The following is a 72,089-nucleotide window of genomic DNA, read 5'->3' on the forward strand; positions in this document are numbered from 1 at the left end:
TAAATGCAACATGTACAGCTTAGCTCTTTCTGTCAGCAGTGAGACTTTCACATGTGATAAATGCAGGGATATTGTCAGGCTGACAGAGAGAATCTCAGAATTAGAGACACTCATCCAAACTTTAATTGAGGATAGTGAGAATGAAAGGGCCTTAGATACTGCTTTGGATGCGACTAGCCTAGTAAACACTACACATTCGGTTCCGGTTGTAGAAGCCACGCAGCAGGCTAACTGGGTGACTGTGAGGCGGCATAATGGCAAGAACAAACACCACTCTTCCGTTCCGATTAGAACATCAAACGGGTTCTCCCCACTCAGTGACGCACCCACTGAGAATCCTGTTGAAAGTGCCCTAGTAATTGGCGATTCTATTACACGGAACGTGAAAATAGAGACACCAGCCACCATAGTCACATGTTTGCCGGGGGCCAGAGCACCTGACATCAAAGCAAATTTAAAAGTGCTGGCTAATGCTAAACGTAAATATTCTAAAATCATTATCCACGTCGGCACAAATGATGTTCGACTTCGCCAGTCGGAGATCACTAAAATTAACATTAAAGAGGTGTGTGAACTCTCAAATTCAATGTCAGCAAAAGTAATTTGTTCTGGCCCTCTTCCTGTTCGTCGGAGTGATGAGATAGTTAGCAGGTTATCATCACTCAATGGCTGGCTGTCTAAGTGGTGTGCGCAGAATAATATAGGTTTCATAGACCATTGGAAAAGCTTTTGGGGCAGACCTGATCTGTTGAAAAGAGATGGTATTCATCCCTCCCGGGATGGTGCTGCTCTTCTCTCTAGAAATTTGGCAAATAGTCTTAGAGCTGAAACATGACAAACCAGGGCCCAGATCAGGACGCAGACAAACTGGCTAAACCGACCGTCTGCTAGCCGCCTCACGTCACAGAACTCAGATAATTCACAGCACATAGAAACACTTTCACCTAGATATTATCACATAGAGACTGTGTCTGTACCTCGAACTAGTAAATACAAAAAACTTCCAAAACCTTTTAAGGGTAAAAATTTAATTGATGTTCAAAAAATGAAAATCACAGATAAATCAGATAAACAAATGATAAAGCTTGGGTTACTGAATATTAGATCTATTTCTTCAAAAGCACTTATTGTAAATGAAATTATCACAGACAATAAACTAGACTTGCTGTGTTTGACAGAAACCTGGCTAAAACCAGACGATTACATTACTTTAAATGAATCTAGTCCTCAAGGTTATGATTATCGACACAATCCTCGACAGAAAGGCAAAGGGGGAGGTGTTGCTGTAATTTATAGTAATATATTCAGAATCATTCAAAAGAATTTCAAATATAATTCCTTTGAAGTGATGGTGCTTTATGTAACATTATGTAAGTTGACATTTGTGCTGGCTACTGTATACAGGCCACCAGGGCACCATACTGACTTTATCAAAGAATTTGCTGAGTTTCTATCAGAGTTAGTACTGGCTGCGGATAAAGTCCTTGTTGTTGGTGATTTTAATATCCATGTAGATAATAATAAAGACGCATTTGGATTGGCATTTGCAGATATTTTAAACTCTATTGGAGTTAGACAACACGTGTCAGGACCCACTCATTGTCGTAATCATACCCTAGATCTAATACGGTCGCATGGAATTGATATTGATGCTGTTGAAATTCTGAAGCAGAGCGATGATATATCAGATCATTATTTAGTCTCGTGTATAATACAATTAGCCAAGGCTACAAAACCACCACCCAGCCATAAATATTGTAGAACAATCACGTCTGCCACTAAAGATTGCTTTATAAATAATCTCCCCGAGCAGTTTCATCGCCTTAGTATACCTGAAAACTTAGAAGAACTCGATGCTGCAACAGAAACTATTGGCTCTCTCTTTTCCAGCACATTAGATGCGGTCGCTCCTTTACGTCTAAAGAAGATTAAGGAAACTAATCCAACGCCGTGGTATGATGAGCACACTCGGGCTCTAAAACGAGCTGTTAGAAAAGTTGAACGTAGTTGGAAGAAAACAAAACTAGAAGTTTTTCGCCTTTCGTGGAAAGAAAAAATGATTGAGTACGGAACAGCCATAAGAAATGCTAGATCTACTTATTTTTCAAATCTCTTAATAGAAAACAAACACAATCCTAGGTATTTATTTGACACAGTGGCTAAATTAACTAGAAACAGAGATTCAACTGCTGACGTTTCCATAGAGCACAGCAGTAATGACTTTATGAACTTCTTTACTTGCAAGATTGATAATATTAGAGAGAAAATTATAAACATGCAACCGTCTACAGTTTCTCTTCAGACAGTGCACTGTAGTGTCCCTGAGGTAAAACTAGAATCATTCACCGCTATAGGAGAGGAAGAATTATCTAAACTTATCAAATCATCAAAATCAACGACATGTATGTTAGACCCAATGCCGACTAAACTACTGAAAGAAATGCTTCCAGAGGTCGTAGGTCCACTTCTTGATATAATTAATTCATCTTTAACACTAGGACACGTGCCAAAAACCTTTAAGCAGGCTATTATCAAACCTCTTATTAAAAAACCTCAACTAGATCCGAGAGATTTAGTAAATTACAGGCCAATCTCGAATCTACCTTTTCTGTCAAAGATACTAGAAAAGGCAGTTTCAACACAACTGTGTTCCTTTTTAGAAAGAAATGGAATCTGTGAGGATTTCCAGTCAGGATTTAGACCATACCATAGTACTGAGACTGCTCTCGTTAGAGTTACAAACGATCTACTCCTATCATCCGATCGTGGCTGTATTTCTCTATTAGTGTTATTAGATCTCAGTGCTGCTTTTGACACTATCGATCATAACATTCTTTTAAAAAGACTTGAAAACTATATTGGCATTAGTGGAATTGCTTTGGCATGGTTCAAATCGTACTTATCTGACCGTTATCAGTCTGTAGTAGTTAATGAAGAGATGTCGTATCGATCACAGGTTAAATATGGGGTACCACAAGGCTCAGTATTAGGACCGTTGCTTTTCACTCTGTACATGCTGCCCTTAGGAGAGATAATTAGGAAGCATGGTGTTAGTTTTCACTGCTACGCTGACGATACTCGGCTCTATATTTCCTCGCGCCCTGACGAAACCTACAAATTCAAAAAACTAACAGAATGCATAGCTGACATTAAAAACTGGATGACAAGAAATTTCTTATTATTAAATTCAGAAAAAACTGATTTCCTAATCTTTGGACCAAAAACTTCCTCACGAAAAAACCTTGAATACTCTCTAACACTTGACGGGTGCTCCATTAAACCTTCGTCCTCAGTTAGGAACCTGGGTGTGCTCTTTGATACCAATCTTTCATTTGAAAGTCATGTTTCTAGTATCTGTAAAACCGCCTTCTTCCATCTAAAAAATATATCTAAATTACGACATATGCTCTCAATGACAAATGCGGAACAGTTGGTTCATGCATTCATGACCTCAAGACTAGATTATTGTAACGCTCTACTGGGTGGTTGTTCTGCTCGGCTTTTAAACAGACTACAGTTGGTCCAAAATGCGGCAGCTAGAGTTCTTACTAGAACCAGAAAGTATGACCATATTAGCCCAGTTCTGTCAACATTACATTGGCTCCCTATTAAACATCGTATAGATTTTAAAATCTTGCTACTTACTTATAAAGCTCTAAATGGTTTAGCTCCCCAGTACCTAAGTGAGCTCTTAATGCATTATAGTCCTTCACGTTTATTGCGATCTCAGAATTTAGGCCAGTTGATAATACCCAGAATATCAAAATCAACTGAAGGCGGCAGATCATTTTCCTATTTAGCACCTAAACTCTGGAACAATCTTCCTAGCATTGTTCGGGAAGCAGACTCACTCTGTCAGTTTAAATTTAGACTAAAAACACATCTCTTTGCCCTTGCATACACATAACACATTATCAATACATTAACATTTTTCAAATCCGTTAAAGGATTGTTACGCTGCAATAATTAGGTCGGCCGGAACCGAGAACATTTCCTATAACACTAGATATACCTGTACATCAGAACAAGAATGGCATCTACGCTAATATCTGTCTCTCTGCTTATCCTGAGGTTTGCCGGGTGCTGGATCCAGGCCGTATCCAGATCAGATGGAGAACCTGCGTCTGGACCTGACTACAACGTAGCCCAGGATCCCTGTATCCGCTTACATATATTTATATATAATCGATTTTTAATCTCTATAATAAAAATGTACAATTCAGATTTTGATCTCCATATACATTTACATATATATATCTTCCAAGGGGTTTTTTCCCTCCTAGGACTTTTTTCCCAGTGCTAGCACGCTGGGTTTTTCTCCTAGGGGGTTTTTTCCACCCCTGGAAGTCAGCCGACATTGGCTTAATGTAGCACCATCTTGTATATGTTACATATTACCACGCTTGTTTGTACAGTTTTAACCACTTCCCTTTTTTTCTGTGCTTCTAATATGTAAAGCTGCTTTGAAACAATTACCAATTGTAAAAGCGCTATATAAATAAATTTGACTTGACTTGACTTGACCAAGTATTTTTTGGGGAGGGGCCAAGTACCCAGGGGTGGGATACATGTGGGTGGGCCTCAAAGAGCACCATGGCTGCCCGCTGCACCTGACCCGCCGTGGCTGCCCGCTGCACCTGACCCGCCGTGGCAGCCCGCTGCAAAATATTATTGCTCTAGAAACAGAATAGCCTATTATTTTATAGGTAGAATTTTAAATTACGTATAATTTATATAGCCTATTTAAAATACATCAATGATGACGCAGCCGTCTGGGCGGAAGTTTGATACCGCGACTCCGCCTCCGGTTCCACTGACGATTCCTTCTGCGCATGCCCAGGCTCCAAACTGATGTTTTTGCATAATGTGTCAGTGCCCATCGGCGTCCGTTTTGGCTTCAGTTCAATAGTCACCTTTATTTATATATCGCTTTTTACAATGCAGATTGTGTCAAAGCAGCTTTACATTGATAACTGGTACATAATTTTTGCTGCACAGCAGCTCTTAAAGAATAGTGTCAATGCAGGCAGATCAGAAGCACTGTTGAATAAATGTCAAGAATACTGTTGAATATCAAATGTCAAGTGTCCCCAACTAAACAAGCCAAAGGCGACAGTGGCAAGGAACCCAAACTCCATCAGGTGACATCAGGTGGCAAATAAGTGGCAAATAGGTGTTAAAATTGAGAAAAAAACCTTGGGAGAAACCAGGCTTAGTCGGGGGGCCAGTTCTCCTCTGGCGAACAGTGCTTTGTTACTATCAGGTTGCTATCATAAATCTGATAGGATCACAACAATCAAAGTATTTATTTCAGTTCCATCCAGTTGAGGATCGTATTCATCACGCCGGTATGGACGGTTTATTGAGGAACTGTGCTACTGGCTGTCGTGTTGATGATGTCTTCACAATGGATGATCTAGTCGACTCGATCTCTGCTGATACTTCAGGGCTGCGTTGTGGTCCAATACAATGGAAGGAAGCGGCTTTGCGTCGTCCATCTGTTTTTTACAGTCTATGAGACATACAGGAGAAAAGTAGCTCAGGCTAGAATGTTCCTCCGCAAGACACGTACAGTTCTGTTTATTAACCGCTAGATAACCAAAAATCACGAAGAGCAGCTTTAACCAACATTGCAAACATGTTTACTTCATCCCAAATCCATATAAATGTAACTGGATAGTCTTTTTCCAAATATATCATAAGAGAAAGTTTAATTATAAATCAGTTTCTAGATTCAATAACCTTAACAAACAAGAATTAAACTACAAAAATGTCTTAAACTACATCGTCATCACTAATGCAAAACGCAAAAGAAGTCAATGAATAACTAAGCTTAGAATAACTGGGACACGGATCAAACTAGTCAATGTAGGGAAAAAAAAAAACATCTTTCAACACTCTACAGTTGTAAAAAATATTCACAACGATATATCGTTAGTAGGGATGTGCACATCGATGCTGCAGTATCGATGTATCGATACTCGGAACCTACTATTTTGGTATCGATATTTTCTGCAAAGTATCGATACTTAATTATATTAATAATTTCTGCATAACTAAATGTTTTTAGCCGTGTGTGCAAGTCAATCAGGACGGTGTATGTATGATATATATAAAAAGGAAAAGCTCTCGCGGACGCGGTGGTATGACGTTACACACCGATCGGTCTGCGGCTGCGCATAATGTGCCACACTCACAACACTTCACGCACGCACACGGTCTCACAAAAAATGGCATGATCATGGCAGAAAGAAAACGTAGCGTGGTGTGGTGCTACTTTTCAAGCACCGAAAAGGGTATTGCACGATGCAATATCTGTGATAAACGAGTCAGACACAGCAGCAACACCAGCAATCTTTTCAAACATTTACAGACATCACACCCAGAAACTTATAAAGAGGCAGAACATAAACAGCTGCCCAGTCTTCCTCGGCCCAGTCTGTCCGACATAGGACATTACAGGAGAGTTTTCAGGGACGCAAACCCTATCCAGGTACAAAGAGCACAGTCATTAGTTAACTTGTTTACTGTACTCACTGTCTCTGTCGTAACCATTAGACGAATAAGAAGAACATATATAAAGTGTGTGTGTGGGGCATCCTGGTATTCTTTACGTTATAGGGACAAAAACATTACCACAATCAATACCAATACATTTTGACTTCCTGAAGACATTTTAAGTCTCCATGAGGGAAGCAGCTTAAAGAATTATGTTTGTTGAAAATGTTACAGTGTTTTCAGTGATGTAGGTTTAGGGGAATATGTTTGTACAGTATAAAAATCATTACATGTATGGAATGTCCCCTTAATGGTAGGAATACCAGTATGTGTTTATGTATACTGTGTGTGTTTATATATATATTTTCATTTAACTGCTAGCATTAACTGCTGCTGCTTTTCTGGAAATCATCTTGCGACCCCTCCCTTGCCATCATAATATATCAAATAATATATGTGTCTGGTGTGTAATGGAAAACCTTTTTTCCTTTTCAGATGATTCCCAAAGAGCGCGAGACATCACAAGGAGCCTAGCCAAAATGATTGTTACTGACTTGCAACCTCAATGGTTGAGGATGCAGGTTTCCGTCATTTTATGAAGGTGGTTGATCCCCGATACAATATTCCGGGTAGGAAATCCTTGATCTCTAGTGAAATTCCAAAGCTCTACGAGCAAGTCAAAACCAAACTGAAAGACTCCATAGAATCTGCAAGTAGTGGGGTTTTAACAAGTGACATGTGGACATCAAGAACAACCGAAGCATATTTGACTGTTTCAGGATATTTTATTGACCACAATTGGAGGATGCAGGCTTGCACTCTTGATACAGTCCATGTAGCTGTACAGCACACAGCACAAAATATATCTGAGCTCTCACAAAAATATCCAATGACTGGGGCATTACCAGCAAGGTCTTTGCTGTTATTACTGATAACGGAGCTAATATGGTTTCAGCTGTGTGGAAAACCCAATGGAAACACCTTCCATGTTTTGCACACACCCTTAATTTGGTTGTGAAAGACTCTATTAAGGCTGAGGCAAATTTTGAGTCCATCCTCGAGAAGTGTAGTGCGGTTGTTTGCTTCTTCCACCATAGCACCAAAGCATCTGACAAGCTTAAGTTACTGCAAACTGCCAGAGCACAAGCTCATTCAAGCAGTAGAGACCCGGTGGAATTCGGTGTTCTATATGCTGGAGAGACTGACCGAGCAAAAACAAGCTGTTACTACTTTGTCTTCTTGGGAGAAACACTGTGTGCTTGAGTGATGATGAATGGTCCTGTATCAGCCAAGCCATTGCAGCCCTCAGGCCCTTTGAACAGGCCACTAAGGAAGTTTCAGCAAAGCAGTATGTAACTATTTCAAAAGTCATACCTCTGGTCTCTCTACTCCAATGCAGCCATGTTGGCTGTGCAGAAGGGTAACACTTTGGCTTTACAGCTTGCAGCGCAGTGCAAACGGCGCTTTGAAAACATTGAGCATAACTATACTCTGGCTGCCAGTACGTTTTTGGACATTAGGTTCAAAAACATTGTGTTTTGTGATACTGGAAATGTGGAAGTCATTAAATCACGGCTAATCAGTGAGATGCAAGCCCTAGGCCGACAGGCAACAACCAGTGAACCCTCTACATCAACCAGCATGGGAAGTCTTGACAGTGCCACCAGAGTCACATGCTGCAAACAATGAAAGGATAGGTGCCGAATGTTCTACATGCCAAGGAGGACTATGGCAGGATTTTGACACGTATAGTGGCTTTTCAGGGAAACCGCACAACCACTAGACGCAAACATTGAAATGCGCAGATACATGGAAGAAAAGGTGATCCCAAGAAATGAAGACCCTTTGCTATGGTGGAAAAGAAATGAGAACACATTTTCACTGCTCAGCAAACTGGCAAAAAATACCTTGGAATTGACGCAACCTCTGTTCCAGCAGAGAGGCTTTTTTCAAAGGCAGGAGAGACAATTAGTCAGAGGCGAAATCGTCTGAAACCAAAAAATGTTAACATGTTGCTTTTCTTAAACTCTAGTCTATAACTCAAAGATTAGGAAATCTTTATCAACTGTTGCAGTGACCTTACAGTATTATTCTGAGCCTTGCAAAATGCTACAAAAATGTAGAAAGTTGAAGATGAAGAAAACATGGTCTGTTTAAAATTTAGAAAGTAGTATGCAGTTTATTTTGTTGGCATTTTAGTTTATTAAGATGTTTATAAGAAGGTTTAAACATAATAAATTAGTAATTGACAGCCAGAATGTGTATGTAATTTGATTATGTGTAATATGCATATGTATTTTTAAAATTAACATTACTTTGAAAAGTCACATACAATTAAAATAAGCAGAATCGGTATCGTTAAAATTGTTACAAATTATCGTTTTCGTATCGCATGAAAAAAGTGTGATATCGCCCATCCCTAATCGTTAGCAAAATCTCTCTTGTGTGAGTATATGGGTGGCTCTTAAAAGAGCCTTTGGGTGTGTGGGAGTCTCGGGGACTCTACTTGGAGCTGGTGTACTTGGTGACGGCCTTGGTGCCCTCAGACACGGCGTGTTTGGCCAGCTCACCGGGCAGCAGCAGACGCACGGCGGTCTGGATCTCTCTCGACGTGATGGTGGAGCGCTTGTTGTAGTGAGCGAGACGAGACGCCTCACCGGCGATGCGCTCGAAGATGTCGTTGACGAAAGAGTTCATGATGCCCATCGCCTTGGAGGAGATGCCGGTGTCAGGATGAACCTGCTTCAGCACTTTGTACACGTAGATGGCGTAGCTCTCCTTCCTGGATTTTCTGCGCTTCTTTCCTCCCTTCCCGGCGGTCTTCGTGACGGCCTTCTTGGAGCCCTTCTTAGGCGCGGACTTGGCTGGTTCAGGCATGATGCTGAATGATCGCAGAACTGACGAATCAATGTGACTCACGAGCGACACAGAGGCTTTTATTCTCTACCATATGCTAATTTACACAGAGAGACGGGATCACCTGACTGCCTGTTTTCATAGGCCACACCCATAAACTCGTGTTTCACTGGACAACTCAAAGCATCACGCGCTGAATGAGAGCCAATCACAGGCTGTTAAACGATAGCCCCGCCCACCGCCAACAGTTTGAGCGACACCCCTCCCCCCAGTTTCCTTTGTTTCATTTCCCGCTCTTTGTATTCATTACAGTTTGAGAAAATAAATCGTGAAATTTTAAAACCTCTTATAAACACATTGATGGACTTTGGGGAGGAAAGACACCAATTAGACACTGTTTTTTCATTGTTTAACTGTTGTTGACCTGTTTAAACTACAAAATAGTTTAAACAGGTCATTTACACTTCTAACTCATGGTCCTTTCTGATGTAATCTTTTTTTGAAACGCATTAAAGACCGTGACATTATGTAATAAAGATCTCCGTGCGCCATTTAAACTATTATTTTTAATCTATCATGGTTAAAGATGATAAGATGCTGTTGACAGTCTCGACACATCATTGTGAAACTATATGAGTTATTAATAAGTTGTTTCTCTAACCAGAAAATAACTGCAGTTGGTTATTGTTTAATCATGACTGTGTCTCTTAAAAGAGTCGTTGGGTTTATGTAGTTTCTCCTGATTTCATGTTTATCCTCCGAAGGTTAGTTGCTTACAGGACCTGACAGAAACCAGCGCAGCGTCACATGACCCTAAACTTCAGAGCTAAAATGCAGAATTGTTTGATACTTACACTTTAATGCCTGTTCACAAGTTAATATATAGTCCCTGAATACATTTAGAAAAATTCATATTATTGTGCAGCATATGCTATCCAGTATGCTTACTATAATAAAAATAGTTACGTAAGGAATTATCACTCTGTGCTTGTATTCACTCAGAATATTAACCTATACAGCATTTCACTTTATAAAAAGTAGTCACCTCCAATTTCACTCTTTAAGTGAAGACATGAGCTTACATGGAGAAAGAAAAAAAAAACCTCATGCTTTATAACGTGCATATATTTATCTTTGACACTATAACACCATTGTGTAATAATGACTGTCGCTGGAAATGTTCTCGTTCAGAGCAGGTGTGTGGCTCTTAAAAGAGCCGTTGGGGTGATGCGCTGATGCGGGTTAAGCGCGCTCTCCGCGGATGCGGCGGGCCAGCTGAATGTCTTTGGGCATGATGGTGACTCTCTTGGCGTGGATGGCGCACAGGTTGGTGTCCTCGAACAGACCCACTAAATAAGCCTCACTGGCCTCCTGCAGGGCCATGACAGCGGAGCTCTGGAAGCGCAGATCCGTCTTGAAGTCCTGAGCGATTTCTCGCACCAGCCGCTGGAAAGGCAGTTTGCGGATCAGCAGCTCGGTGGACTTCTGATAACGGCGGATCTCTCGGAGAGCCACGGTCCCGGGCCTGTAACGATGGGGCTTCTTGACGCCGCCGGTGGCTGGCGCGCTCTTCCGCGCTGCTTTAGTAGCGAGCTGCTTCCTCGGGGCTTTACCACCGGTGGATTTACGAGCGGTCTGCTTGGTTCTTGCCATTGCTCAACTTTCCTTCTCTCTGTCCTGCTTGTGCTGGAAATGCGGCTTGATGTTTCACTCCTGCTTTTAAAGCGTCGCGCGGCCACGAGCTCGTAGTGTCGCGAGGGGGTGCGGAGGCCTGTGATTGGCCAGTGTGTGACGCGTGCTTATGACCGCTAGCCAATGACTGCGCGTTTCCTCTTTTCAAACACGCGGAGGGTTTCCCGCTCAAGACGCTGTTCAGACAGTGTCACACACCCACAGACTTACACTCACTGCTGTGTTTATTTGTGCTGAAATTAATTCAGTGATTGTGCAGATCTCGATCAGAACTAAATCACATGTTTAAAGCACTGCAGTCAGTCACACACACTAGAGTTTCCCTCCTTAGAGAAACACTGATAAACTTCCGTTACTCCAGACATCCCCTGAAGACCATATGAATTGATTTTTATTTTGGATAATCTATTCATGTAATAAATATATAATCAGAGCTTGGTAAACATATCTATATTAGGATAGGTGGGTTGGGGGCGTGAATGTCTCTAATCAACTCTACACCTGATGATCAGAGGATCATGTTTGGGTCATTCCTCCAAATAGGTGACATTTGCTTGTTGTTACTCCAAAATTAAACTTTATTTTTTATCTTTTTTCAACACTGAATCTAATTTTACAAACATTTAACTATTCAAAATATGTATTGGTCAATCTCAGGCAACTTTAATTTTTTACAAGGTTTCAAATCACAAGATGGATGCAAGTTTTCTCAGTCCTGTTACCAAAACTCATGTGCTGTTTACAAAGCATGTTTAAAAGCATGTTAATTAATTCCTTTGTATTCACCTCAAGAAAGTGTTTATTTTGAAGAAACAGTTGGTTGTTTGTTTAAATTTATATTTGTGACAAAAAAAAAATCACTTTATATTAAGGCAAGTTTATACAGTTTATATATTTTTTAAATTATTTAACAATTGTATAAATGATGGATCAAACAAAACTGATAAAAAAAAACAGTGGTTTATTTATTTATTTATTTTTTTAAATAAATAAATTTAATAACAGGAATGAACACTGGGTAACAGGACTGAGTGTCCATATGTGTGAGAAAGAGGGTTGCGGATGTGTTTCACTCGTTCTCTTGCAGCATGCCATGGGTGTGTGTTTCTGGCAGGTTCTCTCCATTTTCTACAAAAGATAAGAAAGAAAAAGACAAAAAGATGAAGTCACGTCGTGGTGGACTGGCTCCCTGCAAGTATGGCATTCACACTGTAAAAATAATCCTAAAAATCTACAATTTAAGTCATTTCAACTGTAAAACTCATGAAACAGCTGAATAGTATTATATCAACTAATAATCACACAATTAAATCAACAAAACAGAGAACTTTACTCACTCCTGTTACTCTTAACTCAGCCCTGTTATTTTTCATATGTGTAACAGGACTGAAAGTAACAGGATTGAGATTTTAAGCAAAAATGATCAAAAACATGACATATGACCACATGGAGTACACGCTAATAGCATGAGGACACTGAGCAAATACTAGTGACTTAAAGTTAATATTTTTAAAACATAACATCAAATAAATAATTTGGGTAACAGGACAGTACGGTGAGATTGACACTCTCATTCATAGTTACAATTTCATCAAATATACAGAAATTAAAATGAGAGGACTTTTGGTCTTCTCATGGCCTGCATAAGATCCAGATGATGCAACGTCCTGTTGAAAATGTGTCTTGTGGAATATTCCGAGTGTTTTAGAGGGGGAAATGTGTGAGGGTAACAGGACTGAGTGAAAACCTAGGGACGCAACTAAAATGTGTATTTTATATAACATACTATGGATTTCTTATGAAATTTTTTTGTTTAGCACAGATGGTATATGGTGTCACACAATGCAAAAATAACATGATTTCTGAAAAATGTTTATTTCATAATAAAGTTTATGTTTAGATAGCAGGGACAATTTTTTTTTTTGCATTTTAGTTTGTAATGTTTTAAATTATACATTTTTATATTTGCAGCTAGAGTAACATTCAGAACACTTAATATATTTCAGTTAATTTTCAAGCATATTTAGACATAAAATGTCCTGGGTACAGAAATGGCACCAATTCAGTGAAATGGCTTGTCATTATTTCTCCCACTGCGTTAGGATTAACCTGAGTTTGAGATTTGCAAATATTGACAAAGGAAAGCACTCTCTATTAGATGAAATGAGTGGCTCTTAAAAGAGCCTTTGGGTTTAATGAGAGACTGGAGCGGGTTTATTTGGATTTGGCGGGCTTCTCGGTCTTCTTGGGCAGCAGCACGGCCTGGATGTTGGGCAGCACGCCGCCCTGAGCGATGGTCACTCCGCCCAGAAGTTTGTTCAGCTCCTCGTCATTGCGCACCGCCAGCTGCAGGTGACGGGGAATGATGCGGGTCTTCTTGTTGTCCCGAGCGGCGTTTCCAGCCAACTCCAGGATCTCAGCGGTCAGATACTCGAGCACAGCCGCCAGATAAACAGGAGCACCGGCACCGACGCGCTCTGCGTAGTTTCCTTTGCGGAGAAGCCTGTGAACACGACCGACGGGGAACTGCAGTCCTGCCCTGGAGGAGCGAGTCTTGGCTTTCGCTCTCGCTTTGCCGCCGGTTTTGCCTCTGCCGCTCATTCTGAGTTCAGTTACTGTTACTTTCAAGATAAAAGTAAGAGAATGAAAACTCAATCCTGCACACACAGCCTTTATAGGAGAGTGCCAGTCGCCCATTGGCTTAGAGTCTGATCAGATTTCATCCAATCACTGAACTTCCCTCCAAAGCCCAACCCCCTTTTCTGGCGTGAATGATTATACACAAGTATTTGACTTTAAAGACAGAAAAGGCCAAACTATTGAAAAATATTTCTGATATAAAATTAACAGATTTCAAGATCATTCGTTTCCTAACTGTTCATTGAACAATGTGTTTTTCTGTGTGCAGTTAAAATGAACTAAAATGGTGAAAACTTAAACATGTTTTTCTAATAATTTACTTCAGTATTAATGTTACTGGGGTTTGACACACACTAACATGGAATATGGATATTATAGGCTGTTCCTGCCAAAAGTGCTTCACTTTCACACTATATCTCGTGCTCATTGACCTTCTGATACTGTACAGAATTATGCTGTAATACTGGAGTTTATTACTGTTTATATTGTTTGTAATATTTTTATATGTATAATTCACTGAAATTGAGTGATATAGTTAAAAGTACATATAAGTTTTATATTGTTAAGATTGCACTGTTAAAAAAAATCTCATCTTCACTTTTTCCTTTCAACATTTACAAGAAATGATTAAATTCAGGAGTTTTGCTCTTTACTCAGAGTCAGTGGGTGGCTCTTAAAAGAGCCGTTGAGGAACAAACTAGATTTTTACTTCTTTTTGGGAGCTGCCTTTTTAGGCTTGGCGGCTTTAGGCTTTGCCGCCTTAGGTTTAGCCGCCTTGGCCTTTTTGGGGCTCTTGGCTGCTTTCTTAGCGGCTGCTGGCTTCTTCGCCTTCTTGGGGCTCTTCGTGGCCTTCTTAGCGGCTGTGGCGGCGGGTTTCTTGGCCTTCTTGGGCGATTTCTTCGCGGCGGGCTTCTTTGCCGCGGCGCTCTTGGGCTTCTTGGCCGCAGCGGGTTTCTTTGCCGCGGGCTTCTTGGCTTTAGGAGCCGCTTTCTTGGCCGGCTTCTTCTTGGTCTCGGCTTGCTGCTTGTTGAGCTTGAATGAGCCCGAGGCGCCGGTCCCTTTGACCTGCACCAGGGTGCCTTTAGTCACCAGGCCCTTGATGGCGATCTTGACGCGGGAGTTGTTCTTCTCCACGTCGTAGCCGCTGGCAGCGAGAGCTTTCTTCAGGGCGGCGAGGGACACGCCGCTCCTCTCCTTGGACGCGCTCACAGTTTTGACGATGAGCTCACCGACGCCTGGACCTGCTTTCTTGGCTTTCGCAGCGGACTTCTTCTTGGGCGCTTTGGCCGGGGCGGCAGCAGCCGGGGCTGGGGCGGTTTCTGCCATCTCTCTCTGATCGGATCGAGTCTCTCAAACGCTGTCTGCTTTCAGCAATGAATAGCGCTCGAGCGGCGCTGCGCTCTTAAACAACACATGAGAACCTCGTAGACTCAACCTGCCCGCTCTGTGTCTGTGCGCGTCCACGAGCCGCTCGCGCGTGTGTTTTCTTCTCTCACATTTGGGGCGAAACTGGAGCAGTAAAACAGTTTGTCACAGTCGAAACAAAGCGAGCAGCAAGCAGAGGTTCTGAGCTTTCATTAGAGACTGAAATACGGCGAGAGGAAATGTTTGTTTCGCCTCCGTCAGATCAAATCCGAGGCGAGCATCAGTCACGGGGAAAAGCCGCGTGTGAATCTGCTGGATATTTGAAGTGATAAAGTTGCTGAAAGCCTGAACGCTCCTCTGTGTGTTCAGCAAACAGTCTGAAAGAGACTTGAATGAAATCAGCATCAGTGAGGGGCGAGAGGAGGCTTTCATACAGCTGCTGTTTTGGGCGCTTGAAGCACATGAACATCATCCGGAGTCTGTCTGTGACTCTCATCACCCTCATCTTCACCTTCATTAAAGCTCATCTGAATCAGTTGTTCATTTACATCAAGGAGCAGAAAGTGACTTAAAAACAACTTTTTCTCTATTTCTTATTTCTCTCTTTGTTTTAGCTTGTACTATTCTGTACAATGTTTGTATTTTCATAATTTATCATGTCATTTCCTCTTTAAGACTGTTTTCCTTCATCAGTCTCTTTGGATAAAATCATCTGCTAAATGAACAAATGTAAATTAAATAAAGCACAGGGGCCGTATTCACAAAACATCTTAAGGCTAAAAGTAGCTCCTAACTTGCCGATTTAGGAGAAACTCTTAAAAATAATGGGTGTGTCAGTCCTAATTTTAGTGAGGATATTTTGTGTCTCACACAGAAAAGCAAACATACAGCATCTCTCTTTAACCCTGAACCAAAACTGAGACACTTCTGGCCTAAAACAACAGACTTTGTACATTGATGTCCTGAAATGGATATAATTTTATTCATAAACTAACAGTATCAGGATTTAGAATTTAAGAATTACCCAAAAACTGAAGCCTAATGTTGAACTATGAACTTTTTACAAATTGTCTATGTTAACTTTGCTAATATTACCAGCCAGTCAGATTTCAGTTTATTAAAAACAAAAATGGCATTTATTTTTGTATGATCATGTGTGTCAAAAGGAGCAGTAAATAGTCCTATGTGTGATAATACAGTAGACAACATGTAAAGTGGGTCAAAACCTTTCATCAAAGTTCTAAAACATTCTTCTTACAACTTTGATGAACTTTTTTGATCCACTTCAAATGTTGATTTCTATCAGGCACAGCATTATAAGCACTGACAGGTGAAGTGAGGAATATAAATAAAAAAATAATATATATGTATATGTGTGTTCTCCAGGTAAGCGACGCACACGTGATGTAAAAGAAAACGTGATTCATCAGACCAGACCTTCTTCCATTGCTCCGTGGTCCAGTTCTGATGTCACGTGTCACTGTTGGCTCTTTGCCGGTGGACAGGGGTCAGGGGTCAGCATCACCCTGACTGGTCTGCAGCTCCATACGCAACAAACTGATGCACTGTGTATTCTGACACCTTTCTATCAGAACCAGCATTAACTTCTGGAGCAGTTTGAGCTACAGGAGCTCGTCTGTTGGATCGGACCACACGGGTCAGCCTTCAATGACCCTGTCGCCGGTTCTCCACTGTTCCTTCCTTGGAGCACTTTTGATAGAGACTGACCACTGCAGACCGGGAACACCCCACAAGAGCTGCAGTTCTGGAGATGTTCTGATCCAGTCGTCTAGCATCACAATCTGGTCCTTGTCAAACTCGCTCAAATCCTTACGCTCGCCCATTTCTCCTGCTTCTAACATCAACTTTGAGGACAAAATGTTCACTTGCTGCCTAATATATCCACCCACTAACAGATGATCAGTGTTATTCTGGAGTTTGATTGTTTTCTGTGTTTCTTTTTGGCTGCGTCCGAAACCGCCTCTACTATTTAGTAGGGGAAAAGCAGTAGGTGAGCGAGTATGTCAGAAGCAAAAATTTTTTTTTTTTTTTTTTTTAATTTATTCAGTATTAACAATACAATACAACAACATCTGTTTATGCCAGGGTTGATACACAAAAAACACTACTAAAATAGACATACAAGACAAACAATAACCACAACACAAAATAGAAATAAAAATAAAAGAGACCAAATTACATGAAAGGATGCAAATTAAACATATTTAGAGAGTACAAGATCGGTCTTAATAGCCTTTCTATTTTTAAGACCTCTTACAGTGGTGTGATATTGTTTTAACTCTACTAAAAGGTGTTCAAAATTTGGTTTGGACTCTGCCCATTTCTTCTTATGAATATGGAATTTTCCTAAGACTAAAAACAATTGGACGAAAAAAGAGAAATCCTTATCTGTTCCACCATCTTCAAAGTAAATAAACACATCTTTTCTCCTCAATGTTAAAGTTTGTCCAGTTTTACGTCTTATATAGTTTTCAACATCTCTCCAAAATATCATACTATATATACAATCATAAAACAGATGACAAATTGTTTCATCATAATTACCACAAAAGGTACAGGAATATTCAATGTCAATTTTAAATCTTTCTAAAGTTTTCTTTGCTGGGTATATTCTATGTACAATTTAAGACACCTCCTTTATTTTATTATTTAAGAGGAACTTGTCCCCAATTAACCACACTCTTTCCCATTTGATTTCTTCAAACTGAGAAGCCCAAAAGGATCTTGCTGCAGGAAGTGTTTTAGTGTACATTAGATTCCTAATGTATTTGTTTGGGCATTTTTTGGTAGTGATGTCAATGTCGCCAAGAAAAATTCCTTGTGTAGTCAAATAACTGCCACTTGCAACAGTTGAGTTATATTTTAACATCTGAATGATATTTCTTGGTACAGCATCAAAAACGATAGCATACTCCTTAGGGGAGACAGGAAATTTTGCTTTTGAAAGAAACTCGTCGTATGTTAGTAACTGACCTTCTGTGTTCATGAGTTGTTCAACTAATAGAATGTTGTTATCTACCCATCTTTGGTAATATATAGATTTATTTTTATATTGAATATTCCTGTTTTTCCAAATATAACAGTTTGTGGGAGAAAAATTGTGTTTGTAGACCATTTTCCAGGCTAACAGGGCATGCTTGTGAAAGTTGGCCAAGTTCACAGGTAACTTCTCAATTTTAAAATTACATTTCAACAACAAGTTTAATCCTCCCAGTGAATCAAAAATCTGTTTGGGAAAGGTGTTCCAAATGCTCCATGCTTCCTTAATTAAATTACTTAACCATCTCACCAAAAAGGAATTACTTAAGGTTTCAAAAGTCAACACTTCAAGACCACCAAAATATCTTTACATAAATAATGGGATCTATTCCTCCAAATGAAATTAAATAAGATCTTATCAAGTTTTTTATATACACTAGCTGGCATTCCCATGGATAATGATAGATAGACGGCACGTGATATCCCTTCTGCCTTAGACAATAAAACTCTGCCATTCAGTGACAAGTCCCTCATCAACCATATATTAAATCTTTTCTTTATTTTCTCTACTATGGGGTCAAAATTGAGATTACAACGCCTTTTTTCATTTTTATCAATGATAACCCCCAAGTATGTTATTGTATTTTTAACAGGAATACCACTTATGACTGATAAGTCACTTTAGTGACAACAAAGCAGATTTATCTAGATTCATTCTTAAACCCGAGACTTCAGAGAATTTTGTGATAGAGTCAATTGCTTTTATAACCTCGTGCTTATTACGGAGAAATAATGCCGTGTCATCCGCTAACTGTGAAATTTTAAATTCTGTACCTAATGTCAATATACCTTGGAACTGGGCATAATATGTCTGGCCATGATTTGTGTAACAAGGAGAAAAAGAAAAGGGCTAAGGGGACATCCTTGTCGTATTCCACGACCTATCTCAAATAAGTTGTGCCATGAGCAAGTTTAACTGAGCCGTTACATCCTCTGTATAGAGTCTGAATATAGCCTTTAAAAACTGTTCTCCAAAACCAAAGCATTTGATCGTTTTTAACATAAATTGATGACTAACTGTGTCAAATGCTTTATAAAAATCTACAAATAGGACAAAACTATCATCTACTATGCATTCATTATAATCAATCATATCCAAAATCAAACGTATATTATTACCTATATTCCGGCCTGGCATAAAGCCTGATTGTTCTTCATCAATTATATCATGTAACCCTGATTTTAATCTTTTAGCAAAAATTAATGCAAATATTTTAGCATCATTATTCAATAAACTGATTGGTCTCCAATTTTCAATACTTAATTTATCTTTGTTTGGTTTGGGTATCAGTTTAATAAGTCCTTGTCGTTAGTTGGTGGGAGTTCCCCTTTCTTAATGGCTTCTATATAAACTTTAACTAGAAAAGGAGCTAACAATTGGTCAAAAACCCTGTAAAATTCACTTATTAGCCCATCATTCCCTGGTGATTTATTTTCTTTTAGAGAGGCAATACATTTTTGCACTTCTGATAATCTCTGTCACAAACCAATTTAAAGCCATCGTCAATGACATCAATATAATTTTGTTTTCTTTTTAGGAAGAGATCCATATTTTTTGCATTTTCGACATCAGTAGAGTACAATCTTTGATAGAAATCAGCAACGTATTTTGATATCTGGATCTTATCATCACAGACATCATTGATTTTCAATTTACTTAGGGATGATACTTCAAAGCTTCTTTTTTCTAGATTAAAGAAATATTTAGTGCATTTTTTCCCCTTTTTCAAGCCATTTCCTCCTAGATCTGACAAAAGCCCCTTTGGCTTTGTCTTCATACATCTTGTCCAATTTAAGTTGTAAAGAAGTTAGTTCTGTAAATTCACATCCAGTTAAATCAACTTTCTCTGATAACTTTATTATTCTAGTGATAACTCTGGATTCTTCCTCTCTCTTGTCTTTGGCTATTTTCTTGCCTAATTTTATAGCTAACTTACGAATTTCAAATTTCATCAGTTCCCAGCAGCTTCCAAAATTGCTATCAAGACTAGCTTTTCTCCAATATTTTTCAATTATCACGGCGGCATCATCCTTAAATTGTTTTTTTTTTTGTAATAGCATTTGGTTTAGTTTCATATAATCTCTGTTTGGTTTGTTACTAAGTATTATTAAATCTATCTTTATATAAATTGCTTGGTGATCTGTGAGAAGAGTAAGTTCTATATGAGCTGAAACCATCTTGTCATCGATCTCCGAAGAAATCAACCAGAAATATATACGGGACTTCTGTGACCTATCTTTATTACTCCAAGTATATATGCTTTTTTTGGGATTTTTGTGTCTCCAGATATCAACAAGACTCATCCTTTGACATATATTCTCCAATTCATCTGAAGAACTATTTCTTGGAGGCCATCTATCAAGATTTCCATCCATAACTGTATTAAAATCACCACCCCATATAATCTTGGCAGTATGAAAAGTTGTAATCAGCTGGTTAATTATATTTTCTATTGTTGTAAATAATAGCTTGTTGTCTTTTTTGTTGTTACACGCATATATGTTTACAATAATGAATTGGGAATGATCTACATCAACGACCAGAATTACCCATCTCCCATTTAAATCTGCTAAATGTTTAATAATGTGCCCTTTAAAGTTTCCCTGTAAGATAGCGACCCCTGCTGACCGGTTACTCCCAAATGAAAACCATATATTTTTCCCCCATTGACTCTCCCAAAAAGAAATATCCAATTTAGTAGCATGAGTCTCCTGTATAAAATAAAAATCAGCACCTTTGTTTTGAAAAAATAAAAATAAACATTTCCTTTTCAATTGGTCTCTAGCACCTCTGGCATTTACAGATAAAACAGATACAGACATAAAAACTCATAACAAATAACGTTAACTGTATGAACTTTTGTGCAAAAACTGCAGAGATAACTGCTCTAATGTAAACATTAGCTGCCTCAATGCCCCTTGTTACACATGGGGGGTTACCTTAAAAAAGGTTGTACTTTATCAGAGCATACAAGATCTTTCCTTTTCAGATGTCTTTAATTTCGTTTCCATTCACAAATGCTCTGATCCCGACGAAATAAGCCTTCTCTCCTCTCTTTCTTGCCGCTTCTAGTTGGCCAGAGCCGGTTGCGAATGGCTCTGTCTTCAGCGGTCAGGTCTTCTTTGAAACGAAGCTTCTTGCTGCTCAGGAACTCACTCTTCTTTGATGCCCTCCAGATTAAGTCTCTCGCTGTTCTCGACATAAACCGGATGATCACTGGTCTTGGTTGCTGAATGGAATTGCCATCTTTGCGTCTCCCAATTCTGTGGACAACGTCGATTGCCTCCATCACTGCTCCAACCTCACTAGCCGACAGCACCGCACGGCAGACCTCTTGCACACGAGACTTCAAGTTGTCATCCTCTCTCTCTGGGATCCCGTGCAAACGTAGGTTCTGTCGTCGGCTGTATTGATCACTCTCATTTACTTTAGTTTCCATTTCACAGACTTTTCTCTGGAGTGTCTCGCATGAAGCTTTTAGGATGCAATTCTGTTTTTTTCAAATCTGCCACTTCTTTATGACAAAAGTCCAAAGACTTTTTCAGACCATCTATCTGGACTGTATTGTAGTGAACCGCCTTGTCGGTCTGATCCGCCCATTCGTTTATCTTGTCGATGACGGCAGAGATGATGGTATCCTGAAGTTCCAGAAGCGATGGCTGTTCTTCGTTGCCTCTTGCTTTTTTCAATTGAGGTTTTGTAGGCGTGTTAGGAGATGAGACACACTCCTCAAAAGCACTGGCCTGGCATGCATAAGAATGTATTTCTCGGGCAGTTTGTTTTTCCTTATTTGCCACTACTTCCATTGCGCTGTTATGCTAGCTTTAGAGTCAGCAATAACTAGCTTGAATAATAAGACGCTATATTTCCGAAAACCAGCAGAAAAAAATGAAATTCAATAACACTGCAGTCGAGCAACCAGTAAAAAAAACTTTTAGCAGCAAAATTAAATTCTAAATGTTAATTTGAGCAGCAATCTTTAACAGTCGTTAAAGGTCTATTCAAAACGCGTCTGGTCTCGCCGCCATCTTGAATCGGCCCTCCTGTCAGAAGCAAAAAGAGTAGGCGAAAATTACGTTGGGTGACGTAACAATTCTCGCGAGACTTAAAGTGCGTCTGAAACCGCCTACTTACCTACTCTATAACAGGGGAAAAGCAGTAGGCGAGCGAATAAGTACTAAGGCCTACTGCTTCCGCCCAGATTCTGAAGTGTTCCTCGATGGATACTTTTCTATCCCAGGAGGCCACTTGAATCTTGTCTGATGTTACAGGGCCAGAAATTAATACAAAGTTTGTTTAAATCTTAAGTTGTAGTTTATTTTAATAATTGTAATTTCAAACAGAGTTATTACAGTACTTTTCTGATTCTTGATGTCAGTGCATTTGTTGCAGAGCTTTGTGTTGGAGCAGGACCTGCAAGGAAAGATGACAGTGCCATTTGTGAAAAAAAGGGAAAAAAAAGGAAAACCTGAAAAAAAAATATATAAAGATCATTTTGTTACTTCTAATACAGAAATCAGAGAACATTGTACTGCTAAAATGACTGCTTTTGTATTATGATTGTGTTTTTGTAGGATGTGAATGTCCTCAGACTGGTGAGAGCACTGAGGATGGAGAGACACAGCAGATCCTGGGAATGGTTCAGTGTCATGGACGAGATCCTCCATCACTCCTCCTGCTCTTACTGCCTCATCTGGACTGATGTTGATGTGATTTCTTCATCTTCAGTGAACCCTGAGAGCCAGTGAGAGCATCTAGACAAAGACCAAAGGACAGTGAGGATGTGATTTTTGTCAAGATTGTTCTGCTGGTTTCAGTGGAGCTTCAAAAGCATCATCAAATAATGTCATGAAGCTTCTGGACGTCAGGCTCCATTGACTGATATTGTAGAAACTAGCTGGACAAACTTGATCAAAATCAACTTTTGTGTCCAGAAAAAAAAGAAAAAAAAAAAAATGAACACAGGGATTGAACAGCGTGAAGGCAAGTGAATAATGACTGAATTTATTTGTTTGGGTGAACTAACCCTTTATGCCTCCAAATAGCGTTTGTGCTCGAAACACAAAAGGATTTTTAAAAAATCGAATTTACATTTGGCAGATGCTGTTATCTAAAGTGACATACAGTGCTCTTATTACAGGGATGATCCCGGTGGAGTAACCTGGAGTAGAGTGACTCAATCAAGGACACACTGGAGGAGACGCTGCAGAGATCAAACCAGCAACCTTCTGCTGACCAGCTCAGCGGTTCAGACCACCACACCACAAAAGTAATGAAGCTACAACAGAAATCATCATGTAATTGTAAAAATATGAAATGAAGTATGGAAAGAAACTGAATGCTGACATGAATGAATTGTAAAATGTTTTAATCTGTTTATTCAGTCATGCTGATGGAGAACACATGAATGTTTGCAGCAGCCAGATTGACCCACACATCTTCTCCCACTCCTGCTTCAAGGTTGTGGGGTTCAGAGGATCATCATCATGGTCTTCCTCATCCTCTGGATCAACGATGTCCCCATTGAGAAGAGCAGCGGTGAGGAACATGATGATGAAGGTGTTCATCAGAATAAAGCTGCAGAATCGGCACAGCTGTGTGAGATGACAACAGGACTGTAAATACCTGATTGTTAGATCAATACGTATCAATAAAGCTTTGTTTCGTGTGTTGTTGACTTGTACATGCATTTATTTAATTATTGTCATTATTACTTTTATTAAGTCTTTACTTATTAATTATGCCGTTATCAGTAAATGTATATATTTTATTACTTCATGCTTTCATTGACTGTAAATGGTGTAACAGTGGCAGCCCATCCAAATTAATCTTTTAAATTTTTTGGTTTTAACCAAATAATGTTCGGGCGCCAGGTATAAAATATACCAGTTACATGACAAAAAAAAAAAAAAAAAAAAACTTCAAATCATGAGACAAACAGGTATGCAGTTCAAGTGAATGTTTATATTTTTTTTGGTCAAACAATAAAGAAATTGCAATGCAATTATACCACAAAGATCACATTCAACCAAAATAATAACAGCAAGAGATAAAAAAAAAAAAAAAAAAAAAAAAAAATATTCCATATATTCACGTCCTGGGTAGTAGTAACGGCAGTTTCACCGTTACAGGTGTCCAGTTTTTCTCCACATTATAACTCCAAAATGAGCCACACAAAAAATAAAAAAAACTAAGCGAAGCAAATAATGGATTAAATAAACCCAACAGTTCAAGTTCAGAAAAAAAAACAATATGCCAACAGGCGATAACGAAAGTAAAGATGTGAATGCGGGACTCTGTATATTTTGGTGAGTGTGTGTGTGCGAGCGGGTTGTTCTTTGTGGTGAGGCCTTCGAGAGAGTTGAGCGTTTTCAGAGGACGTGCATGGAGATGGATACCTGAACACTCTCTTCTGCAGGACAACGGCACAGGTCTGCAGCTATTGTTAGGAGTAAGGCCTTGCTTTGTTCACTCGACTCGTTCGCCACGGCAGATGCGAGTCGCGTCGTCTCAGAAGAGCTGGTGCGAATTATTCTGCACTCTTCTGCAGGGAAACAACACGATCTTGCTCCGTAGCCAGTATTAGCAATAAACCTCTTGGTCTCACTCCAGTTTAGCCATGGCAGATGCTGCGATGCGCGTCACGGAGGAGCTGCTTCACCAGGTAAGTCAATTCTGTTTCCTCTCTCGAATACTTCACATCCTGTCTACAAGTTGATGTCCTTTTTATAAGTTTTCTCTTAATTTTTTTTTTTTCCAAATATGGGCACGGATGCTGGAAGGCTCGTGAACTTCCGCACCGTCACAATGGAGATATATTCACATCAGCTGTATTTGTCTAGTGTGTGTTCATGCACAGCTGTCATATGACAAAACATTACATTTTGCTTGTTTTACTAAAGAAGTAATATGTAAAGTAATATAATTAAGTTTGTTTATGGTTAATGTTGGGGTGTGCTAGCAAAGCAATTCATTCTGAGGTAATCTTAATTTCAAGTAGATTTTACTTACATTTTTTGAGTATAAAATCAGTCTTCTCCAAAGGCGAGATCTTCGAGCAGCTGCTGATGTCTTCTTTGGCTTCAGACATCGCTAACACTGAGGAAAACCGCTCTAGGTAGAGTTGAGTTACTGGTGCTGTGAGGTGTTAGTGCACCTGTCACTCATATCTTTATTTTATTGCAGGATCTACAATTACAAGATCAGGGAAAATACCAGGGGCCTGTACCATGATGGTAGATGAACAAACTCAGGGTTATAGGATTAGTTTCGAGTTGACAAAACCAAACCACTCCAATTCGGCTTTGTTGGTACCATGATGCTGATCATCAACTTTCTCTGTCAACTCAGGCTTTGATCCTGAGTCTTTGAAGTGTGTGCACATGAATCTGTGACATCAGTGGTGAACAGCCAATCACATGCCTTGCAACAGAAATAAACTGTGATTCACTTCTCACGAGAGAGCCAGCGAGATTCAATTAACTGAAAATTAAGAATTTAAACGCATTTACACTAATGGAAAATACTTATCTTTGAAAGAGGACAAATAAAAGAAATGATCTTTCTCTATCAGTCCAAGTGAAGTTAGTTTATATGGTTAATAATATATAGCGATAGAGACTCAAACATACAAGCTCACATGTAGTCATATTTAAATAGTATATTTACACCTTATTTATATTAGCCTACATATGATCAATATTCATTGAAACTAAGTGCTTAATAACAACTGTTAAACTAAACTTGCATGTGTGTAATGGATTAATAAAAATATAGATCATATACAAATCATATATAAATTATATTATCATTAAAACCAGACAATTTCATCATTAAATATTTGTTTTTACTATATAATGACCTTTAATTTGGAGGAAGAGAAACTGGGGGAGTGACTTTATTGCGTTGGGTGTGTCAGTGTCACTTAGCTTACACCTGATTGGTCCAATTTCAGTTTGAGATCTCTAACCCTGAACATAACCTGCCCCGGAGCAGGTTAGCCGTGGAGCGTAAGTTACCATGGCGATGAACACCGCTAAAAGCCAAGTCACTTTCATGGTACCTAAAACCCAGGATTGGTGCAAACTAATCTGAAACTTACCTGGCTAGCCAGCTAATCCAGCTTCATGGTACAGGCCCCAGTTGTATCTTTAATAATGAACAATAACAATGAAAAAAAAACATAAAAATGTGTTTGTATACATCATCGTTTGAAATTATATACACACATAAAGCATGATGACAAGGTTAAACATTTTGAATACATCATAATGCATAAAAGTATTTATTTTATTTATTATTTGTAAGCCTGAGGGATGAAACTAGAGCAAATTCAACAAGAAAAGGGGAACATTTTGATTTATTTGGGTATTTGTAACAAAAAATAAACTCACATTATAAAAATATAAGAACTTTAAATTAACCCAAAATATATTAGTTGTAGCCTACTACAATTACAAAATTACTGGCAGCTGTTTCTTCAACAAGACCATAAAATAAGCAGTTTAATCAATATCAAAATATTTACAGATAATTAAACCTGTCACTCATATCTTTTAAGTTGTTACACTTGTGATAACGTCAACATGGCGGATTATTTTCAGATCTCGCATACTCAACGAGATTTGGCTATTAAGTACCTACTCTTTTAGCGCTCGTCAAGTAAGTACTTATTGAAATTAAGTACCTACTCATTGAGTAAGCGGTTTCTGCCTCTCTGTTGTCTGTGCAGATCGCTGACACCTGCTGCTGATCAGTGTGGAGATATAAGCGTCCACAATCAGCCGAGAAGAGATTCATCTTGCTTGATGGTTTCCTTCACGTCTACATTCACAGACACACTTGTTGTTTAACTTGTGTGTTACTCTAACAATGTGGTGAAATACGCGTTAAGGGTTTTGTAAGGAGTGGGTTCGGGTTTTGATCTGGAGAGGATTTTCCCGTACATGAAAATGTTAATGTTCTTACATTGGGTTAAAGTTTACTGACTTTATTCACACAGAGTCTAACAACTTCACAATTTTTTTTTGATACATTTTGTAATTTTGTGTGGGGGTTTTCCACACTTGTGGTGTTCCCAGTCAAAAATGACAAAAAATTACTTATAAATCTTTCATTATGCTACATTGAATCCAATCTTTCGTGATAATCTTTTGTCAGCTTGTTTTCTTTAAATTAGGACAGGTTTTGTATTTATTTTGATCGTAGGCCTCATTGATTTGAGCTTATATTGGTCAGAAATGACCGTCCATTGAAAATAAATGAGGGAGTCAAAAGAGAAACAATCACCCTGCGTTCCAATGTCCGTACTATCCATCCTAAATAGTATGTGAGATTAAAATAAGGGTGTCCCAAAGCATAGTATGTTGAAAAGAGTATGCCAAAAGTCCCCGGATGGTCTACTATTTCTGGTAGATTTACGAAGTGTGGATCCGTGCACACTATAGAGGCTAATATTGCCCACAACCCATTGCGCATTGGACGAGGATTCAGTTCGGAACTACAAACACGAGTAAAAAGTGTTAAAAAACTACAAAACATGGCAGATATACGCGATCGACGCTGAGAGATTTGAGTGACTGATAATCAGTTTAACCTGATAGAAAATATATATTTAATGTTACCCGTGTTATTTTTCATCTGCAAATACCAATGTGGACTTTTATAAAGATCCGAATGGCCATTAACTTTTAAATGCATCATTATGCATTAATATGAGGAGAGTTCTCCACATGAAAGACCCGCGACTGCAGATCAACGTGCTGCATTTCACTCCGATACGGTAGGAAATTAACTAAATGAAATGTGGAGGATGTAAGATGACTGACAGGGCAATTTACGGTGACTGGATGCGACAGAGATTTGACGCGATTGTATGACGTGTTAGTGTGTCCCAAAGCTTGTCTACTCTTTTGCTACACACTCAAAAGTAAGTACTTTTTGTTCACAGAAAGAGTACATACTTTTAGGGCGTAGTATACGTAGGCGAATTGGAACGCAGCATCAGTGTTCAGGAGCGTGTTCATCCTGTTCATGTTCACATATACACATGTGAGCGAGCAAAAATAAAGGCCTCGGACCTGTGGATGTGTGGACATGTGCAGACTCGTGCATTTGCGCACATACACACAATCATGTAAACAAACAAACCATTTTGAGTATTACAGGCTTTCCTTTTCAAAAAGATGAACTTTGAACTCAAATCAGTGAGGCTCAGATCAATGAGGCCTACAATCAATCAGTTGCAAAAATAAATTCTGTAACTGCCTTGATTAGGGTTTCCGTGAGCAGAAACTTTAGCAATGTTGTGTCCTTGAATTGCTGTCAGAGTTTTATCACAATGATTGTGTGTCCACACAAATCTGTTAGCCTATTTGGAATATCATGAATCTTGTCTTTAAAAACAAATCTTTATTTTTAGAAATTGGTAGGCTATGATAACAGTCTTGTTCTTGTGAGATTTATTTACGAGTAATGGACACCTGAGAGTAACATCCATATAATATTATAATACTCCGAAGAATTAATGGTGTAAAGATTTTAGATCATTTTACATCATACCAGTTTAAACTGAACTGGTGCAATATATTAAGATGGTATAATTTGTAAGAAGTGTATTGAAAATACAAAACATGAAAATAATAATACATGAAATTTAGGCGACTACACGGGCGGCGGTAGTGTTTCACTGTGCTGACGGAAGTGAGGATGCACTGCATCGAGTCCAAACGGAAGCTGTGTGACGTCATGTGAAAAGGGTCTATTGAAAGAAAACAAGTTGACAAAAAGATTAGGAGAGCGATTTAAGCATAACGAGAGATTTATAAGCATTTTTTTGCATGCTGGAACATCACAAGTGTTGAAGGGTTAAACCTTTTATGGATTGTGTTTTGTGGTTAGACAAGGAGAAAGGTTAGTTGTTTTTCTTTTGGGGATTTTTATTTTACTATGGAAGTTTTTTCACATTAGTTGGCAGATTATTTTGTTACTTTTTAGCTCCAATTTCCAAAAAAGTAAATTGTATTATATGTTCAATAATTACCCTTTATTACTTGCTACTCTTTTTGTCAGTAAAATAAAAGATCGCTTCATGGCTACCATGTTTGAAAAAACATCAAAGTCTCCCTTAATTTTTATTATTTCTCCCTAGACCAAAAATTTAAGAATGTAACCCTAACTAGTAAATTCAATCCCTTAGATTATAGACTCACTACACGCTGTATTTACTGCAGTTAGTTACTAGTGTTGCAGGATTACTTTATCCTCATCCTCAGTCTGATTGACAGACACTCCAGAAAAAAGTTACACTTGATTCTGGCCTCAAATGAGAGAAAGTGGAGTGAGATCAGAGACTCATCTAAGGAAAGGTTTGTAGGCATGTTTCCATATGAACAAATATTTTAAGAGCTTATAAAAAGTGATTTTGAAAGAAAGAACTCACAAGCATGTGATTAAAACTAAGAACGGTACTAGTCTGAAGAACACTAATCACATCTTGGTTTATTAACTTTAAGAGGGCAAACAACTTATAAATAGACTGTTGCAACTTTGGTTGCAATACCTCAATCTCATAAGTAATTTCAATCATCAGAATCTCTTTTGTGTGAGTATATGGGTGGCTCTTAAAAGAGCCTTTGGGTGTGTGGGAGTCTCGGGGACTCTACTTGGAGCTGGTGTACTTGGTGACGGCCTTGGTGCCCTCAGACACGGCGTGTTTGGCCAGCTCACCGGGCAGCAGCAGACGCACGGCGGTCTGGATCTCTCTCGACGTGATGGTGGAGCGCTTGTTGTAGTGAGCGAGACGAGACGCCTCACCGGCGATGCGCTCGAAGATGTCGTTGACGAAAGAGTTCATGATGCCCATCGCCTTGGAGGAGATGCCGGTGTCAGGATGAACCTGCTTCAGCACTTTGTACACGTAGATGGCGTAGCTCTCCTTCCTGGACTTTCTGCGCTTCTTTCCTCCCTTCCCGGCGGTCTTCGTGACGGCCTTCTTGGAGCCCTTCTTAGGCGCGGACTTGGCTGGTTCAGGCATGATGCTGAATGATCGCAGAACTGACGAATCAATGTGACTCACGAGCGACACAGAGGCTTTTATTCTCTACCATATGCTAATTTACACAGAGAGACGGGATCACCTGACTGCCTGTTTTCATAGGCCACACCCATAAACTCGTGTTTCACTGGACAACTCAAAGCATCACGCGCTGAATGAGAGCCAATCACAGGCTGTTAAATGATAGCCCCGCCCACCGCCAACAGTTTGAGCGACACCCCTCCCCCCAGTTTCCGTTGTTTCATTTCCCGCTCTTTATTCTCGTTTAATCGGATTGTGAAAAGACAAATATTCTGCAGGATTGAGTTTGAAACTCCATATAGATTGAGAGAAAAAAAAAAGTATCTTAAAAGCCCATTTGCTGGTCATATTTAGATGTCTTTATTTTGTAAGACACTTTAATTCAAAGTCTACAGGAATAAATCATGTCATGTGACACAAATTAGACAATTACCCGCAGTTTCACAGACGAGGATTAAAGCTAGTCTGAGACTAAAATACATGTTTAAGTTTTAACTGAAGAAACTGTCCTGTCTGAAAATATGTTAGTGTTTAGTCTCAACAGTGATGGTTTTTTCTAAGACACATTTATATAAACTAATTAAGACCTAATTTATGATCTTAGTCTAAACGCTGTCTGTGAAACTAGGTCTGAATCTGAGAAATTTGTTTCTGAAACAAAAATATTCTGGTCATGAAGTTTAATCTTGAGAAATAATACTGTTCTAAATACAATTACATTGATAACGTTAAAGTTACCATTTAAAAAAAAAGCCTATTTTCTTTTAGATGACTTTCATATTCTCATGGCTTTCTCAGAAGTGTTTTATGGTTCGTGTCTGAATAACATAAATCAATATGATCTGATCAGCTCTTTGTGTGTCAGAGTGTGTGGCTCTGAAAAGAGCCGTTGGGTTTGTGTAGTTTCTCCTGGTTTCAGGTGTTTATCCTCCGAATCCGTACAAGGTTCGTCCCTGTCGCTTCAGCGCGTACACAACATCCATGGCGGTGACGGTCTTTCTCTTGGCGTGCTCGGTGTAGGTGACGGCATCGCGGATAACGTTCTCCAGGAACACCTTCAACACACCGCGGGTCTCCTCGTAGATCAGCCCGGAGATGCGCTTGACGCCGCCGCGGCGAGCCAGACGACGAATGGCGGGTTTGGTGATTCCCTGGATGTTATCGCGCAGAACTTTACGGTGACGCTTCGCGCCTCCTTTCCCGAGCCCTTTCCCGCCTTTGCCTCTTCCAGACATGATCACTGAACTCTATCAGACGATGATGACGAGTGAATGATGAGACAGTGATACAAGGAGGACTTTTACACTTGCTTACAGGACCTGACAGAAACCAGCGTCATGTCACGTGGCGCAACACGCCCCTCCCCTCAATAGAGTTCAGTGTGATTTAACTGTAACACTGATCTAACGAGCCCTGTCCTATGTTTAAAGGGTTAGTTCACCCAAAAATGAAAATAATGTCATTAATTACTCTCCCTCATGTCGTTCCACACCCGTAAGACCTTCGTTCATCTTCAGAACACAAATGAAGATATTTTTGATGAAATCCGATGGCCCAGTGAGGCCTGAGCAATGACATTTCCTCTCTCAAGATCCATTAATGTACTAAAAACATATTTAAATCAGTTCATGTGAGTACAGTGGTTCAATACTAATATTATAAAGCCACAAGAATATTTTTGGAGCGCCAAAAAAAAAACCAAAATAACGACTTATTTAGTGATGGACGATTTCAAAACACTGCTTCAGGAAGCACATACGAAGCATCGGATCAGTGTATCGAATCAGCGGTTCGGAGTGCCAAAGTCACGTGATTTCAGCCATTGGCAGTTTGACACGCGATCCGAATCATGATTCGACACAAAAGATTCATAACGCTCCAAAGCTTCCTGAAGCAGTGTTTTGAAATCGGCATTGCTGGCTATGCAGGCCTCACTGAGCCAACGGATTTCATCAAAAATATCTTAATTTGTGTTCTGAAGATGAATGAAGGTCTTACAGGTGTGGAACGACATGAGGGTGAGTAATTAATGACATTATTTTCATTTTTGGGTGAACTAACCCTTTAACATTAAAATCAAGTTTTATAAATTCATTTGGAAGAGGATATTATAAGAAACACTGAATGATGCTAGTGTAAATGGACAGTACAGTTTATTTTTATTAGACATTTCAAATATATTTGCAGAATTTAAATTATTTCAGGCCAATAGCTAGAAAATTTGATAAAAAAAAAAAAAAACTAGATAAGCTCGTTAAAAACAGTTGGAAGTGTGTGTTTTTGGGCAGACTGAAGATGTAAAGGGGCAAATTGGTTAAAAACTATAAAAAATTAGTTTTCCACAATTGCTTACACACTAAACCCTCTTCTCTGAACTAATGCTCAAAGAGATAAACCAATTTATTGAATAAATCACTCTTTCTTCAAAACCTCAAACAAGTTTGGGAATTTACACCATTTGAAAATCTCTTGCACTATTTTTGCAAAACTAAACATATTCTCACTCACTAAAACATTGTGCATTGATACACTTGTGTTGCAAAATGGTAAAGAAGTGGCAAAAGTTAAAGGATTAGTTCACTTTCAAATGAAAATTAGCCCAAGCTTTACTCATCCTCAAGCCATCCTAGCTGTATATGACTTTCTTCACTCTGATGAACACAATCTTTGAAATATTAAATATCCTGACGCATCCAAGCTTTATACTGGCAGTGAGTGATACAGAGTATGAGCTGAAGAAAGTGTGTCCGTCCACATCCATCCATCATAAACGTACTCCACACGGCTCTGGCGGGTTAATAAAGGCCTTCTGAAACGAAGCCATGCATTTGTGTAAAAAAAAAAAAAATCCATATTTAACAAGTTATGAAGTAAAATATGTAGCTTCCTCAAGACCGCCTTCTGTATTCAACATACAAAGAAAATGTCAGCTCCGTTTTTATTCTTCTTTTTTTCGTTTGTTGAACACGGAAGGCGGAAAGCTCCATAGAGCAGCTCCTAAAGAGCGAAAGACTCCAGACATCCCCTGAAGCTCATATGAATATTGTTTTTTATTTTGAATAATCTATTAATGTAGAGCTTAGTATAGATAATATTTTAATATATTAGGATAGATGTGTTGGGGGCATGAATATCTCTAAACTCTACACCTGACGATCTCTATCAAACACATTAAAAGATCATCATGTGTTTGTAAGTTTGTACTACTAATGTATTTGTCAGTGCAGAATAATATATGACACATGCATTTATGATGTCTAAATCAGTGGTCTCAAACTGCCAGCCCGCGGTCATTTACAGCCCGCCCTCCCCCTCCACCCGGCCCGCAACTGATCTAAAGAATAAAACATAATCCGGCCCGATAAATTATTATTATTCTCTAGTTGCTACCTGTCTGATATGCAAAGAAAAAGTCGCTGTTCTATGGGATCATTCACATATCGCGTCACATAAGCGGCCGCGCCTCATTCTCCGTCGTTGCTATGCAACCATGAGCCGCGCTGTCAACCGCGTCGCTTCTATTACGAGCGCGCTTGCCTAAATCACAGTAAAAGCACTCGACTTTAAGTCACAAGCGTCGATTTAAACCACCGAAACGCGTCCGATGCAGCCATTAAACGTTACCGATGTTCAAACGGCATCTTGGACAAGTGTGGCTCAGCTGTGAGCAGAAGCGCTGCGGGTGTCCGTCAAACAGGAGTGTACAAATGTATTCAGGGATTGTGTTGTTCAGTGCAAGATTTTAATGTTATTTAAGCTAACATAAAGTAAGGGAAAATACTTCCACTAAATGTTAAAAACTAATAATGTAACAATGAGAGACTTTTTTTTGTTTTTTCGGGCAAAATAAAGTTGATATATATAGCTCCAGTTTTTGTTTATTTCTGGCCCCTCCACGCCAAGTGTTGCTGGTTTTGTTCCTAAATTACTGTTGTTTTTTATTCCATGCACCTTGTTGGATGTGAGAAGTTGCACCAGACTATTGCAATTAATAGCATTATATTAGTAGTACTATATTAGTAATAGTATTATATAATTATATTATGCTCTGTAACAATGAGACACTGCGGTTTACATTTAGTATGGTAAATAGAATACATATAAAAATGTTACTAGGCCTAATGAAATTGGAAGTAAATGAGAAATAATGCAAAGGAAAGTAAATTTTCTGAAATGTTGCGCTTGAATGTTAATATTGGCCCTCCTATGAGGTGTCAATCACAGAAACGGCCCCCCGCCAATTTGAGTCTGAGACCCCTGGACTAAATATTAAAGGAAAGCGCTCTCTATCAGATGAAATGAGTGGCTCTTAAAAGAGCCTTTGGGTTTAATGAGACTGGAGCTGGTTTATTTGGATTTGGCGGGCTTCTCGGTCTTCTTGGGCAGCAGCACGGCCTGGATGTTGGGCAGCACGCCGCCCTGAGCGATGGTCACTCCGCCCAGAAGTTTGTTCAGCTCCTCGTCATTGCGCACCGCCAGCTGCAGGTGACGGGGAATGATGCGGGTCTTCTTGTTGTCCCGAGCGGCGTTTCCAGCCAACTCCAGGATCTCAGCGGTCAGATACTCGAGCACAGCCGCCAGATAAACAGGAGCACCGGCACCGACGCGCTCTGCGTAGTTGCCTTTGCGGAGAAGCCTGTGAACACGACCGACGGGGAACTGCAGTCCTGCCCTGGAGGAGCGAGTCTTGGCTTTCGCTCTCGCTTTGCCGCCGGTTTTGCCTCTGCCGCTCATTCTGAGTTCAGTCACTGTAAGTCTATAGATAAAAGTAAGAGAATGAAAACTCAATCCTGCACACACTGTCTTTATAGGAGAGTGCCAGTCGCCCATTGGTTTAGAGTCTGTTAAGATTTCAACCAATCACTGCACTTCCCACCAAAGCCCAACCCCCTTTCTGGCAAATAGACCGGTGTTACAATATATTCGGTTTCTGAAATATTCTGTTCCACTGGGTGGCGCTTACACGAATATTCATGATATCCTGCTATTGTGGGCGTGTCCTTGAGACAACGCGCAAGCGAATGGTACTGAAAATATTAGTACATGCTCCTCAAATTGCAGCTGTTTAATAGATTATTTCGAAATGTTAATAAAATATTCTTTTGAAATATAAATCTTTGGAGCTTTGTTTTGATGACAGTCTTCATGCCAGCAGCTACTTAAAGAATGTTATTTTTGTTTAAAATATTATAATTATGATAGGAAATTATAGTTTTATTTAAAGTTTAACAAGGCAGGATATTGCAGCACAAAACCCTGAAATGTGTCAAACATAACACATACTCAAACAACCTTATGTAGCCTAATTTAAAACAATTTCAAAAGCAGTCAAATAAAATTATTCTGATAATAATTTAATTTATTTCTATAAGGTAATGCAGCACAAATGCACAGAAAAAATAGACAGCTACTTTACAAGATGACGTTATAGCCTACTTGTTATTATAAACAATGTCATAATATGGTCTTGTTTTGCTTTTGTGATTCCACATTATACTCATCATCTTGAAAGTCGCTGTCTGTTTCAGATTGGATGTGAGAGCTGAAGTCTTGGCAGTGTGTGATCTGGACATGCATGAAGGCTGTTCCTGAGTGTCAAGGCCCTGTTTAAATATTTACCTCAGAAGCTCACATTTTGCATTGCTTCATTTCACACATTGTTCTGAATTTTAATTTGATTTACATTCATAGAGTAATTACTTATGTGCTTGTTATAATATTTAATGTAATTTATATTTATAAAGGCTACAACTGGATTTGTTGTTTAAGAAAAAAATGAAAAAATCTAAAAAAAAAAGTCAATTTTCAGAATTTTTAAAGATAATTTTGTACAATCCAAATAAGCTTTACAGATCTTTATAAAGGGTTTTAACAATGTTTGTCATGTTTTTCAACTGCACATGCACCTATAGGTCAATCAAGTTCAGTTACAATAACTTAGGACACTAAAGAGACCTTTCTACTGACTCGTGCCTTAGTCCTGCTGCAGGAGGTATGAAGACTGCAGATGAGAACAGAGGAGCAATAAACTGCAATGTCTGTAAGATACATGAGACAGTGCTACAGGAAGACAGAAGGACAGCTGATTGTCCTTCCAGTGCCAAACCACATGTCACTATAAGTCCCACCAGACATGTTTGAGAATGTGAATTGCCTTGATGGAAGAGTGGAACATCTCACAGCAAGTTCTAGCAAATCTGGTGCTGAGGATGAGACATCAGACTTTCAGATGTTCATCAAATGTCTATGAAATTTGTTCAGTTTATGTCTCAGTTGTTGAATCTTTTTGTTTGTACAAATATTACACATTAAGTAGTTTGCTGGAAAACAGTTGAAAGTGAAAAACTCAATGTGCACCAATATTGATTGAATAATCAAGAAATTAAGGTTGGCATCGAATATTCACACCAGTGTATACCTTATTTACCTTATTAGGACACAGATACATTTGTAGAGGTTTATTTCAAGTTGTCAACAATATGCAGTAGTCACAGAATGACAACGAAGAAAGCAGACTAATGAAACTATTAAAAAATAATAATAATAAAATTAAAGCCTCAAATAATAATAATAATAAAGCTAAACATAAAACACATTAGTGCAAAACAAGGTTATTGGCTCATGTTTGCTCTGTATCCTTACGTTAACCGATTATCTGAATGCCTGTCCTCTACTCAATCAGGCAAAATAGCTTAGACGATTAATCATATTACACAAACTATGCATTGTTTCGAACATGTGAACTGTTTACTAACATTGTATATTTTATTACCTTTTCGAAATAATCTATTAAACAGCTGCAATTTGAGGAGCGTGTACTAATATTTTCAGTACCATTCGCTTGCGCGTTGTCTCAAGGACACGCCCACAATAGCAGGATATCATGAATATTCGTGTAAGCGCCACCCAGTGGAACAGAATATTTCAGAAACCGAATATATTGTAACACCGGTGTTATGAAATATTCGGTGTCTGAGATTTTCGGTGACACTGGGCGGAGTTTACATAAATATTCACGAGTTTCCTGTTTTGAGTTAAAGCGCCACTGAAAATGTTAGTGCACGCTCTTCAGCTTACATTAAAGGTAATTAGCATATGTTTCAGCGTTAAACGAAGTCAAGCTTATATTCCAACTGTTATTGATGCACAAGATTTTATATATAAGCTATTTTGTGTTATGTCATGTCATGTCATGTGTTAGCTATGTTTGATATGACACAGCCAATGATTCGCCAGAGGTGTCGTTAGGATTCGCTAAACGAGCCAATAGCGTTTTAAGTAGCCTATTTTTGTTGTTTCTGTATTACCTTGAGTCTTTTAAATATATAGTTTTTAAAGTTTGCCAAAATGTATGCTAGCATAATAATATTAATTGTAACTCCTGTGGTGAAGGCAGCAGTTGGGAAGTTTGCAGAAGCACTTCTAATCTGGGTAGACTTGAATTTCTATATGTAATATATTTCAAAAATTGCACACATGCAAGAAAACATGTTAATGTACTTTAAATATAGTTTAATGATTATCCAAATAGGTCATGGTGAATTACGCATGTGATAACTAATATAATATCTATAGCCAATATTCTTTCATTCCCAAATATGACTTTTGCCAATAAATATCCCTGTACACCAAACAAAGCAGACACTTTTATTTTTCACTTTGTTCTGAACATGACAGTGTATTAAAAATTGTAATAATACATGTTTGTTGTAATGTCATTTTATTATATATTTCAGATTGAATGTGTCAATAGAGGCTGGTATCACTGGGATCACAAGAGCAGACCCAACTTTCATTTGTCTGGGATCCCAAGTCCCTGTGTAAAGTGTGTTTAAATACAAGTGTTTTTGCTAATTAAATATGTCATATGTCGTGACTTCTTCTCATTTGTGAATAAAATTCCAACACAGAATCAGTTGCTCTTTTTTTATTCAAAGTGAAACTACTCTCATTATTTACTTTCATCTTTGATATTACAGATATGCAAATTACTACATGGTCTATTATTTTAGCAGCTAATTTAATATAAATAAAATTTTAATTGTTATGGAAAGCTTGTAGAATAGAACTAATACATTTCATTGTGAATATACTGCAGGTTTGATCATTTAGTTCCATATAGTTTCATATCAACACTGTGTTAAACTGAATCCTGATTCACAGTGCTTCATGTTTTTTCCACATTACATTTTTTTTGTCAATGAAATGCACAATTTGTGGGAAAAAAAGATTGTTTCCTTATAATATGAAAAAAAATAACACTTAACTTTAGGATTTAATAGTCTGTTTAAAAATATTTACCAACTGAGCAAGCAATTAAGAAATGAGAGAACAATCATAGTAGTACGTATATATGTCTGATTATCCACATAACAATAATATTCCTCACACATTTGCCAATTGTCTTCTCCATATAGCCTAAATATTTGTAAATAAAACCTGCATTAGTAACTTTTAGTTTTGTAGCTGATCAGTTTAACCACTTGTAATTCAGTTTTAACATTTCAATTGTTGTGGAAAGCGCATTAAAATAAAACCTTGTGAAAGTGCTGCAGGGAAGCTAATAAAAAAAAAAAATTCTATTCATATAGAGCATTGTGTGTTTTGCAGAAAAGGATAAAGAATGCTTACATTAATTAATGCATGTCAAAAACATAAACGGAACATAAATCTAACTCTTAATGTGTTTTAAAAATAATAATGTCTGGTTAAAGTTATGCAGGCTATCTGAGAAAGCAATAGGGAATGACACAATCACAACTGAAACTTTTATTATGCAACCACAGATACATTTATACAAGTTATCTTCTCAAACGAACTAAAATCAAATCATAACAGTTGTAGCCTACTAAAACAAACAAACTCGATGTTGGCTCATTTCCTAACGATAGACCAACAGTGGCTGTAATCACTACTAAAGTATATCTCACGACACAATGTAACCTCCAATCTATTGAGCATACATAAACAGTTATTAATAAAAAAGAATCATAAATTCATTCGACGCGGAAACACAATCACGATCAGAGGACAGTTCACTAACATTTTCAGTGGCGCTTTAACTCACAACAGGAAGCTCGTGAATATTCATGTAAGCTCCGCCCACTGTCACCGAAAATCTCAGACACCGAATATTTCATAACACCGTTGCTTCTCAAATTTAAAGATATAAAACTGTACTTTTATAAGATAAATACTGCAGAGTTTGCGAAATGTTATTTATTTTACCAAAATAAGAGGAATCATAAAACTGCATTGTTAGCTCATCCACATAACAGATGCTCACACAGTCCACAGAACAAAATAATAGCTTGATTTAATCGTAATCAAGTCCCGCCCTACATTGTTTTCTCTATTGGAGAATTTCTCTTGTTATAAGTCTCAAAAGGACAGAGAAGATGGTCAGATGAGGTAAGCGTTGTTTTGAAACACTAGATGGCGCTGCTGCGCTTCATGAAACAGAAACACTCTAATGCAGTCGCAATACAGACATTAATGTTGTAGTTTTGTTGAAGTGTTTGTCTTTTTTTATGTTGTAATGATTTACAATAGCTTTATGTTAATCTAAAGTAGCCTATAAATGTAAGCAGGCTTTTCGACCTTTAAAAGGGAGGAGAAAACATGAAAACACTTACAATCTTTAGTTGGTGATGTCAAAGGTCATGTTATGAAACCAGAGGGGGAATATTGGAATGAGAAAGTCATAATTGAAATTTTAATGTAGAAATGTAGGCAATGTAGAGATATGCAAAATAAACTACATTTTTATCGATTAACTTCTTGACCATTGGCCAAGATGTGTGACATAAACTCATCTTCCAAAACATGAACAAAACCACACTAAAGGAAAAGAAGCGACCCAGATGACATTAAACACAGGTAATGTTGAGACAGGAAAGTCTCGTTCAGACACGTGTTCCTCACACATCTTTCTTTGGTCTCTAGACTGAATGATGCAAAATCATGAAATAGTTCCCTAATTCTTCCCCACTTTCTCTCACAGTCACACGCGTTCTGCACTAAACGCTCTGATATAAACAGACACTCTGAGAAATGCGCTTTTACTGACATGATTCACGCAATCTGGGGGAAACTTGTTTAATTTTTACTTTTTTAGTCTAAAACAAGTGAATCAATATGCTAGTGCAGAAAAATGAATTTTTATTAAAAATACAGTCTGTGAAAACAAGTGTTATGCAGTAAATTTATCTAGTTTTGAACATGTTTTAGAAAAAGTATAATTAACTCATAATAAAGTCTCTTTTTTTCTGTGTGACGGGCTGAAAGCTGCAATTCATAAACAGACTTTGTCACAATGTTGGAAAATCCTTGATGTCAATATATATCTTTTAGTGGTGGGCATAGATTAATTTTTTGAATCTAGATTAATCTCACTGTAATCTTGGAATTAATCTAGATTAAAATGGCTCATTTGAATTCTGCCGAAAACATTCAGAATATGTGTGCTACCCAAATAATGACTAAAAGTAATCCGCCATTTTGTCCGACAAAGCAGTCAGGAGTTAGAAGATTAACCTCGGTGGAGTTAAAGGTGCTAAAGAGGATCTTTTGGTCGACTGAGAAACCAAAGACTGTTACTGAGTTTTTGAAATGAGCGCTCAAGGGAACTCATTCGCTGTGTCGTGTTAGTGGATTCATTGTGTCGGATCACCGCAGGAAACTCATAATCTGCAGTTGTTACTCCTGTCTCCTGACAAAAACATTGCATGCGGCGCCTGTGGAGTGTGGAAAGTTACTGGAGAGTCTCTCACAAGGAACGTCACGGCAGTGATTGACAAGCCAGAGGGCCAATCGATTGGCTGATGTTTTTAAGGCCCTACCTCGTGTACAGATGATGTATATTAATATTATTCCTTTCAGTGCACCTAATAAATAGTCTTTTATCAGTTAGTAAAGACAGTTTCAAGTAATATTGCAAAAATGTATAAAACAAAACATCCTCTTTAGCACCTTTAAACTTGAAAAATTGTGTATATTGACATCTTTCCGCGTTTGGAACAACATTGATTCTGATGTTCATTCATGTTTATTTGATGCTATAAATGGACTCGTAGCAAGAGATGATCGGTTTACGAGCCGTTTGAGCTGAGGCGCTACAGCAATCTGTCACGACACATTAAAGAGCAACAAAACGGTTTTTATTGTTTCAATTTCTTAAAAAACTACAGTTTTAAAGCTGGGACTTTGTTAAATATCATAAGTAATCTGCTCTGTCTTATCTGTCGACGTGTTGTCAGTGTCCTCTTTGCTCCGTGATGCATTTATCACTGTGTGTGGCGTCACAGCGTCACGGCTTGTCGGACAAAGCAACACTAAGGGCGGCGGGTCTTTGTGAAGGGTCAGTTCGGCTAGGTATACATCCGCACGTTTAACGCCGATAACGGCCCACCACTAATATTTTTCCATATATTTCAACTATGACCACCATGAAAATCATCCCATGATTCACTCACCCTCAACCCATCCTAGGTGTATACGACTATCTTCTTTCAGACAAACTCATTCAGAGATATATTTAAAAATATTCTGGCTCTTCCAAGCTTTATAATGGGAGTGAATGAGGGGTGAGATTTTGAAGCCCAAAAAGCGCATCAGTCCATCATAAATATAATCCACACGACTGCAGGGGGTTAATAAATTCTTCTGAAGTGAACTGATGGGTTTTCGTAAGAACATTGCCATATTTAAAACTTTATTACCTATAATAACTAGCTTCCTGCAGACGGCCGTACGCGTCGATTTGCGTGACCTCTGACCCGACGCAATGACGAACGTGGAAGCGCAGAGGATAGAGCAAAACAAAACACCAGTCACAGATTATAAGTCTATAATGATTATTTTTAAAGTTTAAAATGTTGGAGTATTTCGACATAAGAGAAGAGGAGCTTGAGTTTGTTTGAACCGCGAGAGGCGTCTGATCTCACGCTTCTCCTTCATCTGCGTCACACATCGGGTCAGGGGTCGCTCGTGTGCTGTAAGTCGGCTTGATCAGTATGCGTACGGCCGTCCGCCGGAAGGTAGTTATTTGAATTTATGAAGTTTTAAATATGGAAATTTTCTCACAGAAACGCATCAGTTCACTTCAGAAGGCTTTATTAACCCCCTGCAGTCGTGTGGATTATATTTATGATGGACTGATGCGCTTTTGGGCTTCAAAATCTCGTCTCCCATTCACTCCCATTATAAAGCTTGGAAGAGACAGAATATTTTTAAATATATCTCTTCTGATTGTGATTGTCTGAAAGAAGATAGTCATATACAACTAGGATGGGTTGAGGGTGAGTGAATCATGGGATAATTTTCATATTTGGGTAAACTGTCCCTTTTATGACTTTTCTGTATTAATTTTCAGGTCTGAAAATTAATTCATGTATTGTATGCATGTATTTTCACACCTTCAAATGTTCCTGGAACAAAAGTCCAGTACAAATTATATTTACTGTTGAAGTTTTTTCCTCAGACAATGCCGAGTCTTTTCTCCCAGGATTCGCTGACTGTGATTATTTTGGTACATAAATCAGCAATATTGAGCCGCGTGACACTGATTTAATTTTCCACTTCAGGGAGGAAACAGTGACGCTCAGTGACGTCTGCAGCTCACAATCAGCATCTCCTCTGAGTTTGACTGAGATTAACAAACGCTGCACGACTCCAACCAAGTTAAAGTTTCTGCTGGAGTGTGTCTCATATGTGCTGGATTTAAAGTGACACAAATGTACCCTTTCCACAACAGAACTGAAGCCTGAAGTTCAATTCACATCTGAACACAAGCAGATAAAGGCCGGATCTGTTCTGGACATCGAGGACGCACCGAATGCAGCCTGTGTAATGCCCTTCCCTCACTAACTTCCCTCCGTCTCCTTCACTTGATGTACGTCACGGCTCACGAGCGCCCGCTGCTGGCGGAACACATGCGGAACATACGGAGCCGTTGATCACGTGGGTAAACTGAGTGCGATTTGTTGCTGTGATGTCACAAACGTGTTGCATTGTGGTCTGTGGATCTTCCCGAAGACTCACTGCCTCGGTCACAATCAAGGGGTCGAGGGTCTAACACTCTTCCCTCGCACACTTGACGAAGTTAAGTGCACTTCAAAATGATGGCATGGAAGAGCTTAGGGAGAGTTTGTCTGAAGTTAAACGCAGCCGTGAGAGAATCGAGCTTCAGTACCTGCTTTGATTATCAACACTTTCCCAGAATGCTCTGCTCTCTCAGTGTCACAACACCTGCTGACTCTCATGTTGAGCTTGAGCACAATCAATTCTGAGAAGAACTGAACCACAGGAATCTTTGACCTTTGACCTAGCAGAGCATCATGGGAATAACAGAGTGTGTGTGTGTGTGTGTGTGTGTGTGTACGTCATTACCAACATGCTTTCATACACGACCGCTTTCTGCAATGGTCTGGACTCGAGGTTAAGAATAATAAATGTGTGGTGTTCTATGAGCGACGCAGCGGGGGTAATAGATGGTATAAGGCCAAATACGATCAGCCTCCATCATTCACAATCGCTGGAAGCACAATCAGAGTTTATTCAAGACACAAATCATATAATTATTTAGAACACATGTTTAATGTTGCAGGAGAATGGCACGAGCAAGTGAGCGATATCTGCAAAGAATACTCCAGCAGACTAGACCTGGTAGACCAGTGCCCCCTACCGGCCTGTATGAAACTCCAGGCCAGTATGAAACTTGCAAACGTCCACATTGCTAAAAAATATCTGACGGAGCTGAACAATAAGACCGTGCAGCTGGTAAGAAAATGGTTAAGTCTTAACACACACACAACAAGAAGTTTTCTTTTTATGAATAAATCAGAAGGGGGACTGCGGATTCCTAACATTGAATGGATTTATACAGCGACTAGAGTAAATCATCTACTGCATATGTTGAATAACGATGACCCTACAGTTCGCGAAGTTGCCCGGCGTTCACTGCTGCTGGATCTGAGCAAACGCAAGGTCCCCTATGCTGCAGACGGAGAACCAAGCTTCCTCGGTTTCCGGAAGAAACCTAGTGGAAAGCTGGATACTAGAGCCACGTGATTCGGAGTACGTTCGGATTGGCCCGATCTGAATGATTTCTGCAGCAATAACAATATACAGCTGAACTGGGCACATACTGGCGGGGAGCAGGTGAATATCAGTCCGGGGCAGATTATGGATCCAAATGTGTATGTCGAGGCGTCTATACATCACAATGGAACCAGCGAGAGGTTGAACAGCCGGACGTGCAGGTATGAAATCCTCCAATACTTTCAAGCACAACAGCGCGATTACTGGGTTAATGTTACAGGGTGTCCTGTTGTTGCTTAGGCAGCAGCTCCACCTTGTGGGGAAATTGTAATTGCTCACATGTAACAGGAAGTCAGCAGTGTTGTTCTACCGTGTGCATGTCAGTTCTGAATCAGAGCAATACACGGATCTTAATACACAGTTTGTGTAGCGTCCTTATTTCACCAACATACAACATGGTGTCAGATAGGCTAGGACCCAAAAGTGAGCTTATGTAGCAAATCTTAGACAAGAGGAGGGTGAGACTATTGATGCGTTTGTTACGAGACTGAGAGAAAAAGCGGCAACATGTGAATATGGAACCCTAAGAGACCAGCTCATAAGAGACAGGCTTGTTCTTGGAATAACTGATGAGAGCGCGAGACGCCGTCTGCTTAGAGAAAAAGACCTCACATTGGCAATGGCGGTTGATATTTGCCGTGCTGCAGAGATTATGGACAATAAGCTGAAAACTATGGCGCTGGACCACTCTAGGCCTGGGGAAAGCCTTAATGTGGCAGAGGGACAGCGACGGCGGCCTACCAGCAGGCCATTTGAGCCATTCGCCAAACCTGCACAGAGCATGAGAGGGACAGGCGAGTGCAGGTACTGTGGCACTCAACACAGACGTGGGCGGGACCAGTGCCCCGCATTTGGGAAATCATGCCGCTTGTGCGGCACCCCCAATCACTTTGCTAAAGTATGCATGAAAAGAGGCCAAAACACACGCCAGTTGCACACTATGGACACCCCCTCTGAAGAGGACCAAGATGATGATGGTGGTGGCAATCTGGGCCAGATATACACGGCAATGAGCATAGGAGCAGTGAACACACAGGGGAAGAAGTGGTTTGTCAACCTCCCACTGCAGAACGGGCCCCAGAGATGCCAGCTCGACTCTGGAGCAACCTGCAACGTGATGAGCATCAAGGATTAAATGAGACTATCACTTAGGAAGTCTCTTCAGCCTAGTCTTACCAGACTGAAACTTTACAACAGTGCTTGGATGAACTCAATGGGCCTGTTCAGCACTCAGTGCATCATTAGAGGCAAGAGACACAAACTTGACTTTGAAATTGTGAAATCCGGCCAGAGGCCACTAATTTCGGGTTCCACATGCGAGGACCTCGGTCTGATTCGTTTCACTATTCCTGAGGAGCTGAATAATGTAGAGCACAGCAAGTTGAGCATGCTGACTAAAGAGAGCTTAATCAGCATGTACCATGATGTCTTCAACGGCCTCATTGACTCTCTACCTGGCGACCTACACTTTGAGCTGGACAGCACTGTGGCCCCTGTGCAGTGCGCTCCCAGGAACGTACCAGTGGCCCTCAAAGCAGCCGTTAAAGCACAGTTGGATCAGTATGAAAGGGATGGACACTTAGTCACAGTCATACAACCCACTGACTGGATAAGTAACCTAGTCATAGTAAAGAAGCCAGAGAAACTTAGGCTCTGTATTGACCCCAGACCCCTGAACCGAGCTCTCAAGCGGTCCCATTACCTTATGCCCACCTTGGATGATGTGTTGTACAAACTGCCAAAAGCACGTATCTTCACGCTGGTGGACACACGGGACGCATTTCTACAGAGCCGCCTGGATGAGGAGAGCAGCCTGATGACTACATTTTGGACGCCGTCGGGCAGAAAACGCTGGTTGAAACTCCCTTTCGGCGTGTCGGTAGCACCAGAGCTGTATCAGAGAAAGCAGCACGAGCTTCTGGTGGGCTTGAAAGGAATTGAGCCTATAGCTGACGACATCCTAATAGTGGGCTGTGGCGACACTGAGGAGGAAGCCATCCGAGACCATGACGCTAACCTCATTGCACTGATGGACAGGTGCAGGAAAGTGAAATTGAGGCTGAGTCTGAAGAAGCTGCAATTTCGAGTTAAAGGGGTACTTCACCCCTGGAAAGATGAATGTGTATTTAAAATTGGTCATTTATGTAGTAGAAATGTGAAATTATTTTTGAATTTGGAGCTTTCTAGACTGAGAAAAGGCAGAAAATGTATTTTTGACTAATGTGGATGAAAGACAACAACTCCCAGAATGCACTTGTTTTGCTGCCCTTGCGAGGCCACGCCCGAACCACGCCAACTAGGGTGCTCGGTTACGCATGCTAGCGGTGCCGTTTCATCAACGGATTCGGTGATCTCGTCCAAAAGAAAATGGCATCGTTGAAATTCGCGACAGCAATAGGATTCTCTTTCACTGTCCATAGGCGCACAGCGAGAGCACTGACACCAGTCCGCCCCAGCTCGAGTCTGCCCGGGCTCTTCCTCCCGAGCGCCAAGCAGTTCTGCAGCAGCTGCTCTAACCGTCTCTTGTTCCTCCATCATCCGCAACTGTTCTTCGCTGTATTGCTGCTCGTACATGTAGCCGCAAACATCCGATTCTCGTAACAATTCTTCAAAATCCCCTTCTGCCATTTCAACTTCAAAACTACCTTCCGCCATTGCCATTACTTTCTCCACAGCCTGTTAGCTTAGCTTCTAATAATGGCTGACATGGCTGCGTCCGAAACCGCCTACTCAATGAGTAGGTACTTAATTTCAATAAGTACTTACTTAACGAGCGCTAAAAGAGTACTATGCTGCGTCCCAATTCGCCTACTTATACTACGTCCTAAAAGTATGTACTGTTTTTGTAAAGAAAAAGTACATACTTTTGAGTGTGTAGTAGAAGAGTATGCAAGTTTTGGGACATACTACCTCGTCATAACTGCGTCTTTAACGGACGTTCTGTTGCTTAGTTACTCAGCCTGTAACTGTTTAAACTACCCTGTCAATCATCTTGTCACAGTTAAAATCCTCCACATTGAATTACATTTATGTTCCTACCGTTTCGGAGAGAAATGTAGTCGCACGTTGATCTGCCACTCATGGGTCTTTCATGCAGAGAACTCTCCTCATCTTTGCATAATGATGCATTTAAAAGTTAATGACCAAACACATCGTTATAAAAGTTCACAATGCTGTTGCAGATGAAATATAATGTGGATAACATTTAATAAATATCTTTTTGTCAGGTTAGACACTGCTATCATTCAAGCCCCTTTATCTTAACCGTCTTACCTAGCACGTCCGTCATGTTTGTAGTTTTTAAACACTTTTTATTCGTATTTGTAGTTTTAATCGAATCCTCGTCCACAGCGCAATGTGTTATGGGCAATATTAGCCGTTAGAAGTGTGCACGGATCTGTACTTCGAATTCTAACCGGAAAAAGTACACCATCCGGGTATCTTTGGAATACTCATTTCAACATACTACGATTTGGGACATACTAATTATTTTTTCGAATACTATTTAGGACGCATAGTATGCGAATTGGGACGCAGCATAGGTACTTAACAGCCAAATCTCGTTGAGTATGAATGAGATCCGAGAATAAACCGCCATGTTGACGTTATCATGTGACCTACGACGTTATCGCAAGCGCAACAACTGAAAACATGAGTGACATGTTTAATTCTTCTGTAATATCTGTAAATATCTTGATATTGATCAAACTTTTTTATTTTGTGGTCTTGTTGAAGAAACAGCTGCCAGTAATTTTGTAATTCTATATTTTCTAAATCTAAAAATCTATAAATTCTAAATCTATATAAATATATATTTGGGTTAATTTAAAGTTCTTATATTTTTAACTACTGATGTGAGTTTATTTTTTGTTACAAAAACCCAAATTCGCGTGAATATATTGTTAATTTCTTTATTTTATATGCAAAAATGTCAATCCACAAGCAAAAGTGGCATTCTTGTTGAATTAGCTTTAGTTTCATCCCCCATGCTTATAAATTATAAACAAATAAATAACTTTTATGCATTATGATGTATTCAAAATATTTAATCTTGTCATGTTTTATGTCTGTGTATATAATCTCAAACTATCATGTATACAAACCCATATTTTTTTTAGTTTTTTGTCATTATTATTGTTCATTGTTTAAAATACAACCATGGTATTTTCCCTGATTTGTAATTGTAGATCCTGCAATAAAATAAAGATATGAGTGGCAGGTGCACTAACACCTCACAGCACCAGTAACTCAACCCTACCTAGAGCAGTTTTCCTCAGTGTTAGCGATGTCTGAAGCCAAAGAAGACATCAGCAGCTGCTCGAAGATCTCGCCTTTGGAGAAGACTGATTTTATACTCAAAAAATTTAAGTATAACTACTTAAAATTAAGATTACTCCAGAATGAATTGCTCTGCTAGCACACCCCAACACTTATACACAATAACAATGATAAATGCTGACCAAAACTTAATTATATAACTTTTCATTTCACTTCTTTAGTAAAACAAGCTAAATGTAATGTTTTGTCATATGACAGCTGTGCATGAACACACACTAGACAAATACAGCTGATGTGAATAAATCTCAATTTACAGTCAATTCATGCATTAATTCATTGCTTAATAAAACATATACATCTAAATGATAATAATAGCATAATTAATAAAAAAAAGTGAAATACAAGTAATAATGACAATAAATAAATACATATACAAGACAACAACACACGAAACAAAGCTTTATTCAAATGTATTGATCTAACAATCAGGTATTTACAGTCCTGTTGTCATCTCACACAGCTGTGCCGATTCTGCAGCTTTATTCTGATGAAGCAGCTGATGAACACCTTCATCATCATGTCCCTCACTGCTGCTCTTCTCAATGGGGACAGTGTTGATCCAGAGGATGAGGAAAATGATGATGATGATGATGATGGACCCCTGAACCCTCAACCTTGAAGCAGGAGTGGGAGAAGATGTGCGGGACAATCTGCTGCTGCAAACATTCATGTGTTCTCCATCAGCAGATTAAAACATTTTACAATTAATTCATGTCAGCATTCTGTTTCTTGACATTTCATTTCATATTTTTACAATTACTTGCTAATTTTTGTTGTAGCTTCATTACATTTGTGGTGTGGTGGGCTAAACCACTGAGCTGGTCAGCAGAAGGTTTGCTGGTTTTATCTGTGCAGTGTCTCCTCCAGTGTGCCCTTGATCGAGTCACTTGAAAGGAGGAGTGATGGAGGATCTCGTCCATGACACTGAACCATTCCCAGGATCTGCTGTGTCTCTCCATCCTCAGTGCTCTCACCAGTCTGAGGACATTCACATCCTACAAAAATGCACAAATATAATACAAAAGCAGACAGTGTTATTTGATTTCTGTTTTAGAAATAACGAAATGATCTTACTTTATATTTTGTTTCAGGCTTTCCTCTTTATTTCTAACAAATGCCGTCGTCAGCTTTTCTTGCAGGTCCTGCTCCACAAAAGCTCTGCAGCAAACATACAGACATCAAGAACCAGAAAAGTGCTGTAATAAGTCCGTTTAAATTCCAATAATTAAAATAAAATAGACTTTAGATTTAAATAGACTTTGTATTCATTTCTGTCGTATCCTCACACAAAGCTTTTGATGGCATCATTCCTCTACCTGATAAACACACGTGATCATCTGTCCCTGTAACATCAGACACAAGTTTCCTGAGATTTATGTGCTCAAATCTACAATTACATGTTGATGTGTTAACTCACTTCTTATCCAACACAAATGTTCTTTAATTAACAGTACTAATGGACAAATAAAATAGATTCAACTTATGTGTAGTTACTGTAGATTTCATATTCATGTAATGTAAGCAGTGAATAACAGCACAAACACATCACTCATAATACATAATCCATCACTCATAAGTCATAATACTTAAAGATGTTCCTGTCAGAGGTTAAATAAACATTTAATAATCATCTTTAAAATGTCTATGGTTTAGAATATGTAATTCCACTTCGGAGAATTAAGTTATGTGTGTTTACTAGAGATCCCGTTATCTACATAATACATAATAAATCGTGTTTTACAGTAAAGTCACAACAATAGTGTCTAGCATCTTCACACATTCAGGTTTTCAATACTCACATTTAACAGCATCCGCGTCGCTTTTCTCAAGTGTTTGATTATGACGTATCCTCTCCCGTGGCCTCCTGGGATAGAAAAGTATCTATCGAGGAATACTTCAGAATCTGGGCGGAAGTAGTAGGCCATCCGGGACCTCCTCGACTACTCATTTATGATTACTGAGGTTTCTGACATACTTATTCGCTCGCCTACTGCTTTTCCCCTATTATACAGTAGGGAGGCTAAGTAGGCACTTTCGGACGCACTTAAAGTAGGTGCACGGCCGAATCTCGCGAGAATTAGTACGTCACCTAGGTAATTTTCGCCTACTCTTTTCAAGTTTTGGCTACTTTATTTTTTACTAAACACCAGATGGCGCTGTTTTCGACACTCTCGAAGCTTTGAATCTTTTACCGAAACAATGAAGGGAAAGCCTCAGTGCTTCATGAGGCTTCATTTGCCCATCACTACTAGACACACAGGTGTCGCTGCGCGGCTCTAGCAGTCTGCGCGTGCACGAGAGACATGCACTGCTTCACTTTTCTCCCATACTGTCTTTTAATTTGAAATAAATATTTCCTTTGATTCAGAATACTGCACACAATCACATACTCGTGCACTGCAGTATGATGATGCGCGCGCTCATCACACCTTGATCCGCCGCACCTGCTGGTTCACGAAGGTTCCGCCCTCGTGCTTCACATTGTCCAATATCGTGTGAGAGAAATGTAAGGAGGCTCAATGATTGGCTCGTTCACATGCCAGTCTTCTTAGAGTCTCAGTTTCCCGCCATCGCCCACCTTAACGTGCGCGCATCAGTGCAAACCGGTGATTTATAAAGCGATATCAGGTAAGAAATGCAATTTAAATTAAGTGTTTTTACACTGGGTGATTCCTGCAGATGTGATGGACATATGCGTGTTTTCTCGAGAAAATAATAAGCGACAAACGCGAGTTTCAAACTGTTTAATTAGACCTTAGTTTGTGAGAAAGTGTTATAGTTTCAGTTAGTTTTCATACATTTACACTATTTATATTTCTGCAGTTATTGAGTGTTTCTGAGGAAAGCAATGGTAAATTAGTGATTTCCATGTTTACACGGGGAGTTAGTATGTATCTGTCTCTGTGTTTGTCGTCGTTCATGGTGTTTCGCGAGCTATCTTGTGTAATGTGTATCTCTGTTCCCTCGTTTCTCTTGTAGTTTGTGTAGTTAATTCCGGCTCTAGAAGTTTGCCGTTTACAAGTTTAGTGTTTGCATTTATTGTCTACAGCTGTTTTTAAATGCTGCTGATGCTCAAGTTCGTGGTAAATGTTTTCCAGACACTTCTGAATCAGCGCGTATCAATCTCCAAATCACGTGACTCCAGCAAACGAGGGATCGTTACGTCATACTATTTCGACTATTGAAAGCCTTTCAAAGTTTAAAAAAGTTCCGATGGTTCGACGCTAGATGGCGTGAACCAGTTTATAATGTTTGTTTTTCTCTTTACAGAACTCATTTCAGAATACTTGTCACTTCTCCACACTGATCCCAGCATCAGTCTCTGTGAACTGAACTGGATCATTCATTGTTTTGGCACAAAGTGCATTAAATTTTACATGTTTCACTTTACTTGAATTAATTTTTCATTCAGACACAAACAGGCCGATTCACGTTTACATACTCTTCATACACTGATAAACTTTAGTTTAAAGCCCATCAAAACTGAAAAAATGTCTACAGTAACTCCTTATTTAAATATATTATGACTCCAAAAAATCAAATGCCATCAAAACCATTAGATGTGTCTGAACACCTACACAAGAGAAACTTGTAAACATTGATCAATAACATGAACTGCAGTGAATTATAATCATGTTAATCTAACTGATGGTGTTTTATCAGTGTTTTTTGAGTGATAAAGTGTGTGTGTGTGTGTGTGTGTGTGTGTGTGTGTCTCTGCTAGTGTTCAGGCAGAATCAACAGATTTGAGTCATGAAGTGTTTCAGATGAACCGTGTGAAGTTTGAGAAATGTGTGATATGATTAATTCTGGTTCAGTTTTAATAAATTAATACTGATGAGTTTAATTCATACTGATGATTAAGAGTTAATTGTTTGTAATTAAGGCCTTCTTAAGACTAAGACTACACTTTCATTATAGTAATATTACAATACTAATATTACTGTTTCTGTTATATAGAAATAACAAATGATTATATCATATAACTATTAATAATTTAATATTTTTTGTTATAACTATTAATAGCTTTTTTAGCTGATCACATGCTTAACTCACTTAAGCAACTTTGTTTTACAGAAAGTAATTCAATTTCTGTTCTAATTATTGTTGAGCTGCAGGTTTAGGCTCACTTAAATTACTGAATTTATTTTATTTTATATAATTTTAATTTAATTAAGAAGAATTAAATTATTTGTTTTAATTATTATTTAACCTAAAATACATGTTTACTATTTTTCCAAATATTCTATGTTGCTTAGAAATAAATATATTGTTCAAGGGGGAAAAAGTTTTTTCATCTAGATGTTTTAGATATTTTGATATTTTCACATTTCACAACTTTGTTTTTTGCTCTCGAGCGCTCTAATCTTTAGTGTTCAGATGTGGCACGTGACGATGTTGTGTTTGAATGTTTAATGTTAATGAGCTCAAACACACTCGTTTGTTCTGCGACTGACGCTCAGCTCCGCCTCATTCATTTGTCACTTCCTGTTTTGGTCACGTGTGTCTGTAGCAGGTGATCGGCGCTATGGAGATGAAGTCATGTGACGAGTTGAGCTGCATGTCACCTGTAGACGACAGCAAAACCAACCTGATCGTCAACTACCTCCCGCAGAACATGACGCCGGACGAGCTGAAGAGTCTGTTCGGCAGCATCGGAGACATCGAGTCCTGCAAGATCGTGCGGGACAAAATCACAGGTGTTCAGCAGCACTTTGTGTTGCTTCGTCACGTTTATAAGCGACTCTTTCAAGGGAGTGAATCGTTTGTGTTCAGTTCGAATGTCTGTTTTGTTGTCTGTGAACGAGAGCTGAGCGATCTGATGATTATTTACTGTGATACATTTTTATTCCAGTTTAAACAGAAAAGAAAAATAATTCTGGGCTACAGCCAAAATGCTTTTGAAATAAATGTAGTCAAACTTTAATCACTGAGAAGGAAAATTATGCTTAATGTTGCTAATTGGCTCTAGTTTTCAAGATATGCTATAGGTACGACCTTTGACCTTAGGAACGGAGGAGGATAAGTGAGTAATAAAGGGAAGAAATAACTAAAATACATCTTTTACCGGATCTATGAATAAATCTATGCGTGGATTTGGGCAGTGAATGAAGCTGGTGCCGTACATGATATTAATTGCTTCATGTCACGGGTGATGCGGTCATGAAGAGCTGACATCTGCTGAGCAGATCGCCTCATTCTTGAAAAATCTTGGAAACAGCAGCCAATCAGTCATATTTGAACTCAGCTCATCAAAATACATTATAAATAGAGCATTTTATCTCTGAAGCAGACGACTTCCGGCCAGTGTAATCGATAGATTAACCGATCGTCAAACTAATCGTTAGTAACAGATCTAGAGAAGATATAGAGCAGGACGTGCTTAACGAGACTTATTAAAAGCACAATGATCTGACGGAGAACTGAACCGGCACTGGCGCTCCGAAGCCTTGACACGTACGCTTAGGGCTTCGGGTCTGTCACACACACACGACATGTCAAAATATCCGTCTGAGTATTCATGTAAAAACACACAGTTATGTGTTTAGTGAATGTGAAGAGAGTGTGTGTGTGATTTATGATGACACATTTGTATTTCATGAGTCCTTATTTTTAAAATGGCTTTAAAAAGACACTAAACAATGTTTTATTAAAAATGCAGACAGTTTTCTGTGATGGGTTAGTTTAGGAGAGAACAGTATAAAAACCATTACGCCTTTGGAGAGTCCTCAGTAACGTGTGTGTGTGTGTGTGTGTGTGTGTGTGTAGGTCAGAGTCTGGGTTACGGGTTTGTGAACTATGTGGATCCCCAAGACGCAGAAAAAGCCATCAATATTTTAAATGGACTCAGACTGCAGGCCAAAACCATCAAGGTAAGACGACTCTGTCTCTCCATCCGTCTCTCCGTCTGTCTCACACATCCGCCCCTCACCGTGAGTTTGTGTATTTTCCAGGTGTCGTTTGCTCGCCCGAGCTCCGCCTCCATCCGTGACGCAAACCTGTATGTCAGCGGTCTCCCGAAAACCATGACGCAGACGGAGCTGGACCAGCTCTTCTCTCCGTACGGCTGCATCATCACCTCCAGGATCCTGGTGGATCAGGTCACAGGTGAGCCGGAGCGCCGCTGTGTTCGTTCTGCTCGTTCAGGATCACCGCAAACGGGTTTTTACTTGAATTACTGACACTGACATTGAAAACAGTTTTGTGAGTTTGAGATTCTGCTCAAATGTTCAGTCTGTTCCTTCACGAGCCGCTCGTGCGACGAGATCTGCCGTAATAAATCCAAACATGAGCTCTGTGTCTTTGTGCTGCTGTTTAAACATATAACTAGGAAATGTTTGGAGTTAATATTCAAGAAACATTATCATTTTTGAGCAAAATTATCACCCCAGTATCTGCCAGGTGTGTGTGTGTGTGTGTGTGTGTGTGTGTGTGTGTGTGTGTGTGTGTGTGTGTGTGTGTGTGTGTTTGTGTTTGTGTTTGGTGTCTACAAAACTACTGCTCTGCTCTGACTGGACTGTGTTTGTCGTTCAGGCGTGTCCAGAGGCGTCGGCTTCATCCGCTTCGACCGGCGCACGGAGGCCGAGGAGGCCATTAAAGGGCTGAACGCACAGAAACCGCCGGGATCCACCGAGCCAATCACGGTCAAGTTCGCCAACAATCCCAGTCAGAAGAGCAGCCCGGCGTTCGTGTTGGACAGCAGACTGATGCGTCCGGCCCAGAGGTTCAGGTACGGACTCGCTCGCTGCGCTGGAGCTGGATCGATCTGAGCTGGACTTCACTGTGTGTGTGTGTGTGTGTGTGTGTGTGTGTGTGTGTGTGTGTGTGTGTGTGTGTGTGTGTGTGTGTGTGTGTGTGTGTGTGTGTGTGTGTGTGTGTGTGTGTGTGTGTTTCAGGCTGGACAACCTGCTCAACGCGTCATATGGAGTCAAGAGGTACGTTACTTTGAGCTGCAGTGAAATCTCTATCATCTGAGCGTCTTACACTGGACTCTCAACTTTCTTTTGCAACATGATTTGTATTTCACCATTTTAATCTGCATTAGCATCCATAAGAAAACCACCTGATCAGCATCTGACAGCGTAATTATACAGGACTTTATGGCTTCACAGAGTAGTCGGGTATAGTTTGGTGTTTTGCACATCCCTATTGAGGAAAATATTACTATTAGTTGATTGTCACACTACAAACTTTTCTTAAACGGTGTAAGTCATGTTGGTTTTGAAGACTTCCGCTCATGTTTCTCAGTAAATCTGTAGCTGAACTTCACATTAGTTTTCTGAGCAGAATGGAAAACTATTACCCAAATTGTAAATCATTTATACACGAGCGAGAGATCTCAGGATGCTGTTTTTATAATCACTGAACCGGTCACCGTCATGTCAAGCCGGACACACATTTAACGACTAGTTAAAACATTCCAAGCTTGAGCTCAACTCACTGCGATTGTTTCCCGCGATTGAAGCAGATTTAAATACTTACACATGGAATTTAAACACCGACTGTTATCGGCGACTGAACACAACTGTCTCTGAGTGGACACGTTTCAGCGCGATCAGTCACAAGTATCGATTTACATTCATAATCGGCCTTACAATCCTTAAGTGTGTCCCCAGCTTTAGGGTAATCATGTACGTCTCGCTTCACGTGTGTTTGGACCCCAGCGAACTCTGACGAATGATCTCTGAAGTCGTCTGGACCGTATGAAGATGTTTTCACACTGTCTGCATCTCTGATTATAATGAAACGTCATTTTAAACTTCTGCATTACAAGAGACCGAGTCAAACAGTTTCTTCAGAACTGTGAACAAAGATGATGCTGAAATCTGCATCAAACCACTTATATATTCATGAAGCCCTGAAACGCAGTGTTGATTGAATATTAATTGTTTTAAAGATCATAATTGCTGGCATGTTAGTTTAGTGGCTTGTCTTCATTTCAGTTCTTCAGCTGAAACTGTGTTTTGTTTGTTCTGTCCGCAGATTCTCGCCCGTGTCCATCGATGAGGTCAGCGGTCTCGCAGGCGTCCGGCTCCCGGCTCACGCCGCCGGCTGGTGTATTTTTGTATATAATCTTGCGCCGGACGCAGACGAGAGCGTCCTCTGGCAGATCTTCGGGCCCTTCGGCGCCGTGATGAACGTGAAGGTCGTACGAGACTTCGGCTCGGAGAAGTGCAAAGGCTTCGGCTTCGTCACCATGAGCAACTACGAGGAGGCGGCCGTCGCCATCGCCAGTCTGAACGGCTTCCGGCTCGGGGAGCGAGTCTTACAGGTGTCCTTCAAAACGAGCAAAACGCACAAGGCCTGACGGATGAAGACCTGTGAACGTGTGTTAGTGACCACAGCCAATATTTAATGTTCATTTTGTGTTCTTAAAATGGTTTCCTTTTAAAAACATGTTTAAACTGAATAACTGTAACTTTGAATGTTTTTGTTATCTTTTATTTTAGATTTCTGTAAGTGCTTTAAAGTTCATTTACAGCTTCTGTTTCTTTGATGTTGACTTGTGAGTTTCTTTTCTTAAGAGTTTTTCTTGGTTTCATAATGTTATTTAACGTAAATTGTAAAAAGGCCAAAATTACTAAAGCGATATATATGGCAAAACAAGTTTAAAAGCATCTATTTTTATAAAAGAGAAACTGAAACGTGTCCTGGAGTGTTTTTGATCCTATGATCAGAAAGTGCTTAATTTCTGACAATATGTGATTAATAATAATAATAACAGTCACCTTTATTTATAAAGCGTTTTATACAGTACAGATTGTTTCAAAGCAGCTTTTGCAGTGATGACGGTAATGATTCAATGATTCAGAGTTGATTTGGGCTGAAGTCGGTTCAGTGTTGGTTCAGTTCTGTTGTGAAGATCATCAATTAATAAATTTAGTTAATTTCATCTATGAAGCCGTTCTGTAGAAGACAGTGATGTCCTCGTCCAGCTCATCCAGTCAGATCAGTGATGGTGTTGAATATCGGATAGAGCCGCTCGACAGTGTGCTAAAGCGACCAGAGATCGCCGCGTTACTCCGCTGATCACTGCGAAAAGAAGGTGTGTGTGTGAGAGAGAGAGAGAGAGAAACACGTGATGAACCTCACAGCTCGGTTTAACACCAACAGGAACATTCAAGTCCACAATCAGTTCCACTGTTTTCAGCGTTTGTGAACTGCTGATGATGGTGAGCTGAAGTCCAGACAGGAAAGTCCCGGGTTAGTCCAGATATAATCCAGATTGACCCTCATCATCCACAGACGGTCAGCGATGACCTTCAGGACCGGTCTCGTTCAGTCTGGTCTCGGGATGATGGGAAGTTCACGGCTCTGATGAAGATCCGTGTGAAGATGGATGACCGGTGAGGCCGTCCGGGTCTTTGGCCTTCCCGATCTTCTGTTTAAGGAAGATAAATACTAATTGTAAACATTCCTGTATGTACATTATAACGCCTTAATGGTCCCTTTTGTTGTACCGACGATTCTGTCCCTCGGGGTCAGATTGACCCCAAACGTTTACAGAGCGATTGCATAAGGAAATATAATTTTTTTTATATGATAAACTATATATAATTCTTTTTATTTACTTCTCATCTATGCATTTATGCTGTTTTTGTGGATATTTTGTATTTTTTTACCTATTTACCTAACAATTACTTAACCATGTCATAAATTGGCTTATGAAAAATTGATTTTTAATAAAAAAAAACTTTAATGATGAACTTAAATGAATCTAAATTGTATTTGGACATTGCTCCATGTGGTAGGGATAGAATACTACCATCTAGAGGTTTGTGGAAAAAGTTCATGGGTTATAGTTAAAGAATTATGGTGCAATGGCCAAAACTTTCCAATAGAGGTCAATAGAGGCTCAATATTGACTGTGTGTGTTTGTGTTTATGTGTGTATATGTGCGTGTGTGTATGAGATAGAAAGTTCTTTCCACTTCGTGTTTATAGTCTAGGACCAAACCTTTATGGAAATGTAGAACATTTCAGATTTGTTCTGGATTTACTTTTATTTTTTTGACAAATTATTTGAAAAAAAATCATTTTTTTCATTTTCCCATTCATTTTCAATGTGGGGTCAATCTGACCCCGAGGGACAAAATCGGTGATTTTTCGTTTACGCACCTTTAGAACAACCAAATCAAGCCCAGATTTTTTTGTGCATTTAAGATAGATTATTTAGGAAAAGTCCCAACGTTTCATGCCCCTGAGATGAAGGGAACACTTTTAAAAAATGAAGGAAAATGCCAGCGGGGTCAGCTGGACCCCAAGGACCTATTTTGTCTTTTTAGTGTGTAATTTTAGAGTTTGAAGAGATCTCAGATTAAGCATTAATTCGACTTTAAAGCAGCCCTTAATAGTAACTTCATGGACAAATTGGGGCACAAAGGTCTTGTGTGATTCAATTCAATATTTATTAATTTATTTACCTGTAAAAATTCGATATTTTTATGTAAAATATGCTTATTTTTGTTATATTTAATATTTCTTTAACCAGTAAAATAAATCATTCCAGTAAGTTCAGACAGCCAATTCCTAATCATCAGGTGACATATGATGGTATAAAAATAGCAAAAATATCAATAGCCACTATATGGCAGTAGTACTCGAAGACTACAACAATGGGTTATAGCTTCGAGTCTGTATGCGATGATCTTAACCTCTTAAAGGAACACTCCGCTTTTTTTTTAATTAGGCTCATTTTCCAACTCCGCTAGAGTTAAACAGTTGAGTTTTACCGTTTTCGAATCCATTCAGCCGATCTCCGGGTCTGGCGGTACCACTTTTAGCATAGCTTAGCATAGTTCATTGAATCTGATGAGACCGTTAGCATCTCGCTCAAAAATGACCAAAGAGTTTCAATATTTTTCCTATTTAAAACTTGACTCTTCTGTAGTTAAATCGTGTACTAAGACCGACTGAAAATGAAAAGTTGTGATTGTCTAGGCCGCTATGGCGAGGAACTATACTCTCATTCCCGCGTAATAATCAAGGAACGTTGCTGCCGTACCATGAGGGCAGCGGGAGCAATGATATTACTTGACTATTTCCATTTAACTTTATTAACCTTTACATGAATTTTATCGAAAAGAGCTTGGGCTCATGTAACCAGAAGTTTTAAGATATATTTTTATGCTCTTAAATCTTTCTTGCCTCATGGGTTTACATCTGTGAAACACCGAGGTGTTCGTGGGCGCGTGAACGTCATGGCAGCGCACAACACAAAGAGCCTCGCGCGGGAAACACGTAAGGGCTTCAGACAAAACGATTCATGAAGGAGCCATCGGCTCTTATAGGTATGGAAGCCCGTTTATCTCACAATTAAGAGTTATAAAGTCAGAATTGAGATATAAACTCACAATTGCATGATAGTCGCAATTCTGACTTTATAACTCTTATAACTGTTTTTATTTTTATTTTATTTTTTTATATTTATTTTTGTTCTGGGTTGTAATCATAGACGACGCACCTTCACTCTCTTCCACTGTAGTAACTGAAGCCGCCAGTGTGTCTCTATGGCGCTCACATCTTGAGTCTCGAGTCTGCGCAGTAATGAGCACGAAGTGGAGCCGCGATATCAAGGTCCCGCCCACGCTCAGAACTCCTCATTATTTTGGTGTGAAATAAACAGTTATGGAAATGTAGAAATTAAAGTTAATGCTCCAATCACCTCTTCAAGATCCAGAAAAAAAGGCCGTTGGTTCTTCAGGCTGATTTATACTTCTGTGTCAGATCTGCGCCGTAGGCTATGCGTCTGTTTTCATTTATACTTCTGTGTCGTTGTCCCAAGCTGCAACCTCCCCCAGTTTCTCTTGAGGCCAATACGGAAGTGACTTAAACTGCAATTCATCGACTGGCCGCTAGGGACAGGCTCCAAAAGAGAGCAGAATCTCATAGAGTCCCATGTTAAATTGGCCAAGTTTATAGCAGAAAAATAACATATTTACAGGTGGTTCAAATTGTGTTTTGGTCTATACTGCGAATTTTGCCCTTCATGACAACTCTGAGGGGGGTGAATTTTTTTATAACTCGTCCGTTTAAATTATATAAAGCCTTAAAGTTCTGCATAATTAGGGGCGTGGTCACTTGAGTGACAGGTATGCCGCTGCTGTCTGTGAGCGTCACTTTACCTCAGCTAATTCCAGCCGCTGAATTTTGCATCTCAGCCGTGTTTGTGCTTTTTTCTGGATTATTTTATACAATTATAAAATAATATGGTTTGCTGCGTTAATGGTCGAGACAGATAGATGTGCATTCGGGGATCGTCGTGGCATTGGCTAAAAGTTGTGTTCGTGAGATTTACTGACTTATGGCTGGAGAATATCCCTCTCAAGACACCACAAACTCCGACAGCACTGCTTGGATATTATAACTGAAACTGCTGCATTTTGGACGCGAGCTCATTTTTTTGTGAGATATATGATCAGTTTTACAACAACGCCCAGGATGCATAATTTCTTGAATGATGATGGAGAGCAGATCATTCAGAAGAAATGTGATGCAAACAATGGATAATATATTAATATTTCATGGATTTAACGCTTTTGTGGACAAAAAGTACTGTTTTTTTTTGTTTTGTTTTTTTGTGTGTTTCAATGGACACTCATGGACATTTTACCCAAGTGCAACGGATTGGATTTATTTTGCAATCACTATTTCATTATAAAGGTATGAAGTCCTGTTTGATTTTTCGTGTCGTCAAACCTGACACAAATTTTAATTAAGTTACTGGTGCTGGAGCATATCGTAAAAAAGATGTCATAGATTGACAGTAAACCTTTAGAACCTTCTAATGATATAACATCTTTATTAACTTTTTTAACTAATAAAGATAAGTTATATCATTACTGTAGAATATTAATATTTTGCATATTAATATTGGCACCTCCGTTCCCGCCTCTTTGCCCATTTTCAGTTATCCGGGAGTGACGTACGGTGACGCGCAGTTAAGATGGCAGCGGCCTCATTTTCGCCTCAAAACCGTTCTTCAGAAATCTACAGGTGACGTCACGGACACTAGTCCATTTTTTTTTTTTAAACAGTCTATGCGTTGTCCGCGTCGACAAGCATACAGACCACTAGTAGGCAGTGTACACAGTCATGTTGAGGATCAAGGCAAAAGCCGAAGAAGCAGCTTATGAATTATGCCTTAAAGGGACAGCAGTCTAATATTCCTGCTCTCTGTTTTTAATGTTAATCAAAAGACGAAGAAATCACTCTTGACTAAACTATTGTAACTTAATGTTTCACCTTTATTTAATTATTCAAAGAGGTTTATATGCAGTTATTTTATATTTGATTACTTGGTTAAATTTCCATACCTGAAAAATACAGTTTTGTGAAAATCACACTTCAATCTGATGCTTAACTTCGCTGGATAAAGGCAATGATGGCAAAATATTTCACGATAAGTGTGCGATTTAATCACGATTTAAAAAAAAAAAAAATCTATTGACAGCCCTAATTAGTATACATCCGTGCCGCGAGAGGTTTCAAAATTTATATATATATATAATACACATTTTTGCAGTTTTTGCCATTTCCAGACATACTTTAACGAACTCCTCATAGAGCTTTAATCAGATCCACATCATATTTGGTCAGTCTAATCTAATCTAACAGGATCTTGAGTTTTCGCTGAAGGGCGTGTCCGTGGCTGATGTTTCGCCATGAAAGAGGAAGCTGTTGTAACTGTATACAATGTCCGATCTGCCCCAAACTTATCATGTGTGATAAGAGTCCTGGCCTGAAGACATCTACATGCTAATATTCAGTTAGTCATAGCGCCACCTGTTGGCAACAGGAAATGGCATGCTTTACACTGTGATTCACTACCAGTTTCAACAGTTTCAATATGCCACAAATTACCAAACATAGTAGAAACACGTTAAATCATGCAACACTTGGCTAAGTGTTAATGTTTGCGATTAACGCCACAAAACAGGACGTTTTTGTAACAGTGTCCGATCTGCAGGGTTATGGGATAACGGAATACATGTAACAGCGTTACGTAATCAGGATACAAATATCTAGTAACCGTAATTTGTTACAGTTAAAAACATAATCAGATTACAGTTACATTTTGAAAAAATGGGGATACTATCAGGATTACAATCGTTTAATTTAAAACTAAATAAATCATTATTTTGCCATAATAATACATATTAAGCGCTGCTTGATTATACAGTATTTCCTGGTTCTGTTGGCAGAGATGACTCACGTGTGCCACCCGCTGGAGCATGCGCAAATAACACCCGTCTACAATCTCCTCAGATGCAGATCGAATCGCTGCTGCAGTTAAAACGAGAAATATTGCTGCTATTTTGTTTTCAAAGAAGAAAATCCGAACAACATGGTTGTACAGTTGAAACTCTGCTGTCCAGCTATGAAAACACTTTCTTTATCAGAGGACTAAAACAATAATCTGTAATACCATACTGTAGCCACTAGATGTCTGAATAGCCCTTTACATGTGTATTTTCAGGGCTGTGTATTCCCAAGCTGTGCAAATGAAACACTTAGTTTTAATAGGTTTTAAAAGTAACCAAAATGCTAAACATTAAAATGAAAGCATAACAATCATAAACAGAAATGTGTGATCCGAGCTTGTTCAGTTTGGCTATGATATGATGTCACTTTTTTTATTTTTAGGCTCTAAACAAGGATAATAATATTGCAATAGATATTTTTATTGTTGAGACCCATTCAAAAGTATGGAACTTGTAACATTTAAAAACATGCAGAAATAATTAAAATTAAATTTAAAAATGCAATTTATTTATAGTAAAGTTAATCATCCCCCCCCCCCCCCTTCTTTCAGGAATTCTTGTTGCACACAGGATGTAATGAAAGCATTATGTTAATGTGTAGAATGTTTTACTGTAGAAATGACTGTACAATTTACTGTAGAGTTTAGCTAGTGTTTGGGTCTGAGAAAAGATTTCAATTTTAAAGGATGTGAATCAAAGCAACATCAAAATGAGCTACATTTGAAATCATGTTCTAATTTGAATCATATTTTTATACATGAGATCAGAGTAAAATCTCAAGAAATAGTTAAACCGTCCATATGGACACAATCTGACGTATATATTTTTGTTTGTCATTTTTTCTTCTCTAAAACATGAATTAGTAAGCTTCTGTATGTATATTAATCCAACGTAAGGATGAATTTACAGTCAAGTAGAATAAGTTTGCTCAGACTCGTTCAGACTTTATGAAACGCAAATTCACTTTCTTCTGATTGAAGTTCAGACAAACGTGTTTCAAAACTTATTGTTGAATTCTTTTGTGGTGAATGAGAATTGTTTTTTGTTGTTTTTGTTTTTTTTAAAGATTAGTTTTTTGCAGTGTTGCGTGAATTGAAAATATTTTCTTTTTAGAAAACAGTGTTTTTACACTAGTTGAACTGAAACATATTGACTTTTACTGAATCACACTGAAAAGATTTACATCACATCTGGATGCATCCCTTCAGTGTGAAACGAGTTCTGAAGAGCTGGAGTGTAATCGGAGCGGATTTAACACTATCTTCACCTGCATGTTGTGTTTGTAACAGTGTCAAATCTCTCAATATTTTGTGGTGGTGTGAAATATTTTCATTTTCCTGCAGATGTTCCTGTAAAGCAGCCGTTTCATTAAATTCAGAAACCGAATGATCATGTTTTCAGGGCTCGTGTTCAGATCAGACATATCGATCGATAGTGAATCTAAATCACTGTCAGAAAAGGAAACTTTGGACTTTCTCAGTGTTGAGGATTCATATTTCACAGATGAAACTGCAGATTTCACTTTAAATGGGAATGATGTAGCTGTTCCTTCTATAGTCAATGTAATAAAGTTGTATTTAGGATTTATTAACAAAATAGCAAATAACAAATAAGCATAAACATATCCAACATAAACAATAAGCAGAGGCACCAATGTGCTGCTGGTGTTTTGTTTTCAATCATCTCCATTCATGACACTTCTGTACACCGCAGTTTAATGAAAGCAGAGCTTATTTGTCGTGGCCGAGGCTGGAGTAAAACACCGTGGGGTTGAAGGGCTCTTTGGGATAGGGAAGGTCCCGCAGGAGCGGATGGTCCGCTGGCGGCCGCAGGGACATGGCCGGGACGAATCCGGACGTCAGATACGGTGGAATGAAGTTGGGTGTCGAGTAGGCGAGTCGCAGCGGGCCGATGGCAAACCGAGGGTTTAACCCCAACAAACCGTCGGCACAGAAAGAGTTCGAGGCTGAAGCGTGGAGGGGAGAGAAAGCCGATCTGGAGCTGAAGTGTCTCAGTGGCGCGTCTGAGAGCCGGACGGCGGCTGATCGTGAGACCAGCAGGTTCTCCGACTGCGGCACGACGTCTCCGTTTGAACTCTGACCCTCCCGGGAACTGAGCACCAGCTCGATGGCCTTCACCACGTCTCCCGAACTGGCCTTCAGAGCCGAATCCAGAGCGTCCCGCTTCACATGAGGGAAGATCTTTGTCAGAACAGCGGTGGGGTTTCTCCCTTTCTCCGACTCGCTGCCGGACTCCAGATCCGAGGAGGTCAGAGACTGTGGACTCGTGTGTTCGGAGAGACGATCCGGTCCAGGAGACGCGCTGCCGTTTGACGGGTCACTCTTTTCTGATGTGAACAACGCCGGACTCACGAATCCACTGAACATGCTGCACTTGTTTAGGCTTTTCTCTGCAAAAATAAAGCATAAATAGTGTCACAATGGTTTGATCCTAACAGACGACACAACGGAAGCAGTTCTCACGTCTTGAGTGGGGAAAATCCAGTTCTCTTTGCGTTCACACTGGATTCGTTAGAGCTCTCAGATCTTTTTAGGTGGGATACTTTTATAATCTGAACACGGTGAGTCCACTTTCCAAACACACTGCTTTTTGAACCCCGCTTCATTATCATAAAACACAAATAAAAACTAGATAGCCTACATCTGAACTTTAACACTGACTGAAAGCGAATCTACTGAGAAAGGCTGATTCGGTTCACAGTGAAATCAAAACACTTAAAGGATTCCCACCTTCTTTGAACGCGTCGGGACTGAAGGCGTCAAACGAGCTCAGCGGTGTTCTGGAGACGCTCACGCCGCCCTCGGTCGCTCCTGGCGCGGGGTAAATCATCTGCAGCTCCTCCTGCGCCTGCTGTCTCCGCAGCGCCACCTGCGCGGCCATGACGCGCTGCCTCTCCGCGATCAACGCGCATTTGACGCACGCGCAGTCGCGCCAACGGCAGAAGCGTTTGTGACCCTTTAGCGCCGACACCACCCCGTGATTCCTGCAGCGCGCGCATTTCGGGCTGCGCGGGTAACTCCTGTCATCCGGCCGGAGGAAGAGCGTCGGGTGCGGCGCGAGGAGAGAGAAGCGCCCGCTGCTTGACTCCATCATGTGTGTGTGTGTGTGTGTGTGTGTGTGTGTCTGATGCTGATGGTGAATGAGCCAAAGATTTAATGCTGCAGGTGACAAAAGAGAAACACGACACCCGACACGCCCCTCACACACACACACACACACTCACTCTCTCTATCTCTCTCTCTCCTCACACACACACACACACACTCACTCTCTCTATCTCTCTCCTCACACACACACACACACACTCACTCTCTCTCTCTCTCTCCTCACACACACACCTCATTATGTTCATCTTAGTGGGTTTATGAAAGTGTATTTTACATCTAACTTCTATTCATTCTTTATTTTTTCCGTTTTCCACGTTAGAATAATAGTGCATTGATGAAAACACTGAATTGACACTAATGGAAATGATGTCATCAAACCATAAAACTCATTATCTGAGTTTCTTCTTTCTCTAAATTCCAGTTCTGCTCACCAACCAACTTTATGAGGTGCATTAAAGCGTTAGTTCACCCAAAAATGTAATTAATGTAATTAATTACTCACCCTCATGTCGTTCCACACCCGTTAGACCTTCGTTCATCTTCAGAACACAAATTAAGATATTTTTGATGAAATCCTAGAGGTTTGTGACTCGTCCATAGATAGCAATATAATCAACACTTTCAAGGTCCAGAAAGGAACTAAAGACATCGTTAAAACAGTCATGTGACTGCAGTGGATCAACCTTAATGTGATGAAGAGACGAGAATACTTTTTGTGCACAAAAACAAAACAAAAATAACCACTTTATTCAACAATCTCTTCTCTGTGTTGTTCTCGTTCGTTGTTCACGTCCAGCTCTTCCAGGTTCATCGTCAGAACGACTCATTATTGGCCGGCTTCACACGCATGCGTCGTGCTGATCACGTGATCAGCTTTGGCCAATGCAGGTACAGGTACAAGAAGATGTGGTGCTGCTCCTTCAAGAGTCACTCTCAATCCAGTCTTCATGTATTTCAGCACTTCAGCTTGTGATTATTATTAAGTGCGGGTCTTTTTTTATTTTTATTTTTTTATTCTTCACATAATCTCTGAGATCCTGACATCTTGTACTTCTGGAGTCTCCAGGTATGTTGCAGTTCTGGAAAATGTTGGCGCTGGAGACTAAAGGGTTCCTGATGGTTTCACACTTAATTCTTCACCATAATTTTTAATTGTTTTGCGGTTAACGTGTCTATTCTTCTCCACCTGTTTTTGTCTGACCCCGCTGACCCAATGAGCATTTGGCTGTCCATTGGTCATGCCTTAACTTTGAAATTTCTAATATTGCATTAGTATTGAATCCTTCTCATTTAATAATTAGAGTTAAATCTCTCTTTTTTTGGCCCATTTTGCCTGTACAAGAAAACCTGCTTAATAATTATGCACACTTGAATACAAGGTTTGCCAAACCTATTGGCCGCTGACTTAAATTTACCAGCCATGAAACAAAAACAGTCAGTTCACCAATATTTTAGATACTAGTGAAATACTATTCACAATCCTCTATTTCAATTTCGATACCACAGCTAAAACTATAGCTTAACTAATATAATTTTAATAGCCTACATTTTGAACGACAAGTAAACATTCAGTAATAATATAAGAACAAATAATCAAATTATAAGCAATAGCACAAATAAATGGAAACAAATGAAGTAAACAGTGCTCTTCATTCAGCAGTTTTCAGGTACAGCAATGTAATAAAGTAGGCTAATCAAATAAATAACACTACATAGTCTTGATATCATCATTAAAGTTCAAGAGCAGTGGGTGATTTTGTTGTTTGCTGTTTGGTTAAGATTAATAACACAGACAGCAGGAGGGTTATTAGGACGCTGTCCCTTCAAGAGCGAATGCACACACAGATCATGCGTTCGCTTTCTCAGCTGAAGACGTAACCGACTATGTTTATAGGATACTCGTAGAGACGGGCATTTTTTGACAGTTTTGTGTGAATTTGTCCGTTCCTCACAGGAAAGCATGAACGAGAGCTCAGCTCAGTGTTTGCGCTCTGTCTGAGACGCGGCTTTCAGGACGTGCGCTTCGGATGTTTCGATGTTTATCTTCCCACATATGTGTTAGTAACAAAGTCCGTTTCACGTGTTCTGCTTCTGAATATTTACATCGAGAAGGCTTAATTGTCTTTATGATGCAGCACTGACCGTCGCCTGTACAGAGCGATGTTCACGTTCATGTTCTCACAACATTGCGTTGGCAGAATTCATAAAAATGTTACCGGCAGCGATAATTTCACACTTATTTGAAACATCCTATGACATGAAATTCATCTTGATTTAAATGATCTCATGGATGTGTCTGTTGTGTTTTGCAGTCATGGTGGCTCCAGCTCGCTGCAGTAAACGCGGCGTATGACACTTAGACATCGTCCTTTTATATTATACCCGCTTTAAATGCATATTGCTCACCGTGCACCACTTTCACAAAGCCACGGGTGCCAGTGACGCCGAGGCTTGGGTCCGTCATCGCTGCTTGCAGCTATACTGAGTGTGTGTGTGTGTGTGTGTGTGTCAGCACTGATCTTACACACCCCTCAGCTAATGTGCAGCTGCAGTCCTGCATATATAGACTGATTCTGCGATCACTGTGTGAAGAGTTTTGAAAAAGTGACCCAAGTTGAGAAATGTGTTCTAATATAATGATTATAATTAAAAAAATAAATAAAATAAAACTATATAAAAAGAAGTAATGTTCATCCCTCAATTGGATTAATCACTTGAAGGGCGATTTAAAGGTGATAGAGAGGATTTTTTTGTCGATTGAGAATCCGAAGACTGTTAGTGAGTTTTTGAAATGAGCGCATGCGTGAGGGAACGCCTCCCAAAACTCGTGCACGAGTGTTTACCACCGGCATTCGCTGTGTCGTGTTAGTGGATTCATTATGTCGGATCACCGCAGGAAACTCATAATCTGCAGTTGTTACTCCTGTCTCCTGACAAAAACATTGCATGCGGCGCCTGTGGAGTGTGGAAAGTTACTGGAGAGTCTCTCACAAGGAATGTCATGGCAGTGATTGACAAGCCAGCGGGCCAATCGATTGGCTGATGTTTTTAAGGCCCTACCTCGTGCACAGATGATGTATATTAATATTATTCCTTTCAGTGCACCTAATAAATAGTCTTTTATCAGTTAGTAAAGACAGTTTCAAGTAATATTGCAAAAATGTATAAAACAAAACATCCTCTTTAGCACCTTTAAGTGTTAATCGAGTTTGTCTCGGCAGGTTGTGTTGTCGCCTGCTGACATTGAAGTTTTCTGTATGACTATAATAATGCACTTGAGTTAAAGAGAAAGCAATAATTGCAGAAAAAAAGAAAATATATTTAATCAGAATATTCTTAAAAATTCTTTTCATTTAGACTGCTGATGCTTCAATATTGCATTTGTTGAATAGAATTAATTTTTTCTTGCTTTTATTGTACTCGCTTGTACAACTTGTGTCTAATCTCTCCAAAAACACTAATTAAAAACATCTGTATCTCATATAGATTCATACTCATATCGTTTATTTTCTCTCTCTATTCTCTGTCTTTCGTCTCTTTCAATCGCAGGAATAATCTCCAGTTTGAGCCAATCTGACCGTCGACGCAAATTTAGAGCAGCTTTTTTCTTGGTATTTGCATTCGTTCGTTGAGACGCCCACGTGTTCTTCTGGGAGAGAAGAAGAGAAAGGAGGATGTTATCATTTCATCCACAGGATTCTCCATCTGCGTCTTATCGTGAAGCTGCGGATCTTATCTGAGCACATGCTGCCTTTCTACACGGATGAGCAACAGAGTGCCACTATAGCAGGAGTGTGTGTGTGTGTGTGTGTGTGTAATAACTCAATATTATCATGTCTGTGTGTGATCCTAAACAGAAATTAAACATGGCAGCTTCATTCCACAGTGTTTCTGGATATGGAGTCGTTCTGAAGTGACTCTCTTTGTTTTGAAGACACTCTTTAAACGTCATGTTGACCAGAAGCTTTTAGACATGTTCACTTAGTCACGGACAGACGCGCTCGCTGTCTCTCATTCTCACTCTGACTGTTTGCCGTCACTGAGGCGAGAGACGCCTGAGGGTCCCTGATGATCGTATCTGTCCTCGAGACCACCGGAAGAGAAGAGAGACTAAAACAATCATTACAACACAAACACACAATATCAGCAGCACCTTCTGAACGCTTAAAGGATTAGTTCACTTTCAAATTAAAATGTCCTGATAATTTACTCTCCTCCATGTCATCCAAGATGTTCATGTCTTTCTTTCTTCAGTGGAAAAGAAATGAAGGTTTTTGAGGAAAACATTCCAGGATGTTTCTCCATATAGTGGACTTCACTGGGGTTCAACGGGTTGAAGGTCCAAATGTCAGTTTCAGTGCAGCTTCAAAGAGCTCTACATGATCCCAGTCATATACTTGCACTTGCATATTGAATATGACAATTTAGCTCAAACTTTGACCTGTAGAGGGCAGTAATACACTTAGCTGTATCTACACTGCTGGAATTCTAATAGAGAAGAAGTAGAAGAAGAAGAAGAGAGCTAGTTCAAGATGAGCATTTATGGTTAAAACGTATAAAATTTGCATTTTTTTTTTTTTAGAAAATCAGCGATGGTTTCTCTAGATAAGACCCTTATTTCTCATCTGGGATCGCTGTAAACTGTAATTTTGACCTTCAACCCGTTGAACCCCAGTGAAGTCCACTATATGGAGAAAAATCCTGGAATGTTTTCATCAAAAACCTTCATTTCTTTTAGATTGAAGAAAGAAAGACATGAACATCTTGGATGACATGAGGGTGATTAAATTATCAGGAAAATTGAATTTGAAAGTGAACTAATCCTTTAAGGTTTTTTTACAAACGTTCACAAATCTGCGGCGTCAGACTCTGACATTAATTATGTCTTGATTTCTTTCTCAAAGAGCTGAAGTTGTGAGGGACTGACGGGACGCGTCCGTGAGGACGTCAACTTGAAGTTCAGTTTCATATTTTAATCATCTTTTGAAATGTTGATATTGTCAGCCTGACTCATGTAATTTGATCAAACAGGATGAATGTTTTAGAGACACAAACCAGCAAAACATCACCGAATGGATCAAATTCATTGATAATTCTTACTGTTGTTTGTTTTGCTGATTTCCCTCCAAAATGATGGAGGATGATGTCATTGAGGGACTGACTTTTGTAGGATTTTACGAAAGACTAACACTATGTCTAAAGACTAACATAAACCATAATGATATTTGTGACAGCAAAAACATACAAATACATCAGAAATTAAAACAATATTCACAAGAAAACACATTTTTATCAAAATACTTTCATTAGAGAAAGACAAATGAAGCAACTGTAATATTTCTGAATAAATGGTCAGTTTTTCATTGTCAACTAACCCCCCAACTCATATTTCAATAAATACTAATAATACCAATAATAATATACTGCAATAAAAATATCCCCGTTACAACATAAACACGCACACAAGCGAGTTCAACTTCTGTCAACAATTTGCACTGATACAGACACAAATGAATTTTATCACCCTTTAGTTTACAGGGGAACGTTATATTTCCATAATGAGAGACAGAGAATGATCTGTGTTTGTTCACCTGGTTTTGCTTTATTTGATTTAGTTGAAGTGTTTTTCTTTGAGATCTGTGGTTGACTGAAGCACCAGAGACTAACGTGACGGGATGAGCCGAGGGTCAGGGACTCTGTTCAGCAGCTGCGCAGACGCAGACACTAATGGATTTCTGCCTGCGGCTGCGACGGGGTCACCGCAGGGGTCACTGACTGTCTGCAGACGATACAATCCTCCAGCGCTCCTCAGAGCCGAGCCGTGAGAGCACATGCAGTCAGCGCTAAGATCCGATGACTGTTTTTATGTATAATTACAACCGAAAGAAGATCACAGTTTAATTAGCTTAAAATTAATTTCTGATAGCAGGACGTTGATCTACAAACACACTCACAAAAACTGATCAGAAAAACACCAGTAACAGACAGTCATTATTTACTCATACTTAAATAAGCAAAACAACTCAATTTAGTAGGAATATACCTTAAAGAACAAATAAAAATTTTAAATTT

At 39.4% G+C, this 72,089-nt stretch overlaps 5 protein-coding genes and 1 pseudogene across 5 annotated transcripts; 1 reads left to right on the plus strand and 5 right to left on the minus strand.

The window, feature by feature from the left end:
* Positions 1–8,687: 8,687 nt before the first annotated feature.
* LOC137031038 (histone H2B-like) lies at positions 8,688–9,568 on the minus strand. The gene has a single exon (XM_067401616.1). It carries the CDS (start codon positions 9,373–9,375, stop codon positions 9,001–9,003), a length of 375 nt encoding a protein of 124 aa, XP_067257717.1. The 5' UTR covers positions 9,376–9,568; the 3' UTR covers positions 8,688–9,000.
* Positions 9,569–10,539: 971 nt separating this feature from the next.
* Positions 10,540–11,026, minus strand: LOC137029817 (histone H3-like). Its single transcript, XM_067399476.1, has one exon. It carries the CDS (start codon positions 11,005–11,007, stop codon positions 10,597–10,599), a length of 411 nt encoding a protein of 136 aa, XP_067255577.1. The 5' UTR covers positions 11,008–11,026; the 3' UTR covers positions 10,540–10,596.
* Positions 11,027–12,954: 1,928 nt separating this feature from the next.
* LOC137031040 (histone H2AX) lies at positions 12,955–34,929 on the minus strand. Its single transcript, XM_067401618.1, is given in 3 exon segments — positions 12,955–13,648; positions 30,130–30,133; positions 34,526–34,929. Coding segments are annotated over 3 exon segments (789 nt in total). The 5' UTR covers positions 34,923–34,929; the 3' UTR covers positions 12,955–13,260.
* LOC137031039 (histone H1-like) lies at positions 14,267–15,036 on the minus strand. Its single transcript, XM_067401617.1, has one exon. The coding sequence runs from the start codon at positions 15,010–15,012 to the stop codon at positions 14,392–14,394; it is 621 nt and encodes a 206-aa protein (XP_067257718.1). The 5' UTR covers positions 15,013–15,036; the 3' UTR covers positions 14,267–14,391.
* Positions 34,930–51,193: 16,264 nt separating the features above from the next.
* LOC137031041 (ELAV-like protein 2) lies at positions 51,194–56,956 on the plus strand (annotated as a pseudogene).
* Positions 56,957–64,619: 7,663 nt separating this feature from the next.
* Positions 64,620–68,481, minus strand: LOC137030809 (doublesex- and mab-3-related transcription factor A1-like). The gene is made up of 3 exons (XM_067401240.1): positions 68,424–68,481; positions 65,640–66,068; positions 64,620–65,299 (listed from the first exon to the last, which is right to left on the minus strand). Exons 1-3 carry the CDS (start codon positions 68,479–68,481, stop codon positions 64,620–64,622), a joined length of 1,167 nt encoding a protein of 388 aa, XP_067257341.1.
* Positions 68,482–72,089: the final 3,608 nt, after the last annotated feature.

Source organism: Chanodichthys erythropterus, chromosome 11, assembly GCF_024489055.1.
Source record: "Chanodichthys erythropterus isolate Z2021 chromosome 11, ASM2448905v1, whole genome shotgun sequence".
Classification (NCBI taxonomy): Eukaryota; Metazoa; Chordata; class Actinopteri; order Cypriniformes; family Xenocyprididae; genus Chanodichthys; species Chanodichthys erythropterus.

Excerpts from the sequence above, each read along its gene's own strand:
- LOC137031038 (XM_067401616.1), bottom strand. The coding sequence starts at position 9,375 with ATGCCTGAACCAGCCAAGTCCGCGCCTAAGAAGGGCTCCAAGAAGGCC.
- LOC137029817 (XM_067399476.1), bottom strand. The coding sequence starts at position 11,007 with ATGGCAAGAACCAAGCAGACCGCTCGTAAATCCACCGGTGGTAAAGCC.
- LOC137031039 (XM_067401617.1), bottom strand. The coding sequence starts at position 15,012 with ATGGCAGAAACCGCCCCAGCCCCGGCTGCTGCCGCCCCGGCCAAAGCG.
- LOC137030809 (XM_067401240.1), bottom strand. The coding sequence starts at position 68,481 with ATGACGGACCCAAGCCTCGGCGTCACTGGCACCCGTGGCTTTGTGAAA. Across the intron at positions 66,069-68,423 it reads CTTTGTGAAAGTGGTGCACG|CATTAAATCTTTGGCTCATT; the intron begins GTGAGCAATATG and ends TGTCACCTGCAG. Across the intron at positions 65,300-65,639 it reads TCCCGACGCGTTCAAAGAAG|AGAAAAGCCTAAACAAGTGC; the intron begins GTGGGAATCCTT and ends TTATTTTTGCAG.